The 72089-nt window shown below is 39.8% G+C and overlaps 1 protein-coding gene across 1 annotated transcript; it reads right to left on the minus strand.

Moving 5' to 3' along the window:
* Positions 1–21726: 21726 nt before the first annotated feature.
* On the minus strand, positions 21727–27777 carry TMEM247 (transmembrane protein 247). Its single transcript, XM_027865089.1, has 3 exons — positions 27655–27777; positions 24454–24795; positions 21727–21972 (listed from the first exon to the last, which is right to left on the minus strand). The coding sequence occupies exons 1-3, from the start codon at positions 27775–27777 to the stop codon at positions 21727–21729; spliced, it is 711 nt and encodes a 236-aa protein (XP_027720890.1).
* Positions 27778–72089: the final 44312 nt, after the last annotated feature.

Below are 72089 nucleotides of genomic sequence, written 5' to 3' on the forward strand. Positions count from 1 at the left end.
CCCTTTTCTTTGTGTGTGGGATAAATGACCTTTTATATACCTAATTTGTGTTTGTACATTGAGTATTTTCCCTACTTTCTTCCTCGCTAGGTAATGGCATAGTCTTCCAGTCCTATTCATATTATCAGCAACTTTCCTCATGATTCTAGAGCAGGGGGACAGTGTGTGAATATGCAAATGAATTTTGAGAATGGGGAGCCCAATTTACTTATTAAGAAATCAGTCTTCTCCATACCTGAACCCGGGCAAACCACAATGGCTAGGTAAAGGCCATGTATTGGTGTCTCTAGTGTCTATGCTAGATTTACATTCAGAACAATAAAGTTCACTCTAGGTGCTCCTTTGCTATGCATCTTGATATGCTGTTGTTTTTATTTTTTCACTGCTCAAAAGAAATTCTCTTGTGTTCTGGCTGATCTCTCTGACCTAGGAATTACTTATGACAATTTTTTTTTTGTTTTTTATTTATTTATTTATTTTGAAACTTACATATTTGGAGATGTTGCTTATTTCTAATTGTATTGTGCTGTGCTCTGGGAATGTGAGATATATATGTATATATTATTTTCAGCCTTTTTGTATCGATAAAATACATCTTCAGGTTCCAAGAGATGTTCCCCCCTGCAATTGATTAATATGCAATTGAAAAAAAAGAAATGTTTTTTGTCCTCCTGTTAAGTTTTGTGGCATGTCAGTTTATTCTACACTGTTATATTTTTAGCTCTATTCTTTTCTTCATTAATACTGCTAGCTATATGATCTTGGTCAAATTACTTTCTCTTCCTGGGACTTAGTTGCTTCATCTGCAAAATGAGGAGACTGGAAAGGATAATATTCACATTCCCTTCTGGCTCTAAATCCTATGATACTTTGTCTATTTAACCTATCACTGACAATAGTGTGGAGATTTCTAATTACATAATATTATATAATATTCCTGGCTTATTTTTTCTTGCATTCTTGCCAGCTTTTCTCTAATATATTGCTATGATGGGATTTGGGACATAAAAATTAGACATTAATAAGTTTTTATTGGTCAATGAATCTTTTGCCATAATAAATAGTAAAGGACTATATAAATGTGAGGGATAATTGGTACACTAATATAGAGTGACCTTGTTTCTCTTATTCCATGATTTCCGCTACAAAAATCTACCTTATCTTTCTATCCATTCTTTAAAGGTCAACCCCAGTGCCATCTTAAATTGGCCAAAGATTGTATTCCTGACTCTTATTGATATCTTTTGTTTTACATTGCTTAGATTGCCCTATATATCATCTCACAGCAAGCCATCTCTTATAATGAAGAATTTTAAAAAAGAATAAAAAAATTCAGTAAAGGTATTATACTCCTGATGGCATCATTCCCCTTTGTTTTTGTAGATTTTTTCTTAAGCCCTTGCTTTTTTTCAGTTTCTGAAGGACTGATCCAAAGTCATCTAAAGTCTAAAATCTGAAAATATTACCTTCCCCCCAACCTTTTTTTTTTTTTTTTTGGCAGCTTGCAAAATGCTTTGCTTTTAGACTGGAAAAACCTGGCAAGTAGATATTTTAAGGTTTAGTTTTGAGGACTGCTCAGAGATGAGACTATATGTGACCTTTAGGTATTTCTGCTGAGACTGTTCTTTCACTTGAGAAAATTGTTTTTCCTATTATTTACTTGTATATCATTACCTCATTGCTGACCAATCCTCATTTTCCCTTCAGTCCCTGTAACTGACAGAGTAGATTTCCTTGGTTTATTTTTTGGATTCCTTAGTTTCTCTTGCTTTATGATGATATGTAATCCACAGCCAAGCATTCCAAGCTCTGGGCATATGTGGACATGGTCCAATCTTGCGGGTGGCCCTTAAAAGATCATTCTTTCTCTGACTCATTTTATTCCAGTTTCCTCTAGGAAAATCACTAAATATAGTTTGTGTCTGGTTTCCCAAATCTGTAGGAAACAGGTCCCTCATAACCTCTACAAGCACTCTAGGTAACAAATGCTTTATTTAGTATAGTATAGTCTTTATTTCACTCTTAGAGGAATTTTTTAAAAGTGCAGACTCATAGGAGCCTGTGAAAAAATACAGAAAATATATAAATAGATTCATAATAGCACATAAAACTCAGTAAAATTATCTTCTTTCTCTCTGGTGAGCACTACTTTTCCACAGGGCCCTGAAATACTCCAGATGATGCCATGCTGTAGCCTGGACAGAACTTACGGTCTCTGATGGGGGGGGGGGCAATTCTCCAACATTCTACTGAGTCTCTCTCATACTATGAGAATACCCCAAGGGCTTGGATTCCCTCAGAAATGAAACACGTGAGGTTTCTCAATGGGCAACCCCTTTGCCATTGAACCTACATTATCCAATATCTCATGGTAATAGTAGAGCACAAAGTCCGAATCTGTAATTCTTCCATATTGGGGCTTTTGGTCCCTTGCTGCTATTCTGCCCAGCACAAGGAGTCAAGTGTTTGATCCTTTTCTCTCTCCTAGAATCATGGTGCTCGGGAAATTCCCTTTCTTTGGATAGAAGGCCAGATCCCCTTTTTCTAGAGCTTGGGGTTATTTTTGAGGCAATCCTTAAGACTGGCACTGTCCCCCCAAATCTCCCTTCTCTGGATAGAAGACTGAGATTCCATGATCACATTGACTAGGAAATCACTCTTCTCTAGTTAAAAATCTAAATTCTAAGATTCTTTAACTTGTACCCATGGGGCAACTCCACCCCCCCCCATCAAGAACTCTCTTCTCATTTAACTAGGAGGCCCCTTTGAGGGCTTCTCCTTTCAGACCGTTTGGGTAGGTACATGCTCTATCCAGGGCCATATGTCTCTTCAAAGGTACCACTGAAGGTCTCTCCAAGAAATCTTTATGCTAGAGTTAACCTGTTCGTTTTGACACCGCCTTCTATCTTTTTATCCCTTGGTCTCTTACCCTACTGCTACTCTTTTCTTTTTATACTCCAACCCTAGATCACCCTTGTCACTTCTTCCTTGGGCTATTGCAGTGGCCTTCTAATCCGTCTCTCTGCCTACAGCTCTGCTCTCTCCAATCCATCCTCCTCATGACTGCCAAATTGATTTTCCTAAAATGTGAGTCTGACTCATTATTTTCTTGCTCAAGAAGCTTTAGTGATTCCATGTTGCCTTTAGGATTAAATACAAACTTTTCTTTTTGGCATTGGAAGTGCTTCACAATCTGGCTCCAACCTCTCTTTCCACAGCCACATTTTGCATTATTCCTTATGTACTCTGTTCAAATCAAACTGGATTACTTGCTGTTTCCCAAATATCACATCCCATCTCCTGACTCCATGTTTTTGTGCAGGCTGTCCATCATTGATGGAATGCTTTCCCTCCTCACCTCCATCTCATGGGATCCCTAGGCAGCTACATGGTGCAGTGGATAGAACCCTCAGCCTAGGCTCAAATCTGGCCTCAGACACTTGGCAGCTGTGTAACCTTCGGCAAGCCACTTAACATCTGTCTGCCCCAATTATCTCAACAGTAAAATGGAGATCATAATAGCACCCACATCTGAAGATTGTTGTGAGGATCAAATGAGATAATTTTTACAATGTGCTTGGCACATAGTAGTTGTTTAATAAATGTGTTTCTTCTTTCCTTCCCCTTCAGCTCAAGTCTTACCTTCTACATGAAACTTTTCTTCATCCCCTCATTGTTAATGCTTTTCTCTTTTCTTCAAAATTACTTGGGTTTTAACTTGCCTATCTGGGGCATTTTCTTATCTATAAGCATATTGTTTCCCCCAGTAGAAGGGGAAATTTTCCAGAACAAATGTTGTTTCACTTTTTTTGCCTTCACATCCTCAGTACTCAGCAGAATGCCTGGACATAGTAGGCACTTAATATATGCATGAATTGAATCAAAATCCCTGAAATCCCAATTGAATATTTCATTGTGGTGTGGTGATTGGTTTCTGAAGACCCCATAAGGAAAACACAAGCCTTAGAAGGTTCTAATAAGCTGGAGAGGCTTTGAATACGGACCTGGTAATGGCTGTATGTCTGTTTTCTGAGCACTAGCCTGGCTAATTCCAGGGATGCTCAGTGCCAGGTTGAATGCAGCATGATGAACTCTCCAGCCAGACCCACAACTTTTAGGGGTACCCTATGAAGTTAAAGAGGGGTGTGGAAGCTGCACATTGTTGAAGGGAGCTACTCATACCAGCAAAATTACAGAGCCTTGGAATATAGAAATTATAACGTCTGCCTCTAGGGGTGCATGTGTATTTGGAAATTTTCTTTTGCGCATTTTCCTGTGTATTTGTGTATGCATGCTTTCATGTTGGTATGTGTCTTGTTTCCTTCACTTAAGTCTTACTCCAATGAGTCCCTGAATTGGGGAGCTGACTCTGCAGGGGGCTCTCAATGGTTATACCATTGGAGTAGAAGCTCTGACAGGTCCATCCAAGCTGGAGTAGCTTCAGGTATGGGCTTGGCAAAAAACGGCATATCTGTTGTCTGATGGGTTGTTTCATTCCTCTACTCAAAAACCTTCAATGGCACTTCCATAATTACCTGGACTAATGATCTCACCAATACTACTACTCCCTCTAGTGGTGCAGATCACAAATTACCCTGTGTGATTCTTGCCCATGTTCTCTTGTAAATCTTACATAATGCGTATTGCATATATGTATATACATACAAACCCTATTAAAGATAGGTGATCTAAATCCCTCAGGGATACACCTAGAACTTCAAAGGTTGATGTCGCAGTGATACTCTGGAGACCGGAGTCATTGGTGTAGGTGGAAGTTGGGATACGAATCTACAGACCTTAGGAAGGCTACACTGAGAACGGTCAAGTCAATGAGTACGTAAGTGTTAATTATGTCTTGAGCACTGCATTAAGCACTGAGATAAAAATAAAGGCAAAAATAGTCCCTGTCCTCGAGGAGCTCATATTTTAGTGGGTAAGAGAAGGCAAATACCAAACATATAAAGAGTACTTAGGAGGCAGCCTGAGAGGAAAAAACACTAACACGGGGAGCAGGGGCGGGGAAAGGATCGATCCTTACGGAAGGTGAGATTTGAGCTGAGTCTTGAAGAAGCCAAGGAAACTAAAAGGTAGAGGTAAGGGGAGCAGAGTATTCCAAGCACTAGGGACAGCTAGTTCAAAGGCAGGATGATGAGAGATGGAGGTTCCTGTTTGAGCGACTGAAAATAGGCCAGAATTGCTGGATCATAGAGTACATGGAGGGGAGTAAAGTATAAGAAAACTGGAATGGTAAGAAGGGACCAGTTTATGAAGAGCTCTGAATATGTCAAACAGAGAGATTTATATTTGGTTCTGGAGGTAATAGAGGACCACTGGAACTCACTGAGCAAGAGGTACAATAGGTACCTATTCAGACCTACACTTTAGAAAAATCACTTTGACAATTAAGTGGAGGGTGGATTAGTGCAGGGAAAGACTTGAGGCAGGGAGATCAGTTAGAAGGATCTAACAGGAGTCTGGGTGAGATGTGATGAGGGCTTGAACTAGGCTTCTCATTCCTTTTTCTGTCTGGAATCCATTTCTCCCTCAAATACCTATTGGTTTTTCATTCTTTAATGTTTCCCTTGGTTTCTGTTTTGAAAGACACTGTGAAGGTAGAAACAGCAAGAACTGACAAGAGACTGCTGTTGTGGGGTGAATGAGGGTGAGGAGTTGAGAATGACATTGAGGTATCTGGGAGGATGGTGGTATCCTTAGCAGCAGAACAGAAGAGAGTTTTTTAGGGGGAAGATAATGAGTTCTGCTTTGCACATGTTGAGTTTGAGATGCCTATAAATCATCCAATTTGAGATGTTCAAAAGTTAGCTGGTGATGTATGACTAGTTGAGGTGAGAGACTAGGGTTGGATATATAGATCTGGGAATCATCTGCCTAGAAATTATAACTGAGTGCCATGAAAGCGGAGGAGATCTCCAAATGAAATAGTATAGAATGAAAAGAGAAGAGGGCTCAGGACAAAGCCTTTGGGGACATCCACCGTTAGAGTGCGTGATGTGGATAAAAAAACCTGCAAAGGGGATGAACTGACCCATAAAACGGAAATGAATAGCAGAGTGGATTAAAAACCAGAATTCTACAATATGTCGTTTATAAGAAATACGCTTGAAGCAAAGAGACACTAGTGGAATAAAAATAAGGGGCTGAAGCAGAATCTATTATGTTTCAGCTAAAATAAAAAAGCAGGGATAATAATCATTATCTCAGCAAAGTAAGGGCGAAAATAGCCCCAATCAAAAGAGATAAGCAGGGAAACTACATCATACTAAAATGTACTATAGACAATGAAGTATTATCAGTACTAAACATAAAGGTACCAAATGGCAAAGCTTCCACATTCTTAAAGGAGAAGTTAAATAAGCTACAGGAGGAAATGGTCAATAAAACTATACTAGTGGGGACCTCAAGTTTCCCCTCTCAGAACTAGTTAAATCTAACCAAAAAAGTAAACAAGAAAGAAGTTAAGGAGATGAATAGAAAATTGAATGGGAATAGAAAGGAATATGCCTTTTTCTCAGTGGTCCATGGCACCTACACAAAAATTGACCATGTATTAGGGCATAAAAACCTCATAACCAAATGCAGAAAATCAGAAATATTAAATGCGTCTTTTCCAGATCATAACGCAACAAAATCACATTTAATAAAGGGCCATGGAAACATAGATTTAAAATTAGTTAGAAACTAAATAATCTAATTTTAAGGAATGACCACTCATTCTTGTCAAAGAACAAATCATAGAAACAATCAATAATTTCATTAAAGAGAATGATAACAATGAGACAACATACCAAAATTTATGAAATGCAGCCAAAGCAGTACTTAGAGGGAAATTTGTCTCTCCAAACACATAGCAACAAAATAGAGAAAGAACAGGTCAATGAATTGGGCATGCAGCTAAAAAAAAAAACTAGAAAAAGAACAAATTAAAAATGTCCAATTGGGGCAGCTAGGTGGCACAGTAGATAGAGTACTGACCCTGGAGTCAGGAGGACCTGAGTTCAAATCCAACCTCAGGTACATAATATTTCCTAGCTGTATGACTTAACCCCAATCGCCTCACAAAAAAAAACAAAACAAAAAAAAAACCCAACTCCAATTAAACACCAAATTAGAAATTCTGAAAATCAAAGGAGAAATTAATAAAATTGAAAGTAAGAATACCATTAAACTAATAAATAAAACCGGGAACTAGTTTTGTGGAGGAAAAAAAAAACAAGCCACAATAAAATAGATAAACCATTGGCTAATTTGATTTTAAAAAAAGAAAGAAGAAAAGCAAATTACCAGTATCAAAAATGATACCACCACCAATGAAGAGGAAATTAAAACAATTATTAGGAGATGTTTTACCCAATTATATGCCAATAAATCTAACAATCAAAATGAAATGGATGAATATTTACAAAAATATAAATTGCCCATATTAAGGGAAGAGGAATAGATACTCAAATAACTCTATCTTAGAAAAAAGAAATTAAACAAGCCATCAATGAGCTCCCTAAGAAAAATTTCCCAGGACCAGATAGATTAACAAGTGAGTTCTACCAAACATTCAAAAAAATTAATTTCAAAACTATATAAACTATTTGGAAAAATAGGCTAAAGAAGAATCCTACTATATTTTTTAAATTTTTTATAACACAAATATGATGCTGATACCTAAACCAGGGAAAGAGCAAAAATGGAGAGAGAAAACTATAGACCAATTTCCCTAATAAATATTGATGCAAAATTTTAAAATAAAATACTGGCAAGAGATTACAGCAATATATCACAAAGAGCATACACTATGACCAGGTGAGATTTGTATCAGGAATACAGGGCTGGTTCAATATTAATAAAACTATCAACATAATTGACATATCAATAACAAAACCAACAGAAATCATATGGCCATCTCAATAAGTGTAGAAAAAGCTTTTGACAAAATATAACACTCTTTCCTACAAAAACAAAACAAAACACTAGAAAGCATAGGAATAAATGGAGCTTTCTGTAAAATGTTAAGTACATCAGCAAGCATTATCTATAATGGAGATAGGCTAGAAGCCTTCCCAATAAGATCAGAGGTGAAAGAAGGATGCCCATTATCACCACTATTATTCAATATTGTACTAAAGATGCTAGTTATAGCATTAAGATAAGAAAAAGAAATTGAAGTAATTAGAATAGGCAACGAGGAAGCAAAACTACCACTCTTCGCAGAAGCTAAGATGGTATACTTGGAGAATCCTAGAGAGTTAAGTAAAAAAACAAGTTGAAATAATTAACAGCTTTAGCAAAGTTGTAGGATATAAAACAAAACTACACAAATCATCAGCCTTTCTACATATTACCAACAAAGTCCAGCAGGAAGAAATAGAGAAATTCAATTTAAAATAACTGCAGACAATGTAAAATACTGGGAGTCTACCTGTCAAGGCAAATTCAGGAACCACATGAACACAATTACAAAACATTTTTCACATAAATTAGAAAAATATTAATTGCTCATGGGTAGGCCGAGCCAATAAAATAAAAATGACAATTCTACCTAAATTATTTATTCAGTGACATACCAAGAAAACTTCCAAAAATTACTTTCTAGAGCTAGAAAAAAATAATAAAATTCATCTGGAAGAACAAAAGGTCAAGAATATCAAGGGAATCAATTTTTAAAAATGTGAAGGAAGGTGGCTTAGCCATAGCAGCTTTCAAACTATATTACAAAGCAGTAATAATTAAAACAATCTGGTACTGGCTAAGAAATAAGAGTGGTGGATCAGTGGAATAGATTAGACACATAATATACAGTGGTAAATGACCACAGTAATCCAGAGTTTGATAAACCCAAAATTCCAAGTAGAAGGTAAGCTTCTTTGAGGGCAGGGAATGTTTTCTTTTATTTTCTTGTCTTTTTATTCTTAGGGCCTACTCAATACCTTACAAATATAATTTTTTGTTGTCTAGTTATTTTAGTTTTAGTTGTGTTGGACTCTTTGTGACCTCATTTGGGGTTTTCTTGGCAGAGATACTGGAGTGGTGGAGTGGTTTACCATTTCCTTCTCCAGCTCATTTTATACATGAGGAAACTAAGGTAAACAGAGTCAAGTGACTTGCCCAGGGTCACACAACTAGTAAGTATCTGAGGCTGGATTTGAATTCAGGTCTTCCTGACTCTAGCTAGTAAGTATCTGAGGCCAGATTTGGTCTCTGGTCTTCCTGACTCTAGAACCAGTATGGGCCACCTAGCTGCCCTGTTATACATATCATAGTAAGCATTTACTACTTGAATAAAAGTGACCGGTCCACTTGGAGCAGAGGAATAGTGTGGAAAGGGAAGTGGACCTGGGCTTAGAGAAATTAGTTTGAAATCTAAGCTTTGATGCTTATTACCTATGTCCCGAATTCAATGAAGACTACCAGTGGGGTGCTACGAAATAAGTACAGAATCTGGAGTCAAAAGACCTGGGTTCAAATCCTGGCTTTGTTCTCTGTGACTTTAGGCAAGTCACTTAACTTGTATGGGCTTCAGTTTTTCCTCAACTCTTAAAACAAGGGGTTGTGACTAGATTTGAGTTCTCCAAAATCTGGGAGGTGGGGCATGAAGTGATGACCAAAATTACTGGATATTTTCTGCCATGTAACCATAGCTACCAAGGAAGTGGTGACCAGAGACCCTGATGAAGTGGACAGTGAGGTCAGGGCCACAAAGTCTTCAAGTGACAGCTGAACTTACCTACTAGGTATCTGTGTTCTCCTGCTCTGAAAGATTGTGGTCAGGAACATCCTTCAGCATCCAGGGGAAGGTGAGGAGCCGCCTCTATCTTTCAAGAGGCAGGATTTCACCTAGTCCCAAACTGTATGCTTCATCAGCAGTTGGGAGCCCTGCATTCTTGTGACCATTAATGGTGGTATCTTTGAGATGACCAAGGACAGGCGATTCTGCTGCAGGTATAAGGATACCTGGTCCTTCAGGGTACGGGCTGCGCCAATGAACCAAACCATTGAGTCACTGGGCTGGTCATGGGCGAATTAAGACAGGGAGCAGCTAGGTGGTACGGTAGAGAGACCACCTGCCCTGAAGTCAGGAGGACCCAAGTTCGAATTCAACCTTAGATGCTTATTAGCTATGTGATCCTGGGCAATTCACTTAAACCCAAATGCCTCCTCCCTTTCCTGGCCCCGCTCCCCCCAAAAAAGAAAGACTCTAGTACTAAAAGGGTGGTTCAGGAGATGGTGAATGCAGGCAAATAGAAAAGAAACTGAGGACCCTGGAGGCAGACAGAAAAGAGAGTCTAGGATAGGAGGAAAACAGGATAGGGGTCCTGGGGAGAGCTCTGGAGGGAAGAATGCACACATTTGATTTGGACACTTTGGAGAGTTATCCCTGGAAGCAAAAATAATGTCCTTGTATAAGAGACAGGAGGGCAGAGGCTGGATTAGAGGCATGAAAGAATATGAGTGTGAGTTGGGAAGAGAGAGGAATAATGGGAAAAAAAAAGAAAAAACAACAACAACAGCAAAAAACCAATCCACCGAGTTTGAAGTTAGAGTTTGGAGTTAGACTTAGGTTCAGATCTCAGTTGGTCATGGAATCCCTCTTTCAACTCTCAAATTCTGTTATTCTGCGATCTTCTTGCCTCTTTTACTTACTGTGATATTGAGTAAGAGAACAGGTCACTTCTGTATTATTATTGCTGCCAAAACACTCTGAATGAAAGGAGGCAATTTAAATTTTTTTTTTTACTCATAATGAAAATGAAGTAAATTCATTTTATATAAAAATTTCATCCTGCCACTTTCATGGATATTTGGTGGATTTTTTTCCTTTTCCTTTTAAAAATTTTTTATTCATTTTGAACTTAAATACATAAGGACAAAGAAAGAACATTTCCACGTACACAGCACAACATAAAAAGAGAATTCAATATAAAACCATAAACTTCCATTTCATACTGTTTACTTCTTTTGAAAGACCATGTAATAAGTATTACACATTGTTTTCAACGCTACCCTGCTTTTCTGTGCTTCCTCCTAAGTTTTCTTTTGTTTTCTGTTGTGCATTTAAATTTTTTTCTCCCTCCCTCCTCACTCCATTTTAGAGAAAACCACCACTAGACACAATTATGTGTATATATATGTAAAACCATACTATATGTACTTTTATTTATCAGTTCTTTTTCTGGAGGTAGATAGCATCTTCCTTTATAGGTCCTTTGTGGTTGATTTGAGTATTTGTAATACTCAAAATGACTTAGTCATTCAAAGTTGTTCTTAGAACAATATTGCTGTTACTATGTATAACATTCTCTTGGTTCTGCTCATTTCACTCTTCATTATTTCATGCATGCTTTTCCATAGTTTTCTGAGATCAATCAGCTCATCATTTCTTATAGCACAGATTCTATCACAATTATGTACCACAACATATTCAGCGATTCCCCGGCTAATGGGCGTCCCCTCAATTCCAGTTCTTTGCCACCACAGAGAAATGCTATAAATGTTTTAGAATATAGAAGTTCTTTTCCTTTTCCCTGATCATCTTAAGAAATAGATCTAATAGTGGTATTGTTGAGTCAAAGGGCATACACAGTTTTATAACTTTTTGGGCATAATTCCAGATTGTTCTTTAAAGTGGTTGGATCAGTTTACAATTCCTCCAACAGTGAGTTAGTGTCCCAGTTTCTTTACATCCCCTCTGACATTTGTCACTTTCCTTTTCTATCACTTTAGGCAATCTGACAGGTGTAAAAGATATCTCAAAGTTGTTTCAATTTTCATTTCTCTAATCAATGATGATTTGGAGCATTTTTTCATATGACTATATATAGTTTTTATTTCTTCATCAAAAACTGCCTGTTCATATCCTTTGACCAATTGGGGAATGATTTGTATTCTTATAAATTTGACAAAATTCTTTATGGTTTTGAGACATGAGACCTTTATCTGAGAAACTGTCTATAACCCCCTCCCCCAATTTTTTGCTTTCCTTCTGATCTAGGCTACATTAGTTTTATTTGTACAAAACTTTTTAAATTTAATGTAATTGAAATTATCCATTTTGTACTTCACAATGTTGTCTGTCTCTTGTTTATTCATAAATTGTTCTCTTATCCATAAGCCTGATGGGTAATATGTTCTATGTTCTTCTAATTTTCTTGTGATATTTACCTATATGTCCAGGTCCTGTATCCATTTTCACCTTATCTTGGTAAATGTGTAAGATATTGGTTTATTCCCAATTTCTACCAGACTTTCCCAACAATTTTTACCAAATAATGAATACTTACCCCCAAAGCTTAAATCTTTATATTTGCCAAACACAAGGTTACTATAATCATTTGCTACTGTGTATTGTATGTCTACTCTGTTCCACTGATCTACCTTTATATTTCTTAACCAGTACTAGATAGATTCGATAATTACTGCCTTATAATATAGTTTAAGATATGGTATTATTAACCCTTCCTTTATATTTTTATTAGTTCCTTTGATATTCTTGACCTTTTCTTCTTCCAAATGAATTTTATTTTTTTTTTTTTTACAACTCAGTAAAATTTTTTTTGTAATTTAATTGGAATAGCATTGAATAAATAGATTAGGTAAAATTGTCATTTTTATTATATTGGCTCTGCCTACCCATGAACAATTATTATTTCTCAAATTATTTAGTTCTGACTTTGTATGAAATGTGTTTTATAATTATGTTCATATAGCTTCTGGGTTTGTTGTGGCAGGTATACTCCCAGATATTTTATATAGTCTAGAGTTATTTTAAATGGGGTCTCTCTTACTATCTCTTCTTGCAGTGTCTTGTTGGTGATATATAGAAATGCTGATGATTTATATGGATTTATTTTATATTCATCTACTTTGCTAAAATTATTAATTGTTTTGATTTTTAGTTGAATCTTTCGGATTTTCCAAGTATATCATCATATATCTGCAAAAAAGTTTTATTACCTCAATCGACACTCTGATTTCTTCAATTTCTTTTCCTTCTCTTATTGCTATTGCTGAGATTTCTAATACAATATTGAATAATATCGGTGACAATTGGCATCATTGTTTCCCTCCTCATCTTATTGAGAAGGCTTCTAACTTATCCCCTTTATAAATAATGCTTACTGATAGTTTTAGGTAAATGCTTCTGATCATTTTAAGGAAAAATCCATTTATACCTATGCTTTCAAGTGTTTTTAATAGGCATGAGTATTGTATTTTATCAAAAGCTTTTTCTTCTTCTATTGATATAATTAAATGATTTTTGTTACTTTTGTTATTGATATAATCAATTATGTTGATCATATTTCTTATGTTAAACCATCCCTGTGTTCCTGGTATAAATCCCATTTTGTCACAATGCAAAATTTTTGTAATATATTGTTGTAGTCTCCTAGCTAGTATTTTATTTGGGATTTTTGCATTCATATTCATTAATGAAATTGGTCTATCATTTTTTTTCTCTGTTTTTACTCTTCCTGATTTAAATATCAGTACCATATCTGTCTTATCAAAGGACTTTGGTAGGACTCCTTTTTTGCTTCTTGTTCTAAATAATTTATTTAATATTGGAATTAGTTGATCTTTAAATGTTTGGTAGAATTCACCTGTAAATCCATCTGGTCGTGATGTTTTTTTCTTAGGAAGTTCATTTATGGTCTTTTCAATTTCCTTTTCTAAAATAGATTTATTTAAATATTCTATTTCTTCTGTTAATCTAAGCAGTTTATATTATTGTAAATATTCTTCCATTTAACTTAAAATATTAAATTTATTGGCATATAATTGGGCAAAATAGCTCTTTATAATTGCTTTGATTTCATCTTCATTAGTGGTATATTCACCCTTTTCATTTTTAATAATAGTGATTTGGTTTTCTTCTTTCTCTTTTTTAAACATTTTAACTAATGATTTATTTATTTTGTTGTTTTTTTTCCCATAAAATCAAATCTTAGTTTTATTTATTAATTCAATGGTTTTCTTACACTGAATTTTATTAACCTCACCTTTATTTTTTAGGATTTCCAATTTGGTGTTTAAATGGAGATTTAAAATTTGTTCTTTTTCTAGTTTTTCTTTTTTTAGTTGCATATCCAATTCATTGGTCTACTCTTTCTCTATTTTATCAATATAAGCATTTATTTATTTATTTATTTATTTATTGCTTTTTGGTGAGGCAATTGGGGTTAAGTGATTTGCCCAGGGTCACACAGCTAGTAAATATCAAGTGTCTAAAGTCAAATTTGAACTCAGGTCCTCCTGACTCCAAGGTGGGAGCTCTATCCACTGTGCCGCCTAACTGCCCCAATATAAGCATTTAGAGATAAACATTTTCCTCTGATTACTACTTTTGCTGTATCTCATAGGTTTTGATATGTTGTCTCATTGTTATCATTCTCTTTAATGAAATTATTGATTATTGCTATGATTTATTCTTTAACCTGCTCATTCTTTAAGATTAGGTTGCTTGGTCTCCAATTAGTTTTTATCTGTGTCTCCATGGTCCCTTATTGAACACAATTTTTATTGCATTATGATCTGAAAGGGATGCATTTAGTATTTCTGACTTTCTGCATTTAACCATAAAGTTTTTATGCCCTAAGATAGGGTCAATTTCTCTAAAGGTACTATCTACCACTGAGAAAAAAGTGTATTCTTTTCTATTTTCATTCAATTCTCTCCAGATATTTATCATATATAGCTTATCCAAAATTCTATTCACCTCCTTGACTTCTTTCTTATATATTTTTTGGTTAGATCTATCTAATTCTGAGAGGGGAAGGTTAAAGTCCCCCACTACTATAGTACTACTATCTACTTCCCACCTATAATTCATTTAGCTTTTCCTTAAAAAAAATTTAGATGCTATAGCATTTGGTACATACAGGTTTAGTTTTGACATTGCTTCATTGTCTATGGTGCCTTTTTATCATAATGTAATTCCCTTTTTATCTTTTTAAATTAAATCTATTTTAGCTTTAACTTTGTCTGAGACCATGACTGCTAGCCCTGCTTTTTCTTTTTACGTCAACTGAAGCATAATAAATTCTACTCCAGCCTTTTATTTTAATTCTGTGTGTATCTCTTGTATGTGTTTCTTGTAAACAGCATATTGTTGGATTCTGATTTTTAATCCATTTTATGGATCCCATTCACATTCAATGTTATAATTACTATTTGTGTATTTCCCTCCATTCTATTTTTCTTCACTATTATCCTTCTCACCCTTTCTTTTTACCCTTTCCCTCTTCACATGTCTAATTTGCTTCTAACCACTACCCCGCTAACCTTTACCCTTTTTAAGAATCCCTCCCTTATCTTCTCCCATTACCCTCCTATTTCTTAATCTACCCACTCCTAAGAGGCCCTCCCTTATCCTGTCCTGTTGCCCTCTTATTCTTTTTATAAATTTAAAAGATTTTTATGCTCTTCTAGATGTATGTGTTATTCCCTCTTTAACCCAGTTCCAATGAGAATAAAGTTCCAGCATTACTAGCCCTTCACCCCCACCTACTTCCTCTGTACAATTCTTCCTTTGATGCCTCATTTGTATGAGATGATTACTTCATTTGACCTCTTCCTACCCAATTTTATTTTTTTAGAATTATCTAATCATACTCAACTCAACCCCATGCCTTCTGTGCATACGCTTTCAAACTATCCAGTAATGACAACATTCTTAAGAGATAATATTTTCCCATATAAGAAGTAAACAATTTGACTTTATTGTGTCCCTTATAATTGGTCTTTAATGTTTACTTTATGTTTCTCTAGAATCTTATATGTCAAATTTTCCATTGATTTCTGTTCTTTGTCACAAATACCTGAAAATCTGTCAATTCACTAAATATTCCACCCCCTTTTTTCATTCAAGATTATACTCTGCTTTGCTGGATAAGTTATTCTTGGTTGCAAACTCAGCTGCTTTGCTCTTCTAAATATAATGGTTCAAGCCCTTCAGTCTTTTAATATAGAAACTGCTAGAGCTTGTGTTATCCTGACTGTGGCTCCACAGTATTTAAATTGGTTTGTTTTTTTTCTTGTTGCTTGTAGTATTTTTTCCTTGACTGGATGCTTTGAAACTTGGCCATAATGTTCCTGTGAGTTTTTATCTTGAGATCGCTTTCAGGTAATGATCAATGGATTTTTTTTTCATTTCAATTTTACCCTCTCATTCTAGAATTTCAGGTCAATTTTCCTCAATAATTTCTTGTAATATTGTATTTAGTGTCTTTTTTTGATCATAACTTTCAGGTAGTCCAACAATTCTTATATTGTCTCTTCTAGATCTGTTCTCCAGTTGTTTTTCTAATGAAATGTTTCACATTGCCTTCTATTTTTTTCATTCTTTTGATTTTGTTTTTTATTTCTTGCTCTCTTATAATGTCCTTAGCTTCCCCTTGCCCAATTCTAGTTTTTAAAGAGTTATTTTCTTCCTTAAGTTTTTGGATCTCTTTTTCCAATTGGTTGACTTTCTTTTCATAATTTTCCTGATTTTCTTAGATTGCTCTTATTTTTTTCCCTAATTTTTCCCCAACCTTTCTTATTTGATTTTTAAAAAAAATTTTTTTTTAATTTTTAGGCAATTCTGATACTGAGTGAAGTGAGCAGAACCAAGAGAACATTGTACACAGTAACAGCCACGTTGCATGATGACTAATATTGATAAACTTAACCCTTCCTGGCAATACAAGGATCTAAGACATCTCCAGAGGCCTTGTGATGGAAAATGCTATCCACACCCAAAGAAAGAACTACGGAAGCCAAATTGCTAATTTTTTTCTCTTCTGTTGAGTTTTGTTTCCTCTTTCTGATGGTTCCTCCTATTGGTTTTAATTCTACTTACAACATCACTAATGTGAAAATATGTTTAATATGAATGTAAATGTATAGCCTATATCAGATTATGTGCCGTCTTGGGGAGGGTGGTGGGGAGGAAGGGGGAGAAAAATTTTAAACTCAAAAGCATACGGAAGTGATTATTGATAAATCAAAAGAAATTAATAAAAAAATGAAAAAAAAATTTAGGCAATTGGGGTTAAGTGACTTGCCCGGGGTCAGACAGCTAGTAATTGTCAAGTGCTTGAGGTCGGATTTAAACTCAAGTTCTCCTGATTTTAGGGCCGGTGCTCCATCCACTGTGCCACCTAGCTGCCCCCATCTTATTTGATTTTTAAAGTCCTTTTTAAGCTCTTCCAAAAACTTTTTTTTGGGCTTGTGACCATTTGACATTTTTCTTTGAAGTAGAAGTGACTTTTAAAAACATCACTATCTGCTTCTGAGTAAGAACCCAGATCTTCTGGGTTCTTTCTCCTTTGCTTACTAATTTTTATTTTTTTTTATTTTTAAAGCAGATTATTATTAGAGTCAGGGTCTAGTCCTGAGGTGTAGGAGGCTGCAGGCTTTTTTTTTTTAATTGTTGTTTTCTAAGCTCTGTCTGGAGCCTGACCTTGGGCACTCCTCTCTACTCCTGAGCCACAGCTAGAGCTCCCAGCCAAGCTGTTACCACATATGCTCTTGCTTCCTGCGGTCCCTCCCAAGGCTGCAGACTTCAGCTCACCCCTCTGTCCTAGAAGTGAAACCAGGGACTCCGTTCTCCTGCAAGTGCCCATAGCAGCAGGGTCCTCACTCTCCCGCTACTGCGCTCACTGGGTGTATGCTCACTCATCCTCTCCCACAGCCACGACGTAGGACCATGTCTGGTCTGCACAACTGGCCCTTGCATCCCAAGATAGCCAAGCGTCCTTCAATCTTTCCCTGCTCAGCTGTTTGACCCCTCACATTGTCCAAGAAGTAAAAGCTCCTGAAGCAAAGACTGCTACCCCCACCTCCCCACTCCCCCAAGGCTTGTTGTTTGTTGATTCAGCAGGGTCAGCCTTGAGGTGTTTGCACTTCAATGGGATCAATCTCCTGCCTCCGCGGTCCGGTCAAGTTGTCCTAAGACAACTGCTTTACCCTGACTTTTAATTATTTGTGACACTCAAAGTTCACTTCGTGGTGATACTTTGTCTTGTTGGAGGGAGAAATTTGGAGAGCCTGGTATTTTCTGTCATTCCACCATCTCACCAGAATTGTCCATGTTTGGAGGATTATTTTGAAGGAAAAAAAAAAACCAAATGAGAATAATACAAAACGAAAAAAACAAAAACAAAAACAAAACCTCCCAAAACTGAGCATTCTAAATTGGCAGGTAGGTGCAGTAGATGGAGTGCCAGGCCTGGAGTCAGGAAGACTTATCCTCCTGAGTTCAAATCTGGCCTTGGACACTTACTAGCTGTGTGACTCTGGGCAAGTCTTTTAACCCTGTTTGCATTAATTCTTCATCTATAAAATGAGATGGAGAAGGAAGTGGCAAACTATTCCAGTATCTTTGGCAAGAAAACTCCAAATGGTTTCACAAAGAATAGGATATGACTGAAATTACCAAACCACAAAGCATTCTAAATCGCCATATTTTTTAAAAAATGTTGCCATTCACTTCTCTTCTGCTGATTTTTCCTCCATTTCAGTGCTTTTGTGTTCCAAATCTGTCATTCTCTCTCACATAGCTCCTATTTCTTTGGAGAAATTCTCCATATATTTAATTTTTCCTACTCTGATAATTGTTTTGTAATCCTGCAATCAGTGCAAGCTATAATTTCTTACTTTAAATTCAGTCCTAATCTCTTTTATGGATTTTCTCTTTTGAACCATTCTGGAGTCTCTGTGGTTCCACAACCTCTGGGGAAGTGATAACGTTCTTTCAACAGGCATTATTGGTTCATTTGCCTTATGGTTTTCTTACCATGCTTTGGTTTCTCTGGGATTTTCCTCATCCTGTTTTAAAAGTCTTCTCTGTTGTTTATCTTCTTGTATACTAGGACTCTGAATCAAGCTGCTTCCATAGGCATGTTTTTTTAAGCCCACCTGATTCTTCCTTCCCCTTACATATCATAGGATCATAAGACAATAGATTTAGAACTGAAGGGAGACTTAGAGGCTACTGAGTCTGACTCCCTCATTTTAGAGATGCGGAAAATGAGACCAAGAGAAATTAAATGACTTGCCCAAGGTCATCCTTCTTGGTAGGGGTAGCATGTTTGGTCAACTCCACTGTAGCCACGGGGTACATGGCTACCCTGTGATCTACCCTATGACCAGGACTCAAAAGCCTGAAAATTTGAGTTTGCTGTGGCAGGGGTGGGGAAAGGGCGCTCTGAATGGGAGTTCTAAACATTAGGGTTCTCTGGCATTAATGTATGGGGTGTTTAACCTTGTGTGTATGTCTAGGAGGGGGTGGTTCTGCCATCAGATCTTATGGAATCAGTGGTAATTTCTCTAGATTTGATTCATGATCCCTTTCTTTTTGAGGCTGTGGGATTGAAAAAGTCTTGAGAAAGTGATTACTCTTCCATCTTTCTGTTCACCATATCCAAAATATCTAAATACTCCAAATAAATTAACGAAAGGTCCCCAAATCATATACTGATTCAGAAAGAAAAAGTAACTACACATTCATGGAAAAAGAGCTATGAATAATACGTTTACAATTTTTAAAAAATATTTCCTAATTTTTAAAATACCCAGCAGAAAGTAAAGATTTGCTTCTTAGTCAATTGACTACTCCACAGAAACACTTCTAATTTGATTTTAAAGATCTAGATGATAAAAATGAATAAGGAACCCATTTGCCATGGACAAATATAAAACATTTACAGCTATCATTTATATAATGCTTTAAGGTTTTCAAAGCACTTTACATATGAACTCATTTGATTTTCACAATGACCCTGTGAACTCAATGCTATTATTATCCTCATTCTACTGATGAAGAAACAGACACAAAGGGTAAGCAACTAGCCCAGGGACACACAGCTCCTAAGTGTCGGAGGACAGATTTGAACTCAGGTCTCCCTTACTTCAAGTCCTTCCCCTTCTCTATTCCACCTAGCTGCTTCTGTGAGTAGGAACAGTCAACAGACTTGTGCCATTGGTTTGAAATGAGAATTTGAAACTGAAAAGTATTATTATGTTTTGGTTACATATATAGAGTTCTTGGCATTGTCAAACTACATGATACAAATTTCACCACCATTCATAATGTATTATTTGTATGAAAGTTTCCTGCTGTGTGTATATTGTACAATAAAATATAATGCATGTTTTATAAAAAATAATAAGTCTTGAATCGTGACTGAAAAAGGATGAGGAGTAGCAAAGTCATCAGTGGCACCAGGCTTTGGAAAACTGCACCAAAAGAGAAGCCTCCCCAGCATATTAATAACACAGTTTTCCTTTCCACATCACGACTTGTCCCATCATGGTTACCATATATTGTGGGTTGGCATAAATGGGAATTTTGGGGGAGTTTTGTGGAAGCTGCAGATGACACGTTAAGACCATCTGACGACACAGAGCCTATAATTAGATACTCCAAATTTTACAATAAGTTACTATAAACAGCCCATAAAAGTTAAAGAAAAAAAAAAATCAGACTTCTTCTCTGGTATGAAGCAAGGGCCAAAAATTTTTACTCAAATTTTTTAGACTGTGGGAGCGCTGCACCTCTAAGCCCCATGATGTGGAAGGGGTAACTGTATACTGTTATTAGCCTGGACTTGTGATTTCATTGGTATAAGGAACTCCCTGGGAGGAAACGCCTTCTACTAATGCAAATCTTCACCTGCAGTTTGCACAGAGTTGCCTGGGGCACAAAGAAGTTGACCAGGGTCCCACAACCCCTGTATCATGCCTGGGACTTGAACTCAAGTTTTCTTAACCTTTAAGCCTGCTTCTCTATTAATGCCACACTGCCATAGTATTATTATTGTACTTATTTTTTATAATTAAGGAAATTGAGAAGAATTTAATCTATCAATAAATTCCTGTGTATGTTGTGCTATTTTATTTTATTATATATTTAAGATTTTTGTGCCATAAACATTTAATAAATTCTTTACTTGAATAAAATGCAAGCTAAGAGAATTATTTGCATCGATCATTTTATGAAAAAATATAAAAAGGGGGGGATTGCTACGTAAAGTTTGGACATCACTGGCACAGATGCTCAGGCCTCTCTCCCTTCTAGCTCAGAATTGCTGAGCACTAACGAGATCACCTGGGACAAGATAACTTCTAAGATCCTTCACAGGTCAATATTTTATGATTGCCTGCCCATCTATTACGTTCTTTTCAGTCTGGCTGCCATGGTCTATGTCATTGTTTTTACATAGGGTCTCACTTAGAGTCCTAGGTTAACAGGACTTTTGAGAGAAACTTTCTGATAATAATGCATCTACTTCCAGGCAGAAGTGAAAAAGAATCCTGCATTTTCTGACTCCACAAATCTCAGAAAAGTTGGTTAGGTTAGCGGTCATAGGGTGGGCCATCAATCATTTCCTATCTCCCCACTTGGAGCTGATTGATCTCAGGAGGACTCCTCTTCTCCAAAACAGCTCATCCTGATCTTGGAGGTGATATTGATTTTGAAAGTCACCCTCCCCTCCAAAACAGCTTTCCAACCCTTTAGCTGGTATATGAAATTCCTTTATCAAGGAACAAAATACATTCCCTTTCAAAATGAGAGAAGCCTGAAAAAAGCATGTGAGACGGAGCACAGAAACAATACATATTATCCCTTTCTTCAGAACATGTTTGGGAGTGGTGGAATTGTCTGATGCCTGAGAATGAGAGAGAATACCAGAGAGGGAGGGATCAGGATAGGAAAGGTGAGGACAACTTTGCCTACTTGAAAGTTAAGTTTCCATGGTGGACCATTAGGTGGGTAGAGCAGGGGGGCACAGGGACATAAGACCACAAGGTTTTAATCAAACAGAGCAGAATGGCAGCAATGCAGAAGAGGTAATGCTTAGTGAAGAGGAAGAAAATCATCTCCTTGGTGACGTAGATGACATGAATGAAGATGAAGCAGTACAGGAACATGGCAAAGTGATTCTGAGGAAGCAGGAGGTCTTGGAATCCTCCTGGGAACTGTGGGGGAAAAAAAAGAGACTGAAACTCAACACAGCCTCAGGTCATTGGGATAGCTGAAGGTTTCTGCCTGCTCTGAGCACAGGACTCCCATGGCTATGGCTCCAACAACCACCGCCATTCTGCCTTCACCTTGAATCTGGGAGGATGGGGCCACCTCCTCTCCACTGACCTTTTCCCAGGCCCAGCCAGCTATCTCTGCGTCCTTCCTTCAGGCATCAGTGTCACTGATGTCTGGCAATCTGACTCAAATCTTCCAGAAGGTAGAGACCAAAATCAATTGCATGAGAACAGAATGAGAGAAACCTCTGGTTTGGCATCAGTTCAGAAAACCACTAACTCAATATGAGCCAGGAACGGATGTTGAAAAAGCTAATGGGGTTGGAGCTTTTTGTACAAGAATCTATCTGCCACCATACCCAACCTCATACTTAAGCAACTTTTGGGAGAATTGTAGGACAAGACTGAGCATGGGCTGTTTTGTGGGCACATTGGGGAACCTTATTGTTTCTGACTTTTTTCCTCCTGTGAAGAGTCTTATGTCAGTCCCATGGTCCACACAAGCCTAGGAATCTGTCACTGATGGAAACATTGAAGAATGATTTGGGAGAAAATTAAACCATACCCAAATAATGTCATTAATGGATCCATATCAAGTTGGAGGATGATCTCTAAATAGTATACCACAGAACTCTGAACTCATCCTGCCTTATTCAACTTTTGTATGCATAACTTGAATGCACATAAAAGGCATATTTATCAAATATGTGGATGACATAAAGCTGGGATTATAGTTCATATCGCTAATAGAGTAGATTGACTCAGATTACAAAAGGTTTTGATGGGCTGCAACAATTGGCCAATATTAATCATCATCATCATCATCATAAGTAAACCTCAATACTTTCAAAGTCCATAATTTACTTGGTGTGGATATTCCAACAACCAACACAGATCACAATTGCCCCTACACCTTAGTAGATGGTCTTTGCAGGTTGCTGTGGTTGGAAAAAACAACAACCACAATAACTCAATTGGTGGCCAACCTGGTATGGAACCTCCTTAGTAGCTAGGCTGATCTTCATTATGACACCCGCTCAAAATATTTTCAAAAGGATAGGCCCTATCAGAACTTGTGAAACCCTGACATTAGCTTTCTAGAGCTTAGGGGCACCTGTATTCCAGGGAGAGGGAGAAGAGCAGAATTGTGATGGGTTAGCGGGGCTAATGGGAAGGTCTATGTCAGCAGAACACAAATACTGGCAGGTATCACCACCGAGGTGAATAAGTCTTTGAGGGTGGGCCGGTTGTTGTCCTCTTGTCCTCGGTGAGTCTAGCCTAGTTTGGAGAGGCTTATTTAGCCACGGCAGTTCTTAAAGTCCATCCACTAACTTGTAGTGGGGTTGTGATTCTTGTATGTGGAAGGAGTATCCACATTGTTAAAATCACAGCTCCTTGAAGTAGAGGACAGAAAATCTGGTATTTTATGTCACAAAATCAATTGCCTAAGAAAAGAAAGCAGGAGACCTGGCATGACACCAATTCAAAAGGCTATCAATTCAATATGAACCAACAATATGATTGGCTATTAAAAAAGCTAATGTGATTGTAGGTTCTATCGACAATAATATGGTTTTCCAGATCCAAGAGGTAGGGAAGGGTCTCAAATATTCCATTGGTCTGAATGTTATTAAAGAATTATTTACAGCTTTGGACATCACATTTTATGAAAGATGTTGAGTAAAAAATAATTGAATTACATCGATAAACTAGAGTCCATCTAGACAAAAGTAACTATTGAGGGAATTCAGGTTTTTTAACTTGAAGAGGATTGGGGGGCATGATATTTAAAAGATTATCACATGGGAATTTCATCAAACTTATTCTTTATCTCCAGAGGTTAGAATTAGGACTAATTAGAGACAAGTTTTCCCCCAATAAAAGGAAGAACTTTCTAACAGAACTGTCCAATTGCCTTGTAACGGGCAGCACCCAGAAGCAATGAACTCCCCATGACTGGAAAAGTTCAAACAAAAACTAGATAACTATTTGTCAGCAATGATTTATAGAGAAAATTGATGCATTGAGTAGGGGAAATGACCTCCAAGGCCCCACCTAGCCTTTAAGACTCTGTGGTGCTAACAAAACTCCATGGGGGCAGCTAGGTGGCAAGGTGGATAGAGCACCAGCCCTGAAGTCAGGAGGATCTGAGTTCAAATCCAGCCTCAGACCAAACACTTCACTCTTACTAGCTGTGTGACCCTGGGCAAGTCACTTAACCCCAATCGCCAAAAAAAAAAAAAAAAAAAAAAAAAAAGAAGAAGCTTTGAATTAGATGACCTCAAAGGCCCCCTTCCATCCTTTCAATCCTATGATTACTGCACCTTTGATCTATGGCAACGTTAGGCCTGACACTTGAGCCTCCTGGGCAGGTGGTGAGTCTCCCACGAGCCCCCATGATCCCCTCCTCCTGGCACCTACCAGCTGAGGTGGTGCCTGCCGGTGCAGCTGCTCCATCACCTCCTCATGTTGCCGCTGACGCTCGTTCTCCTCATGCAGGTACTTCAGCCGGGTCAGTTCAAACTCCATCCGCACCTTCTCTAGCTCCATCTCGGTGGGGGGTTCAGCCGCTCCCTCCCCGAGCTCCACCGAAGGTTCTGGCTCATCGCCTGCCGGCCCTTTGCCTGGAGCTGCCTTCAAGGGGAGAAGCTCGGTGACCTGGACCTTCATCTGCTTCACTTCTTCTTGGGGGCTGCTCTCCACATTGGCCCCACCATCCTCTAGGAAGTCATAGGAGGAGTCTTGGGTTACATATGGCGGGTCCTGCAAGAGCAGACAGGGAGGGAGGGAGGGAGAGAGAGAGGTTGAGAGAGAGAGAGAGAGAGAGAGAGAGAGAGATCTGATGAGCTGGGCACAGTTTTAAAAAAATACCCTAGGGCCTCCTCTCTCCCTTTCCCCTAGTAAAATCTCTGATCAACTCATTGACAACAAAAGTGTCATCCCTCTCAGGGGGATTTGTGATTTTTAAAAAGTCGACAGGCTACCGAGCAAAGCTCAGAGTGTTGGAGTTTCAAACCTGGAAATAGACCAATGAGGGGAAAATGAGGGGTCAGGAGCAGTGATGACTGGGAGGCTGGGCTTTCTTAGTGTCCCTTAAACTACAAGTTCTGGAGCAAGGGAGTAGGGGGACCTGCATCCTAGTCCCTCCCTGTTCTGTCACTGCATGACCTTAGAGAAGTCACTCTTACTTCTCTGATTTCCTTATCTACAAAATGAGGCAGTTGGACTAAAGTGATCTCTAAGGCCTCTTTCCAGCTCTAAAATTCTGTGATTCTATGACCTCTGTCAACATGAGGTCAGCCCTACATTGTGTGCCATGGGGGTTACAGAGGACGGAAGAGACATGGCCCCTCCATGAGGGATCTTCTGGTGTGAGGAGGCAGGCCCCTACCCTCTTAGTTGGGAGGAGGTCAACCTACAGTCCCCACCCTTCTTTTGTGAGAGGACACATGTGGTCCCACCCACTTGTTGTGAGGAGGGAAGACATATGGCCCCCACCCTGCTATTATGAGGAGACAGACATGAGTCCCTCCCATCTTTTCTGCAGGTCCTTTCACTCCACTGATGGGAAAGATGCCAGGATTTGGAGGCAAAGGACTGTTTTCAAATCCAGGCCATTGTCACTACCTGCATGATCCCTCATTGAGCCTCAGGTTTTGTTTTTGTCCTTTTTATTTCAATCTGTGAAGTGAGGGGGCTGTTCTAAATCAGGAGTTCTTTACCTTTTCTGCGTCATGGACTCCTTTGGTCATCCTTTCTCAGGATTACAAAAAAAAAATGATGTTGAAACAGCCACACACATACATGTACAAACACACAACATACATACATGTACACACAGGCATAAATGTATGAACACATAACACAAATGTACATATACAGATGTATGTGCATATATACATATCCATGTACAGTTATCCCTTCCATATCATGACTTTTCCCATCACAATTTTGATATATTCCAGGTTGACATAAGAAATTAAATGGGAATTTTTGGGGAGTTTTGTCGAAGCTGCAGACAACCCACATCGGCCAGTAGATGATAGAAAAAGTTTAGAAACTCAGAAATGCATAAAATATATGTATAGTAGTATATAATATCAACATATTTTAACTTTTAGTACAATAATAATTCAGACTTCTTCTCTAGTATGAAGGGAGGGCCAAAAAATTTTACGTGGATTTTCCAGATCGTGGGGGTGCTGCATCCCAGCCCCCACGATGTGGAAAGGACAACTGTACACATATACATGTATCCATACAGACATACATATATAAACATAGACACACAATAATACATATGTATATATATGTATGTGTATATGTACATATGTATGTTATATATAAAATCAAGTTCATGGACCTCAGGTTAAGCACCCCTTTTCTAGATGATCTTTAGGGTTCTTTTGAATTCTGAATCCTATGGCCTTGGTAGTGAGCAGAAGGGAGTGAAAGGTAGGTGAAATGCATGGAGGGGGAAGATGAACACGGGAAAGTGCAGCAGCGGGGGTTGTGGAACAACTTTGATGGTTTCACCATGTTTTGTTTTGTTTTTGAGAGCTGACTAAGGAAACTGTGAAAGATGCCAGGCTCCCAATAAGTCAGTCAACAAGCATGTATTTATTGGGCTCCTACTATGTACTAGGCACTGTACTAAGCAATTGGGGATGTGCCAATAAGGCAAAAGGCAGTCCCTGCTCTCAAAGGAGCTCACAGTCTAAAGGGGTAGGCAATGTGCAAACAGCTTTATACAAATAGGACACATACAGAGGTAAAATGGAGATAATCTCAGAGGGGAGGGACTAAGATTGAGACCTGGGGAAAAACCCCTTGTTGAAGATGGAACTTTAGCAAAGACTAGAAGGAATCCAGGGTTGCTGAGATGCCAGAGATAGGAATCCGTGGGACATGATGAGATCACCAAGGGAAATTGTGTAGAGGGAGAGGAGAGCTCAGGGATGGCGTCTCTGGGGACCCTCGTTGTTAATGGGTATGACCTGAATGAAGATCCAGCAGAGACTGACGATAGGTCAGATAGGTGGGAGGAGAACCGGGAGAGGGCAGTGTCACAAAAACCTAGAGAGGCAGAAATGTCAATAAGGCTGTAGAGAGATCAATGAGGTATATTGTTGTTCCATCAGGTTTATTTCAGTCATATCTGACTCTTTGTGACCCCATTTGGGGTTTTCTAGGTAAGAATACTGGAATGGTTTGCCATTTCCTTCTCCAGATCATTTTACATGTGAGGAAACTGAGGCAAACAGAGTTAAGTGACTTGCCCAGGATCACACAGCTAGTGAGTATCTGAGGTTAGATTTGATCTCAGGAAGATGAGTTTTCCTGACTCCAGCTCAGGCGCTCTATCCAGTGCACCACCTAGTTGCCCAATGAGGTATATAGTGAGGTATAGGAGGAAAAGCGAATAGGTCAAGGGATGATATTTCAGTGTAAAATTTCCTTTTTGTTGGAAGAGCATGCCATCCTATCCAGCATCCTTGGTGGCCTTAAGGAGATCAAATGTGTTTGGATAACCCCAGTCCCCTGATTGCCCCTATTTAATGATACCCCGATCAGACCACTGAGAATAACTAGGGTAAGGGTAGTCAAGGCCCAGAGTCTTACTCTTATCATGGAAACCCCTAGCTCTTCCAGGACTGGAGGGTCGATAGGACATACTGGATCAGCCAGACAGCCCTCACCCTCATCACAACCAGCCTTCAGACTCTCTCTGACCTCTGCTGTCATCTGAACAACCAAAATGGATCTGATTTGAGCCAAAGGAGCACTCTCACTGGCGTGGCCTCACCAGATTCCACCCTCAGCCGCCATCACAATCCCCTTCTCTCATAATATCCTACATTCCACCAGTTGCTAGGGGCCTGGACTAGAGATTTCTTCACTCAGAAATAGAGAAAGTAGTTGCTGACTTGGTACAGTGTGACAGTCCTAGCTCCAAAGTCTCTCTCTCTCTCCCATTGACTTGCCAGGGAACTTAAAATTCTGTTAGAACTCCATTCCTTTGGGTTAAGTATTGCCCTTCCCAAACTCCTTTTTGGAAATGCAAATCCTCTTGGGAGGGTGAATACATTCAGCCCTATCTTCTTAATATGGATGAGTTTTTTAATCTGCTCTTAGGAACAAAAAGGGTATGTGTATGGTGATCATGGTTAGGGGAAGGAGGACTTGAAGATAAATGTATCAGTTTTAACGATTTTTGCCAAGGACCACCTCCTGCTCCAATGGACTGTCCAAATCCCATCATCCTTCAGAGCCCACAACAAGTACCTCATTTCTTTAGGAAGCTTTCTGTAATTATTCTAGCCCTCATGCATATCGCTCCCAGTACTTAAGAGTCTGGGCTACCCAACTTGTCCCTTATTATTCTGGATGATGCCATCTAGTTGGCTCATATCTGGGTAGCCAGAGGCTCCAAGTTCATTTGCATAAGACTATCCTTATTGGTGGAGATTGATTACTCAGTGCTGGAGCTTGGAGGGGGTGAAGCTGGCAAGAGTTGGAGAGAGCTTGGGAAAAGAGGGAGCCTGATCTTTGGCTTTGAGGGAGAAGGTGCTCTTCTTGGAGAGGCTCCTGAAGGGAGAGAAAGGAAGAAGACATGATGCAGGTAGACCTCTTCCCAGAGTCTTTCTTTCCTTTCAAGGACCTCTCCCCGAAGTGAATCTGGGACAATGGGACCTCTCTCTCAAATCTGGAAGTCAGAAGAACAGAAGGATCTTCTCTCCAGCTCTAATCAACTCCAACCCTCATGCAGGCATAGAGAATTGAATAATCAATCACCACCAAGGAGGAGAATCTTATGCAAACAAGTTTTGAGCTGTTAATCCTCTTCTCCTGGAGGATGTTACATTATTTCTGTCCTTTTCCTAGTGCGTAACCTAGAACGGAGCATACCGTACCTTCTGATTGATTAAGTGGGAAACAGAAAAGTATGGTGTGAGATGGAAGGGAGCATTGGACTAGGAGTTAGGAGACAGTCTCTGCCTGGTACTAACTTTGACTTATCATATGACCAAGGTCATTTCACTTCTCTAGACCTCAGTTTCCCCAGCTGCAAAAAGATCTCTCCCTTGCCCAACTAACAAATTCATCATCGAGTGGTCAATCTTCTCATTATGGACATCTTCAAACCCAGCTAGCCTAGTTCCCATGTTCTCAGCAGGTCTGCACCTGAAGCCTTTCTATCTTGTTATATATGACCTAGCAGAGCTGGTGCCCCATTCCCAGATCGATTTTTTTTGAAGAGGTAAAGAGGTCTCTTTTTTTTCTCTGCCTCATTTCTTATTAAGCCTTAATTACTGAATGGACTTTGCCTCAGTCAAACTGAGACCTGTGGAAGACCTTAGCTTGAAAAGGCCAAGGTCCCCCAATGCATCCTGGGCCATCTCCAGTTGTCTTGATCTATATCTGGTCAATGGACTCAGATGATTCTGGAGGAGACAGTGAGGCTGGTGACTTTGCACAGCCCTCCCTCACTTAAATCCAATTCACTTATATATCATGGCATCACCTTCCTGATGTAATGGTCCTCTTCAAGAATGAAGGAGAAGGGGGCAGCTAGGTGGTGCAGTGGATGGAGCTCTGGCCTTGAATTCAGGAGGACCTGAGTTCCAATCCTGCCTCAGACACATAACACTTACTAGCTATATGACCGTGGGCAAGTTACTTAACCCCATTGCTTAGCCAAAAGAGAATGAAGTTTCGAGAAACAGCAGCAGCAACATAAGTATCCACCCCTGGTTACCTTCAAATGACGATGACAAGGTAGGTAATGGAGGAGAACTTTAGAGGAGGTCTCTACCTATAACAGATCTATCAAAGGCACTTGTGGCCTTCATTCTCCTAATTACCTTTTCATTGGAGAATAATGGAGAATAAATGAATCAAACATCTAGAATTTAGAGTTGGAAGAGATCTTTGGGTTGTTGTCATGCAGAGACGTCTGGTTCTTCATGACCATGCCAATGCTGTTTGTGGGGTTTTCTTGGTGTCTGAAGATGAATTTGAACTCAGATCTTCCTGACTGCAGGCCCTGTGCTCTCCCGAGTCACCTAGCTGCCTCCTGGAAGAGACGCTAGAGATTATTTAAACTATCCCCCTCAAATGAACAAACATTTTATTAGACACTTTCTCATTCATTGCGGTTTACTTTAAAATTAAAAGAAAAAAAAGGATGTTCTTGGGAGAGAATTTTTTTCTTTTGTAGTAAGGAATTGAGTAGTCTAAGAGACTGGCATTATTGTCTTGTGTTGGCCAAGGGCACCCCCTTGTGGTCTTGTCTCACTTCTTCAATGTCTTTGTTGGCCGGAGGGCAGAGGAGGGAAAGGTGGGGTTGGGAGGTATTTGGTGTGGGTGGAGATGGTGGCCACTCCCTAGCCTAGTCCCTTGTGGACATCAGTGGGATGGTCTCCCCCTATCAGTTGGAGAGCTGTTCCCTGGACACACAGGAGGCAGTTTCTACTTCTAGAATAGAGTCTATTCTTGGAGTTCCATGCCTCAAAAAAAGGACTGAGGTTGCGATTCATATCTGGGCTCTTTGGGCAACAAAATGGATTCTGGGCCAGACTGGCAGGTCTGGGGAAAAGAGCCAAGTCTAGAGTTCAGGCATGTGAGTAGCTAGAATCAAATTGGAATAGCAGCCGCTAGTTGGGGTCTAGATTATAGGACCTGAGGCTCAGGCATTAAGCCTTAGGTGTCTAGACATCGGAAGCCTGGGACACAGGACAAGACCCTGATCTTGGAGAAATATCAAGTTATCGGTTAGGGAGCCACAGTTGAGATTCAGGTGTGGGGGGAGTGTGGGTGGAAATGAAAGAGGACACAGACCTAGGCATCCAGATGGTATAGTAGGTAGATAGTGTGCTGGGCCTCCAGTCAGGAACACCTAAGTTCAGATCAAACCTCACTGGTGGGTTGATAGTTGTACTTTGAGATCAAAGAAGACCAAAATGACATCACTTGTGGGGGTCAAGGTACAGTGTGTTTACCTGTGACTGATCAAACCAATACGAACTCAGAAAGTGCTTCCACAGGTGGGGCACAAATAGTCCATATGAGCATTTGGAGTGGAGCGGTCTCTAAATTTGTGCATCTTACATTTCTTTTGAGCTATTGCAATTCTGCTTTGCTCATATAGCACAATGCCTTCTTTGATGGGGGTATACACTATGCTGGGCAGTCCTATGCCAGTGTCTCTCATATCTCACAATCAATTCCAAAGTTCTTCAGAGACCTTGTCCTTGTAATCACTTTTTCTGACCCATGTGAGCGCTTGCCTACAGTGAGTTCTCTGTAAAATAGTCTTTTAGGCAAACATACATTTTGCATTCAAACAACATGGCCAACCCTTCAGAGTTGCATTCTCTGCAGTAGAGTTTGAATGTTTGGGAGTTTAATTTGAGAAAGGACCTCAATGTCCGGTACCTTATCCTGCCAGGTGGTCTTCAGAATCTTCCTAAGACAATTCAAATGGAAGACATTCAGTTTCCTGGCATGATGCTGGTAGACTGTCCAGGTGTCACAGGCATACAACAGTGAGGTCAGCACAATGGCTCTGTACACCTTCAGTTTGGTAGGCAGCCTAATAGCTCATCTCTCTCACACTTTCCTTCAGAGCCTCCCAAACACAGCTAGCTCTGGAAATGCATATGTCAATCTCATCATCTATGTGTACATCCCTGGAAAATAAACTTATCCACAGCATTCAAAGTTCTCCATTTGCTATAACCAATGGCTTCACATGAATGATGGAGAACCTGTGTTTTCTTGGTGCTGTCAAGCCATGAGCAGCTAGGTGGTGCAGTGGAGCCAGGAAGACTCATCTTCATGAGTTTAAATCTGACCTCAGATACTTAATAACTATGTGACCCCAGGCAAATCACTTAGTCCCATTTGCCTCAGTTTCCTCATGTGTCAGATGAGCTGGAGAAGGAAATAGCAAACCACCCCAGTATCTTTGCCAAGAAAACCCCAAATGGTGTCGAGAAGAGTAGGACATGATTGAAAAATGACTGAACAACAACAATTGTCAGGCTAAAATTAGCACAAGCAGCAGAGAATCAACTCAGCCTCCAAGGCTGCATTGAGTGCACAATCATCTGAGAACAAAAAGCTGCGCACCAACTCTCCCTCCACTTTAGTCTTGGCTTGTAGCCCTTTCAAGTTAAATGATTTATGATCAGTGCAGTAACTGACCTTTTATCCTAATTGAAAGTGTTCAATCAACAACATCACTGAGAACATAATGCTAAAAAGCATGGGAGCAAGCACACAGCCCTGCTTCATTCCACTGGTGGCTGGGAAAGCGGGAGTGCATTGCCCATCATCCAGCACCCATGCAAGCATGTCTTTCGTGAAGCTGGCATAAAATACTAATGAACTTCTCTGGACAACCAAATTTTGCCATGATCTTCCACAAGCTCTTATGACTAATAGCATCAATGGCCTTGGTTAGATTGATGAATGTTGTGTACAAACTTCTGTTCTGCTCCTGACATTTTTCCTGGAGTTGTCAGGCAGCGAACACATATCAACTGTTCCTTGACCCTTTCTGAAACCACACTGGCTCTTGGGTAGATGACCATCTTCCAGGTGAAGGATCAGCCAATTAAGGAGGACTCTGGCAAGAATCTCGGCAGCAAGGACAGAGAGAGAGAGAGAGAGAGAGAGAGAGAGAGAGATTCCCCCCCTCACACCTCATGATTGTCACAGAACAATCTATTTCCCTTTTCTTTATAGAGATGGGCAATAGAGACATCCTTGAACTCCTGGGGAATAACCTCCTCTTGCCATATAATCTAGAAGATTTCAGTCAGCTTTTGTATGAGCAGGGGACCACCTGCCTTGTAAATCTCTACTGGAAAAGAATCAGCACCAGGCAGTTTGCCACATGAGAGGAAGCCTAATGGCATTCAAAACTTCTTCTTCAGAAAGAAGTTTGGGTAACCTCAGACACTTACTGATTATATGACCCTTGGCAAGTCACTTAAATTATGTTTGCCTCACTTTCCCCATCTGTAAAATGGAGATCATTATAGCACCTATCTCCCAGGGTTGTTGTGAGGATCAAATGAATGCTTGGCACATAGTAAGTGCTTTGAATGTTGCTATTATTATTAACTGTGAGGTGGGGGTTTGGTGACATGGGTAAGACAGGTTGAGCTACTACTGGACCCACATTAGAGTAGAATGAGCAGCTACCCTGAATTAATGTAGAACCAGTGAGCCAGTAGAATGAGGCTCTCTAAAACTTCCCCTGGCCACCACCAGGGTTGGCCAGAGAATCTGAAAAAGGGCTGAAACCTATTCATAGGTAGGGGTGAAATGACCCTAGTTTTGAAGGACAGAGGGACAAAGGGGGCAGGGAGCCAACCAGCCGGCTAAACTTTGCTTTAAGATTTTCAAAGAGCTTTGCATATGTTAACTTATTTGATTCTCACAACAATCCTGTGAGGCAGGTGCATTATCCCATTTTACGGCTGAGGAAACTTAGATAGAGGTTAAGCCCAGAGGTTCAGCCTTGCCTACAGTCACACAGCTAGTAAGTGTCTGAGGCAGATTTCGAACTCAGGTCTTGCTGATTCCAAGTCCTTCACTCTATACACTGTGCATCTTAGCTATGTATATATTTAGTTGTTGTATGTATATATGTGTGTATGTACCTGGCACTTAGTAGGGCTGTGAAGTAAACCAATTATATCTTGTATTCCTGCTTCCCACTTTTTATTACCCCTCCATAGATGTGTACTTAAGTGTTCTCTTGATACTTGCCTTCACTGGAAAATGGACCATTTATGAAGGTCAGCTGGGTGTTATAGTGAATAGATTTTTAGACTTGAGGTCAAGAACACCTTAGTTCAAATCCTGTCTTGGATAAACTTTCTAGCTGTGTAACACCTTGGGCAAGTCACTTGATCTCTGTCAGCCTCTCAGGTTTCTCATCTGTAAAATGGTGATAATAGAACCAACTTCACTATGTTGTTTTGAGTGTCGACTGAGATAACGTGAAAAACTATAGAAATGCTAGCTATTATTATTGTGAACTCTCTATATAAAGGAAAGGGAAATAGGTTGTTCTGTGACAATCACAGGATGGGGGAGGGTCTCTCTCTCTCTCTCTCTCCCTCTTTCCCTGAATCAGCTTAACTCAGCTGGCTGTCCTAAATCTGATGGAAGGAGATAGATACATTGTTGGTGGAGTTGTGAAATGGTACAATCATTTTGGGAAGCAATTTGGAATTATGCAAATAAGGTGACTAAAATGTCTATACCTTTTGACCCAGAGACTCCATTACTGGGCTTAAGCCCAAGGAAACCATCAACAAAGAAAAAGTCCCCATATACATCAAAATATTTATAGCAGAACTTTTTTTTCTTTTGGTGCAAGCAAAGAATTAGAAACAAAGTAAATGCCTGTAGATTGGGGAATGGATAAACAAATTGTGGTATGTGAACGTAATGCAATACTGTGCTGTAAGAAATGATGCATGTGATGAATATAGAGAAACATGAAAAGATTTATATGAACTGACACAGAGTCAAGTAAGCAGAGCCAAGAAAACAATATACATAGTAACTGTAACAAGGTAAATGGAAAGAACAAACACACACACACACACACAAAAGTAAATGTAACAAAATTATAAAGAACAAGCATGACTCACAAGAAGAGATAAGAGAGGACAGACTCAATGTACCCCTTTTCCTGCTCATATGAAAAAACATAGTAGCTTGATGGGAGATCTACAGGTGTTATACATTGCATATATTTTCAGACTTTTCAACGTATTGACTGATTTTTTTCCTTTTTTTTTTTTAAATACTGTTTGTTATATGGGATGGCTCTCTGGGAGGGGGCGGAAGAAAGATACTGGGGAAGACTGATGACATACAAAACAAAAGACAAAAACTTATTTTTGAAAGGGTTACCAAATTCATAGCAGCCTTTTGTCATTATGCATTTTCTCAATTTATAGACACTAATAGCATGACTACTGTTGTATATGTGTGTGTGTGTGTGTGTGTGTGTGTGTGTGTGTGTGTGTGTTGGGGGAAATCTGTGAATTTTTTAATGTTAGGAAGTTCTCATACCAGAAAAGGTTAGGGACCTTTGCTGCAGTAGAAAGAACATTAGCTTTAGAGGCAGGGGCTCAGATCCTAGCGCCGGCACCTGTGTGATCTCTGTGTGACCTTGATCAAGTCTCTCTATTTCTCTGAAACATGGTTTGCTCCTCTGTAAAAGGAGTTGGACTAGATAATCTCTAAGGTACTTTTTGTTGGCATTTTTTTTTTTTGTTTAGGCAGGGGGGTTAAGTTTTGCCCAGGGTCAACTGTCTGAGATCAAATTTGAACTCGGATCCTCCTGACTCCAAGGCCAGATCTCTATCCACTGCGCCACCTAGCTGCCCCTCTAAAGTCCTTTTTGGCTCTATACTTTTAGTTTTTTCTTCAGTAATGGGGAGAGGTTGTAGTGAACCATCCATAGGGCCATTCTCTCTTCACTCACCTTGTGCTCTGCTTGCTTCCATGACCAATTGGGACCTTTGTGACCGCCAACAGCACATGCTTTATGGTCTGGAGATGCCCAACTGAGGTCATCAGTGTAGTCTGTGACTGGGGAAGCACTGTCAATTGGAGTTAGCCCTTTTCAGATGAGAAAACCTTCACACTAATGAAGTGATTAGCTCAAGGTCATAATGCTGTGACCACTGGGCAAACTTATCAGATTGACTGCACATAGAATCAAGTAGTCTCACAATCCTAAACCAAATCTTGAAAAGAAAAATGGCATCCCACATGGACCTGTGCCTAGCATCAGTGTTACTGATGGCCATGAACTTGAAAAGACTATATATAATCAGTGAAAGCATTTTCCAATTTACCATGTTAGTTCAATTCAATACATTTTTTTGCTATGTACTTAATATGCTCATAGAAGACAGTCTCTGATTCCAAGTTGTTTACTATATCAGTAGAAAAAGCAAGATACAATCAGAATAATAGGATTTAGCATGAGAAGTGACCTTAGAAAGCAACTGTTCCAGCCCTCTCATTTTATAGATGGGGAAACTGAGGCCCAGAAATGTAGGTGTCAGAAATTGGATCTGACGCTAGGTTTTCTGCCCTGGAAAACACCAGTGTTTTTCTTCTTCTTTTTTTTAAAAATTGATTAAATTTAATTTTTGGTTACATTTTAAGTTCTTAACTGTCTCCCTCTCTTCCTACCCTGAACTAGAGAGGACAATCATTTGACACAGATAAACCCGTATCTGTATGTATATATGTAAAACCATACTATGTGCACTTCTATTTATCAGGTTGTTTTTTTTTTTTTTGTGAGGCAATTAGGGTTAAGTGACTTGCTCAGGGTCACATAACTAGTAAATGTCAAGTGTCTGAGGTCACATTTGAACTCAGGTCCTCCTGACTCCCAGGCCAGAGCTCTATCCACTGGGCCACCTAGCTGCTCCTTCAGTTTTTCCCCCCCTCTGGAGTTGGATAGTATATTTGTAATACCTAAGAGTATCTTAAACATTCATAGTTATTCTTTCAGTACTATTGCTGTTACTGTAGACAACATTCTCTTGGTGCTGCTCATTTCGCTCTTGATTATTTCATGTAAGTCTTTCCATGTTTTTCTAAAACAAACCTGCTCACCATTTCTTACAGCACAGCAGTATTCTATCCCAACAATCATATACCACAACTTATTTAGCCGTTCCTATTGACAGGCATCCCTGCAGTTTCCAATTCTCTGCCACCCCAAACAGAGCTGCTATAAATATTTTAGAACATGTAGGTTCTTTTCATCTTTTTGGTCATTTTTCCTTTGTCATTTGTCATTTTCTCCCTCTATTATTTTAGCCAATCTGAGACATGTGAGATTTTTTTTCTACTATACCATAGCACCACGAAATAGTAAAATAATAATATAGTGTAGTTAATGATTAAATACCATTTTCCCATAATCACAAATTGTTCATTTTTAATGTTATTTTTCACTCCAATCATTTTCTTTAGTTCTACTCTCCCTACTTGCCTTCACTCCCTTACTCCTTTATTGCCCCAAACCACTAATGGGACCGTCTGTTAATTTCCAACACTGTACTAAAAGTGGAGGTCAGAGCAGGCTGTGGGGCTTAGTAAAGAGAACTGTTTTCCAGTCCAGCTGTTACCTTTTCCTCCACAAGATGGCAGTTTCTACTAAGAGAAAATCTTCATTTTTGTCTAGCATCCGGTTTACTTTCAGTTTCTCACAGTTTATATTTTTTTCTGCTTACCTTTAAAAGATAAAGGAAAACACGAAAACTGGGTGTCAGACAAATATTTGCTACTTCTGTAAGTGTGTATAGACTTTAGGCTATGACCTTTGAGTCAAAACTCCAGTTGATTTCACCCACAGTAGCTTAGAAAGGGGACTTCTTTTGAAAACGAGTTTGAACAGAAGAAATTAAGAGTACACAATGAGGAAATTGTTTCTTTTCCACTCAAACTTCATATCCTCTTTGTAACGTCTCCTCAAGTAGTTGGGGGGAGGAGTGAAAACACACAATAATAAAAGTAATAATAATCACTAGCGTTCATGTAGAGCTTTAAGGTTTGTAAAGGACTTTAGATGACCACATTTGATCCTTGTGAGGGAAGTGCTAATATCATTCTCATTTTGTAGATGAGGGAAATGGACACTCTGAGGGATTAAGTGCCTTGCCTAGAGTTATGCATCTGTCAAGCATCTGATACAGCATTTGAATTCAGCTCTTCCTAACTTCCAAGACTCCATGTACTGTATCTATCTAGCTGCCTTATACATCAGACACAGGCAAGACTTTTCTCACTTTCCACCTAGGACCCTTTCTGTTTAACTGTTTGTATTCTCCTGTATGTAGGGGAGCTAGGTGGTGCAGTGGATAGAGTGCTGGGCCTAGAGTCAGGAAGACCTGAGTTCAAATCTGGCCTCAGATAAATACCAGCTGTGTGACCCTGGCCAAGTCACTTAACCCTGTTTGCCTCAATTTCTCATCTGTAAAATGAGCTGGAAAAGGAAATGGCAAACCACTCCAATATCTTTGCCAAGAAAACCCCAAATGGGGTCACAAAGAGTTGGATACACTGAAACAACTGAACAGCAACAATTTCCCTGTATGACTGAAGATGATTAGCTCTTAAAGGATGGATTAATAATGACTTTGGAGATTGTTCTCCATTTCTTGTTTGTATTTTTTCTATCTAGCTGGACCGGAAGCTTCTGAGAGGTAGGAATCATGTCTGCAGGAATTATCCTTCCATACTTTTATGGCATTATCGATTTAAAGATGGAGGGGAACACGGAGAACACCCCTACCTCCTCATTTTACAGTTGAGGAAACCAAAGCCCACCCAAGCTTCATGATTTCATCCATTTGGTTGCCCTCTCCACTGACGCATATCTCAGGTCCTCCATGCCTTAGTAGACAGTCTTCCATGACTTAAATAAAAAAAAAAAATCAGCTCATGACCAACCTTCTCCAATAAAATAACCCAGCCAGGTTGATCTTCCCGTGACTGACATCGTATTTGACAGTTGGTAGCTTCTGGTTTGGTGGCAGGTCCTAAAGTTTGGGTGGTTTTCAAGAACCAAGAGTCACCTTCACACACAGAAGCAGCCGAATCACACAGCAATGGGGAAGAACAACCAAATGCCCGGAGTTTTTCGTCACAGTTTTTATTTCAAGAAAAGAACGTGTGCTTTGAAGGCTTTGCGTAAGGAAAATCTTGCAGACCACATATAATTTTCTTTAGAAAATATGTGGTTGAACTATTTGACCCTCTTTGTACCTGCCATGAGGCCTAACAAAGAGCAGCATAGTCTATAGTAGGTGTCAGTAAAGACCTGTGGGTTAAAAAGAATTAAAGTGATGTGAATGTTCTTGGAGAGTCCCTAAGAATTTACCCAAGAGATTTCCAATAGGATGCCATCTTGGTGCAGTGGAAAGAACACTGATTTTAGATTCATAGAATCTGAGTTCATAATCCCAGCTCTGCCGTATACTACTTGTGTGATTTTGGGAAGTCATTTAATGTCTCAGGACTTCAATTTCCTCATTTGTAAAATGATGGGGTTGGGCTAGATAGGATCTGAGATCTCTTCCAGCTTCCAATCTATGATCCTATGACCATGACTAACTTTTTTAAAGCTTATTTTTCTTGTTTTAAATTTTTTTCTTATTCTTTCTTTTGTTTTGCATTGCCTTTATTTCTCTGGCCTTGACTACCGGGTGAACTACCTCTTATAACAAAGATTTAAAAAGAAAGGGGAAAAAAGCAGCTTAACAAACTCAACCAACACACCAACCATGTCTGATGCAATATTCCATACTCATGATCCTTCACCATTGCAAAAAAAGAGAGGAAAGAGCATTTTCTTGACTCTTATCTGAGATAACAATTATCTCTAAGGCCATTTTCCCTTGAGTCAGAAATGTGTTTGTTAGGATAAGAAAAGCTGACTCAAGAATACTATCCAGATCTTACACCTAAAGTGTCTTTAAAGATGCAGCTGAGACCTCTTTTTCTCCCAATCTAAATCTTCTGTTAGCGATAAAGCTGGGCTTCCAGCCAGTGGCAGCTAGTTCACAATGAGGCCCTGTTTCAAAGGCCGAGCTACTGGGTTTTCTGCTATCAGCTGACAAAAGATTAAACCTCTCTCGAGTAAACATGATGATATAGAAAACACAAATACAACAGCCTTTCCTGGAGTATCATCTTCTAGGAAACCAGAGACATTTGCCCCCTAATGTTTTCTGCTACACAGCAGTAGGAATTAAAAAAATTGTACCTCTTTTTCCTTAACTTTGAGGGTGAGTTAAAGCATCAGTATATGGGGCAACTAAGTGGCATAGTGGATAGAGGGCTGGGCCTGAGTTTAAATTTGGCCTCAAAGCCTTACTAGTTGTGTGACCCTGAGCAAGTCATTTAACTCTGTTTGCCTCAGTTTCCTCATCTGTAAAATGAGCTGGAGAAGGAAATGGCAAAACACTTCAGTATCTTTGCTAAGAAAACCTCAAATGGAGTCATGAAGAGTTGGACACAACTGAAAAATGACTGAATAAATCACTGTGCTGCATATAGTCCTAAGATGAAATTGGGGAAAAAATTATATATTATGTTAAAATTTTCTTTTAAAAAGTTGAGGCTTGACCTAGTTCCCTTAGCTGATCGGGAAGCAAGCCTTTACTGAGTGCCTCTTCTCAAGGGTCTTCAGGTCTACAATAATGCCCCACTTCTTTCCACCAGGGTTCATGCTCTGCTACTTACTATATGTGTGACCTTGGGCAAATAGCTTAATTTCTCTAGACCTCAAATTCCTAATCTAAAAAATGAGTGGATTGGACTAAATAATATCTAAAGGCCCTTCCAGCCCTAATATTCTGTCATAATGTGACAAATGCAACTATTTCACCTTCTACTCTCCACTCCTTATTCTTGACCTACATGCAGAAGGAGGGGCACTGGACTTGGAGAGTCAGGGGAACTGGGTCCTGGTCCTGGCACCATCATTGACTTGCTGTTGGGCAGTGGGCAAAAGGACAAAAGCATATTGGGTTGGTTGTAGGAGCTGGGTCCCTGGTTACTACCTGTACATCCTTGGTCAAGTTTCTTAACTTCTCTGGGTTTCATTGTACTCTTCTTTAAAATATGGTGGTTGTATGGCATGACCTCTGGGATCCCTTCCAGTGTGGAATCTATGTAATGTAGTTTCTCTCTGTCTTAGTTTTCTCATCCATAAAATGAAGATAATGATACTTGCCCTATCTACCTCATGATAAAAGCTTTATTGTGGTTTTTTTGAACATCACTATCACTTTTCAATGATTTTGGCATCTCAATGGGACTCACCCTCGTAACCAAGTACAATTAAGAAAAACAAACCAACTCATTGGCCACATCTGATGCAGTATGCCTTATTTTGCACCTATAGCCGGTTCCCTTTCTCCAGAGAGGAGGGAGAGACCTGTTTCACGGTTAGCCATTTGATTGGTCAATGCATTGATCCGAATTCTGGTATCTTTATCCCAGCAATCTGAAGATTTTGCAAAGCATTTTTACTTGTATTATCTCACTCGATTCTCACAACAACGCTGGGAAGGAAGTACTATCATTGTTCCCATTTTATAGATGAGAAAATTGAAGCTGAGAGAGGTTAACTGACTTGTCTAGGATCCTGCAGCTAGTGTCTAAAGCAAGATTTGACTTTAGGTCTTCTCATAGTCCAGGGGTGGGGAACCTGTGGCCTTGAGGCTACAATGTGGCCTTTTGACTGAATCCAAATTTTACAGAACTGTCTGATTTGTTAAGGATCTAGAAGGCCACAGGTTTATGAGCATGAAAGTCATGTGTGCAAGATGTGATAGGAAGATTAATCTGGCAGCATTATGTAGGATGGATTAGAGAAGGGAAGAGAGCAGACAGGACATCAATGAAGATGGGACCAGGGAAGATGTGGAGCACAAAGAGTGCTTGACAGAAGTCTAGATTGATAAACCTCTATTTCTTTGTCTGTAAAATGAGGAGTGGAGCTAGGTCATCTCTAAGGCCCTTTCCAGATCTAAGGAGTGTGAAGGGATGGAGGTCTGAACTGAATGATGGGAAAGACAGATGCTAGAGATGGTGTGGAAGGGGAAAAAAAAACCCACATGGCTTGGGGGCTACGTGAGAGCTAAAGGAGCCCAGAAGGAGTTGAAGCTTTTAAGCCCGTGTGACTGGGAAAACTATGGTGCCACTAACAAAAACAGGGAAGTGGCAAAAGTTGGTGAACTTGATCTTAGATATGTTGAATTTCCAGGGGGCAATGAGATATTCGAGTGGAGCTGACATCTAGACAAAGGCAAGGGAATAGGGACTTGTTTAAGGTCATGTGCTGTTACTGTTGTTGTTCAGTCATTTGGTTATGTCTGACTCTTTGTGATCCCATGGACCATAGCACACCAGGCCCTTCTGTCCTCTGCTATCTCCTGAAGTCTGTCCAAACTCATGTTTGTTGCTTCCATGACACTATCTGTCCATCTGATCCTCTGCCATCCCCTTCTCCTTTTGCTTTCAATCTTTCCCAACATGAGAGTCTTTTCTAATGAGTCTCACCTTCTGATTATGTGGCCAAAGTATTTAAGCTTCAGCTTCAGCCTTTGACCTTCTGAATTAATTTAAGTATTGACTGATTTGATCTCCTTTCTGTCTTAGGGATTCTCAAAAGTCTTCTCCAGCACCCTGATTTGAAAGCACCGATTTTGTGGCGCTCAGCTTTCCTCGTAGTCTAACTCTCACAACCATACGTTACCACTGGAAAAACCATAGCATTGACTATACAGACCTTTGTCAGTAAGATGATGTTTCTGCTTTTTAGGGTGCTGTCCAGATTTTCCATAGTTTCCTTCCAAGGAATAAAAGTCTTTTAATTTCATGGCTACAGTCATCATCTTTGAGCTGATGAATATAAAATCTGACGCTGCTTCCATTTCTTCTCCCTCTATTTGCCAGGAAGTGATGGAATCAGATGCTAAGATCTTAGTTTTTTTGAGGTTAAGCTTTAAGCCAATTTTTATACTCTCCCTGTACACTCTCATCAAGAGACTTCTTAATTCCTCTTCACTTTTTGCCATCAGAGTGCTACTGTCTGCATATTGTTGATATTTCTCCCAGCAACCTTAACTCCAACTTTTGATTCATCCAGCCCTGCGTTTCACATGATGTAGTTGGCATATAAGTTAAATAAATAAGGTGACACTATTCAGCCTTGTCATACTCCTTTTCTGATCTTAAACCAATTGGTTGTTTTGTATTCAGTTCTGTTACTTCTTGGCTCATATAGATTCCTCAGGAGACAAGTAAGATGAATGGGTGCTCCCATCTCTTTGAGGATTTGCCACCTTTTGTTGTGATCCACACAGTCAAAGGTTTTAGTATAGTCAGTGAAGCAGAAGTAGATATTTTTTTCTGGAACTCCCTCACTTTCTCTACAATCCAGTGAATGCTGGCAATTTGGGCCCTAGTTCCTCTGCCTTTTTGAAAACCAGCCTGGTCTTCTGGTAATTCTCGGTTCACATATTGCTGAAGCCTAGCTTTCACAATCTTAAGCATAACCTTGTTGGTGTGTGAAATGAGCATAATTGTTCAATAATTTAAATGTTCTTTGACATTGCCCTTCTTTGGAGTTGGGACATTAACTGATCTTTTCCAATCCAGTGGCCGCTGTTGAGTTTTCTGTATTCCCTGGCATAGTCAGGGCTAGAACCCAGGACTTCTGATGCCTAGTCAAATACTTTTTGTGTTATCACACTGTCTCCCTGTTACCACAGGGAGAGGGTATGTTTCAGGCCCTGTGATTTGGCCCAAAGTGTTTCCAAATTCACATAAAACCAAAAAAAATGTGTTAATGGGAAATGCCAACCTTAAGCATAGACATCCACGTGTCTTTGAGGGGCTACCAAAAATGTCACCATGCCAGTGACGTAATAGAGCTGGGTCACACTGGCTCAGGAGAGTCATGGCAACTGGTGATCACTACAAATCAGGGCTTGATTTGTTTTATTGATTGTCTAGACTTAAGAAAGTGAAAGGGAAAATGTGAATAATGCAGATTAAACTTTTAAAATGTGTTTGTATATACTTTTTTTTTCTTTTTGGAGAGCCCATTGTTAAACATTTATCGGCTTGCCCTTGCTCCACTCCCAAAATGTCTTCACCTGTTACAGTGCATGAAATTTTACACGCTGTCCCTACCCCATTTCAACAGGTATCTCTCATTTGGGTTAAGGTATCATGTCTACAGAAAGACATGGTTAGAAGGACTATGGGTAATACATTGGCATAATTTAATTTCAGATTTGTTTATCGTATACAGTAGATTGGAGATAAGACAGCTAACTTTGGAGATGTGAAAGTATCTTTTGTGAAGCAAAAAGACCTAGAGGGTGTTACAGGGACTGAGGAGAGTATACCTGGCTGGGGATTCTACAGTAGGGCTTCTAGGGTATTATGAAGGCACCTGGGTAAATGCAGCTGGGAATAGGAAGAAAGGTACCAGTAGGGGAGAACTTTGACAGTGGAAAGAATACTTTGGGCATTGAGACCCAGGAGAACAATTTATACAACTGCTACAACATTGTAAGAGAAAACAACCATGAAAGACTTAAGAACTATAATCAATACAGCGACTAATCACAACTCCAAAAGACAAATGGTGCACCATGTTTCTTCTGTCTTGGTGAAGAGATGATGGATCAGAAGTGTAGCATGAGATGGACATTTGCAGATACAACTAATATTTGAATTTATTTTGTATGGTTATAATTATTTGTTACAAGGGAGAAGCTTTATTTTTCTTCTTTTGGAGGGCAGGATAAAGTAGGAAAGGGCAGCTAGGTGGCACAGTGGATAGAGCACTGGGCTTAGAATCAGGAAGACTCATCTTCTTGAGTTCAAATTTGGCTTCAGACACTTCCTAGCTGGGTGACACTGGGCAAGTCACGTGACCCTGTTCGTTTCAGTTTCCTTATCTATAAAATGAACTAGAGAAGGAAAAGGCAAAACCACTCCAGTATCTTTGCCAAGAAAACCCCAAATGGGGTCAGTAAGAGTCAGACACAACTGAAACGATGGAACAACAAGAACAATAAAGTAGGAAGAATTGTGGGGCTAATAATAAATGCGGCAACAAAAAAGGAAGAAAAGAGGAAAAAAAACACCAATTAATCATTTAAAAAAAAAAAAAAGAAGAGAGAAGAATGAAGTCCAGAAGTGGATACAATCAGAGAAGTGTTAGAACTATTATGTTAAATTAAATTTTAAAAAAACCCTAAGATGTATATAATAGAAAAAAATGCATAGCATAAGTTGACAGTTTCATATTCAATCTCCTTTTTTTTCTTGTTCTCTTTGTAAATTGAAATGTTAATGTTTATTCATGTTTATTAAATGCATAGTAAGAAAAACTAAAATACTAGCCTAGGAATTAGGAATTCTGAGTTCACATTCTGTCTGTGTGATCTTGGGCAAGTTAATTCACTTCTGTGAACCTCAGTTCCCTCACCATGCAATGGGAATAGAAATAACAGTTCTGATTTTACTTCACAGGCATATTGTGAGGAAATGAAAAAATGCATGGGGAAATAACTTTGCTAATTGAAAAGCCTGACCTCACGAAATGTGAAAGGCACACTTCAACCTGCTTTATACATTTTGCCTTGTGTTAATTCTTTCAATGGGGTTCCACAATGCTTACAAAATGTGTAGACTTTGGTCTTCAGTGCTTTATTTATTTATTTTTATTAATTTATTGTTAGTTTTCAACAATCACTTCCATATGCTTTTGAGTTTTAAATTTTTCTCCCCCTTCCTCCCCCCTCCCTCCCCAAGATGGCGTGCAATCTGATATAGGCTCTATATATGCATTCCTATTAAACATATTTTCACATTAGTCACGTTGTAAGGAAGAATTAGAACCAATAGGAGGAACCGCAAAGAGAAAACAAAACAAAACAGAAGAAATAAAAGAGCAAATAGTATTCTTCTATCTGCATTCAAACATCATAGTTCTTTCTCTGGATGTGGATAGTATTTTCCATCATGAGACTTTTGGAGATCCTTGCATTGCTGAGAAGGGCTAGGTCTATCAAAGTTAGTCATCGCACAATGTGGCTGTTCTGGTTCTGCTCACTTTCCTCTGCATCTCTGTGCTTTATTAGGTTGTGCTTTCTAGTAGGTTTTCCTCTATAACGAATTGGTTAAATTTGTTTTTCCCCTGCTTCAATCCCATTGAATCTTCAGTGGGAGATTTCCTCAGGCTCCCATCCTGATAATGTGAATGATGCCTTTTTTCTTACCTTAAGCTTGGGCTTTTTGCAGGTTCAATGACTGAGAAGGTCTGACTCTGTTCTTAAATATATTTGACCAAGGGAGTCCGGGATCTTAAAGTGTCCATGAAGCCTGAATTTGCTTATACTCCCAGTGACTACCATCGCTCTGGAGTCAAGAAAACAAACAAACTCAATACCCACCTCTCACTAACCCAGATCTATTCAGCCATTGAAGGCCTAAGATCTAAATGGAAGATCAATAGTACAATGTAACAGCCAACTCCTTGCAAGCACAAATATTTAATTTGAGGTGAGGCCTTATTTTCCATGTGTCCTAGTAGCATAGACCTTGAATCAAAGTCTCTGCTTCTAATGACAAATTAATTACATTAAATTATAATTATAAGTGTAATTATAAACCACTCAAAGACTCCAAGGAAACTATTCAATCTCCAAGTGTCCTTTGTAAATAGTGGATTTTTTTCCTGTATTGAGAAATAGTAAGCAGAAGAATAGGTAGGGTGAAGGGGGGTCAGGTGGGGGTGTATAATTAGATTGAAGAAATTGAATTACTAACTTTTCTGTCAACTGTATGTAATTGGGTTTGCTCAGACAATGACACAATGAATACATGGTTTCTCTTTGATGCCCTGAGTAGATTAAAGAAAGGATATCAACGTTTTAAGCATCTGGAGACTTCAAGGAAGGACCAGAGTCCTGCCTGTGAAATGTTCTTTGGGGCTTGCAAGCAAATCGAAGGAACCACTTAGACTCCAAAGCATGGAAGAAATCCTAATGCTAGGGAGAGGTGTCATAATGCTGATTTGTTCTGCAGTAACCCTTATATTGATTGAGACGAGTTCGGTCTTGCAAGCTTATCAATAATAAATCCATCTGTGCTACAATGACAATAGCATTGGATTTGGAGTCAGAAAACCTGGATTTGATTCCTAACTTGGTTACTTCCTACCTATGTGACCTTAGCAAGCTCCTTAGCCTCCCGGTGCCTCAGTTTCCTCATCTGCAAAATAAGTAGGCTTGACTAAGTGGGCTCTAAATCTCATCTGCCTCTAAATCTGCAACCTGTGTCTTGGTCACACCCAAAGAATTTTTCTGTCCTTCTTAAGTCCTTTCTTGTGCTCTCAGGTCTTTTTCAAGTACCAAGATGATGAGGTATAGAATACAGAATAAGTGTATGATACAGAGCAAAGAATATAGAAAGGACTCATCCCTGAGCCCCTAGACAGCAAGGAACACTTTGCCCTCTGGTGAGCTCCATCTTCCTCAGGGACCCATTTTGTTACTAGACTTACAGCAACACTCTAGAGTTCCAGGCTCCCCATGTAGGAAAAAGAACTCAGATTTTCTAAAGAGTCTAGCAACCTACCCCTCTGGTAAGCCACACTTTCTTGGGGACTTATGCAGTTGCTTCAGATCTATGGCATCACCTTGGACTTCCCTTAAATGGGGACTGAATTCTGAGTTGTTATGGGACACACATGACATGAGGCACCAGGGAAAATTAAGGTCTACACTTGGGTCCAGAAATTCCTCCACCATTCAAGGGACTTCATTAGTCTGCTGCCATAAGCTTGTGTACCTGATTTATGAGTCCCTATACCTTGCCTGGAGATGGCCACTAACTCCGTGGATCACCAGATCTTTTTGTTTGTTGTTGTTTTTCATTCATTTCACTTGTGTCTGACTCTTCACGACCTCATTTAGGGTTTTCTTGGCAAAGATACTGGAGTGGTTTGCCATTTCCTTCTCCAGCTCATTTTATAGATGAGGAAACTGAGGCAAATAGGGTTAAGTGACTTGCCCAGGGTCACATAGGTCTTCCTGATTTCTGGCCTGACATTCTGTCCTCTGTACCACCTAGCTGGCCCAGATCTGCCCTTTTTCTTCTGGTGCTGCCCTCACCACTGTTGCTTCTTAGTCAAAATGTTATAGATCTTCTAGAATGAGACTTCCTTGACTCATTCCTTGGGACAAGTCAACATATTTCTAGCTCTGTTGTTAGTCAGGTACATGACCCTACCCAGTGGAGATGCAAGAGATCCTTCTCAACCAGAGGGCTTTAGTTCTCAGTATTGTTAGGGTTCAGGCAGTACGTTAGGTGGCACAGAGGATAGGTCACTGAACCTGAAGTCAGGAAGACTTGAGTTCAAATTTAACCTCAAATATTTACTAGTTGTCTGACCTTAGGCAAGTCACTTTACCTCTATTTGCCTCAGTTTCCTCATCTATGGAATGGGGACGATGACAGCCTCTACCTTGAAGGGTTGTTGTGAGGATCAAATGAAATATTTATAAAGTGCCTGGCACATAGTAGGTGCTTAACAAATTCTTGCTCTTTACCCCTCTTTCCCTATTCCTCCCATCATAGTCAGCATTTCCCACTGAATCTTTTTGGAATTGTAGAAAAATACTCATACCTCTTTCCATTTTCCATTTACACCTAGGCTTAAAGAATCTTCAAGGACATCCTAAGAATGTTGGAGGAAGAGTATCTTACTGTATCCAAACCCTGTTCTCCATCCCATATACCATGTTGCCTTTCAAAATAATCAAACTGTTTATAAGATGAACCTAACTCCTTTTCAGATCATTTTGGATACTAATGTCTTTTTATCACAGGCCAGATTTTAGTACCAAATAAAAACTTCTCTGAACTCCAGCAGCACTTATATTAATTACCAAGTGTTTTAATACTGAGGGAATCGAGGAAATTAAAACAGCAAGTGGTAGTGGGAATTGGGTGAACCACACCAATTCCATCTTATGACTCAATTCTAGATCTAGTTCAGTTCCGTTTCTATTCAATTCTGGGTCTAGGACAATTTCTGTCTTTTGAGAAAATTTTATTCAATTATGGGAATTGTGAGAAAACTTGGTTGCGTTGTTTGAACCTAGCCCCGTGTGACTGGGAAGTTGGACCACCTCTACCTGCTGCTTAGAGACCCTTAACTGAGGACCTAAGTTATGCTGACCAGAAACACAGTCAGATCCAAAGATTGATGGAAGAAGATTGCTGTTGTTGTTGTTTTTTCACAATTATACATCTCAAGCAACCTGTATGTCTTATCTGAAAACTCACTTGTACTGGTCAATCAGTTACCGTTTCCATGTTCTTTTGACTGTTTACAGATACTTGGGTGGAGCGGGACTCCTCTTTTTCTGAATTCGGGGAATTGCACTTGTTTGTTCTCCCCACTCCCAACTTGGAAAGTCCCCAATCTTTCCTCCAATTAGAATCCAGATTACCTAATTTTGTATCCTGGTTAATTGTTTTCTTTTAATTAATTGGTCTTATTTGATTAATTGTTTTTAATGTATTAAAATCTGCCTCGCCCTGTAATCGGGGTCCAGTGCCAAAGCTGAGGAAGGTCTGGTACTGATTTGTTAGGCAATTAGCATTGCTTAATAAATTGATATACTCGGAAGCTCGAACCTTTGTTTCCGCAGTCATTTCATCTTTCACCTGCCACTTAATTGTTCTTCGATAAGTTTCATGTATTGCTAGGAAAGACAATGTGGTATAGTGGGAAAAGCACGGAGGAAATGAGTTCAAATCCCATTTTTGATACTACCTGTATGACCTGGAGTGAATCTCTTAATTTCCTTGGGCCTCAGTTTCCTCATTTGTAAAGTGAGAGGTTGGCCTAGTGGCTTCTGAGGTCCCTTGCAATTCTAGATCGATGAACCTCTGGTCCTACTTTTTTGTCTTCCCAATCATACTATAAGCTCCCAGAGGACAGGGACCTGTCTTCTATACATCTAGCCCTAGTCATTCTCCTGAGCTGTAGTCCTATAACACCAACTGCCTACTGGGCATTTCAAACTAGATGTCATACAGGCATTAATATGTCTAAAACAGAATTTATTGTTTTTCTCTCTAAATCCACTTTGCTTCCTAGCTTCCTTGTTTTTGTTTAAGGCACCAGTAAATCAGCCAATCAATAAACATTTATTAAGCACCTACTATGTTCCAGGCACTGAGCTAGGTGCTGAAGATGCAAAAGGAGGCACAAGACAGTCCCTTCCCTCAAGGAGCTTACAATCTAATGGGGAAGAGAGCACGCAAACAAATATATACAAAGCAAATTATATGCAGAATAAATAGGAAGTAATTAAAAGAGAGAAGGTGCTGAAATTAAGAGGGTTGGGGAAAGCTTCCAGTAAAAGAAAGGATTTAGTTGGGACCTGAAGGAAGCTAGGTAGGTCAGTAGGCAGAGTGGAGGAAGGAGAACATTCCAGGAATGGGGGACAGCCAGACCACATGCCAAGAGATGGAGTGTTTTGTTCGTGGAACAGCCATGAGGCCACACTGGATCGTAGAGTATGTGTCAGGAAATAAGGTGTAAGAAGACTGGAGAATAAGAGGAGGCTAGGTTATGAAGGGCATTGAATGCCAAACAGAGGATTTTGTATTTGATCCCAAAGGCACCATGCTTCCTTTACCCAAGGTCATAACCTCAGATCTATCCTCCCACTCCTCACCCTGTCTCACCTCATGTATCCAACTAGCTGTCAATTCTTATTGATTCTACTTGCCCAATGCCTCCTGTACCCATCCCCTTACCTCTCCTCATATGGCCACAATCCTACTTCAGATCATCCACACCTCTTTGAACTGTTGCAATAGTCTCCTTACTGGTCTTCTTGTCTCCAACCTTTCTTCTCTCCAATCTACATAGCGCCCAAATGATTTTCTTAAAGTACAGGTCTAGCTATTTCACTTCCATACTCAATATATTCCAGTGGCTATCCATCGCCTCTAGAATTTACTACAAACACCTCTGATATTTAAAGACCTTTACAATCTGGTTACGACCTACATTTCCAGCCTTATTATACATTACTCCTTTCCCCATATTTGATGATTTAGCTAGACTGGCTTGCTTGATGTCCCTTACACTTATCTCGGTTCTATTGCACTATCTGTCCCCAATGTCTGTAATATACACCCTTAGAACTTAGCACAATGCTTGGCACCTAGAAAATATATGCTTATTGATTGATTAATTGATTCTCCTACTTTTGTTTGCCATAGTATCAAACACAAGACTGGACACACAGTAGGCAATCCCTATATCATAGCCACTCCACACATTAGTGGGTAGTTCTCCATTTGTTGAAGACAAAATTAGTTGGCATCTGTTGACCACGCTTCTGGTAAGAAGCCCTCCCAAGATTTGTTAAGATGATCCTCAGACCACAGCCACATTGTTGGTCACTGGGCTTCATGGGAAAAGTCTTTTCTGCTTGGTAGGCTGAGCTCATCCTCAATCAGCATAGCTTTTGAGAACATAAGTAAACCTCCAAGTCAGAAAGGCCTGAGGCACTAGATTAGGTCTTTAATGGAGAAGGCAGACAATATTAAGCAAATATTTGAGAATCTCTTACCACAAATCACCTTTCTTATCTGATCATTAAGACAGGTTTTAGAAGAACTTGCAGTTATAAACCTTATTGACTTATTTGATGTTGACAGCAATCTTGTGAGGTTGTTATTCCTGGCCTTATCAACCCCCTTTTATAGATAAGGAAACCGAGTCTCAGAGAGGTGAAGTGATTTGCCCATGGGCACACAGCTGGTGACAGAGCAAGATTCAAACCAAGGCTGATGGATTCATTCTCTACAGCCCACAAATTCTCAGCTCTTCGGTGATACCTAATTAGTGTTTATTCTGTCACATGTACTTGATGCATAATATAACCATAGTAAAATATTTTTGTTAAAATACTAAAAAATATTTTTATGATTCACTTGCCTTAACTCAGACCGATCCGATGCCTCATTAAACCAAGTGTGTGAAGTTTCACATTCTGTCTGTGTATATACCATAAACTTTTCCTTCTAGTCAAGAAATACTCGACTAGTTTTCTAAATAAACTTCCGGCCTGAGAATGCAAACGACTCCACAGATGTCTAAGAGGGACGATCTGTCCTTGGGAGCTGTAAAGCAAACAGTCAGCAGGTTGGCTTCCAGTTAACTGCAGGTCAGGCCACTGCATCTGATCTTTGGTCTATTTTTGCAGAGATCTCAAAGCCCAACACACCAGTTTCCCTTTCCTGTTAGCTCCTCTGACATTCCTACGGTGTAAGGACAATAGCTGGGGCCAGCCCCCACTATTCTGGAATCACAAAGTGATTAACCCATCAAAGGCAAACTGGAGAAGGCTTAATTGTGTTTGGTCAATACCTCTGAGTTGTGTTCCTCAGGGACTACTGAACTGCACTGAACCTTGTTTATTTCTCTGGAGAATACCTCCTCCATGAGAAGGTGAGCCTCCTGAGGTCAGGGACTGCTTTTTGCCTTTTTTTTTTTTAATGCCTAGCACTTAGCGTAGTATTTAGTAACTGATTGCTGACTACCTATTGGACTCTCAAAAAAGAAAATTCAATGGAAGACACAAAGAAACCACTAAAAATGAGACAGAAAATGTCTTTCTGTGTCTGTCTGCTTGCCTTTCCTTTCTTCTCATTCCTCTCTTTTCTTTCCTCTCTCCTGCCTGTTCCCATCTACTCGATTATCAGTTGCCTACTGGGCATTCACCTGGTTACTGGCAACTCAAAGCAAGTGTGACCCAAGATTGAACTCACCTTCTTCCCCATTTAACCCTTCCCTCCTCGCACTTCCCTATTCATATTAAGAGCACCCTCAGCATCATCTTTGACCTTTTCCACTTCCTCATCCTCATATCTAATCAGTTGTACAATCCTGTCAATTCTACCTCTGTAATATTTCTCATCATCTCTCTACTCACATCTCTACCCTCTGCCCTCTTTACCTCTTTCATGACCTATTGTAAAAATCTCCTATCTGGTCTCCCTGCCTTATCTCTTCCCCCTCCATTTTCTTCTTCTTTTAGCTTCAGAAACAGTTCATTTAATGCAAAAGTCTGATCACTTTGCTCCCCTGTTCAAAATCCTTCCATGGCTCCCTATTACCTCCAGAATAAAACACAAACCTATGACTGGCCCTGAAGGTCTTTCACCAGATTCAACCAACCTATCCAACCTCTTTTACATTACTTTCACTCTAAATTTGGGTCAAATTGGACTTCAAGAACTTTTGAGAAATAAACATCCTATCTTCTGCCTCCATACATTTGCATGAACCTGATATAGGGCAGCTAGGTGGTGTTAAAGGTGGTTAGAGCACTGGGCTTGGAATCAGAAAGACTCATCTTCCTGAATTCAAATCCAGCCTCAGACACTTCCTAGCTATGTGACCCTGGGCAAGTCACTTAATCCTGTTTGCCTCAGCTTCCTAATCTGTAAAATGAACTGGAGAAGGAAATGGCAAACCAGTTCAGTATCTTTGCCAAAAAAAAAACCAAAACCCAAATGGAGTTGCAAAGAGTTGAATGTGACTGAAAAACAACAACAAAAAATGCCTGAAATACCTTCCCTTCTCGTCTTAGCTTTTTAGAATCCTCCTGTTCTCTCAAGGCTCGGTTCAACCATTTCCTCCAGGAAGACTTCCCTTACCTCACCTCCACCCCAACTACAAATGCTTTCTTCCTTGGATTTTCCTCTTGCACTTTTTAAGGAAAAAACTTTGCGAACCTAAAAGATACACATTCACACATATGTAATGGGTAGGGCTGATGTCATCCCTCATGTGGGGCTGGGGGGAGAATGATTCTAGAAGAGCATGGTATGTAATGGAAGTGCCCTGACCCCTGATTTGGAGCATTCACACATGTCCTATACCTGGAAATGAGCAGCTGATTGACTCCATGGCCAAAGGTACATTCAGAGGGTGAGTCTTTGGGCTCTGGCTTTTTCTGGATGGGTTGACATTGGATGCTTTGGGCCTCTTGGTGGGGGAGGTGCCTGGGGACATGGCTCTACTGTTATTTCTGCCTCAGTTGTGTCTCGTCTTTTCTGCTTTTGGGTGAAGGAGATGGCACTGGTTGTAGGCTTTGAAAGGTCTGGGGAGCAAGCAGATTCCATGTCTGGTTTTGTGGCTAGTCAGCCTGCCCAGTGGCGATGATCACCGTGGTACCCAGACAGCGTTGTGGCCTCTAAGATGTGGACTCATCCAGTCACTGTGACACCTGTAGAATCAAACCAGGTTGGGGAGAATGCCATGTAGAAACTGCATTAATTTTGAGCCTACCCTCCCTAGGGACCAAGGTGGTGTAGGGAAGAGTGTGCCCCCTGAGTAGTAGAGGGAATGTTTCTTCTTGTTATACCTTTGCAGTAAATATCCCTTTGTAAAAACTAATTGATATTAATTGGTTAAGAGGTTAATTTAATTCATTGGTTAAATTAATTACTGTTGGCTAACAGGAGGCACATAAGAAGGGGGACTTAAGCCAATAGTTTCAGAGAGGGAAATATTCCAAACCTTCAGAGATTTAATTATAATAAATAATTATAATTATTATCATAAATAATTATGATGATCTAATTTTGAAGGGGTGTTGTAAACAAACTTGTTCCAGGAGAGTAAGGTAAGAGACTCATTGTACACATATACATGTATTACATTTAAAATATTTATTAAAATGAATATCACACAGCAATAGAGAGGTTCCAAAAGTGCAAGCAGTTTGCAATGTATAACCAAGGAGGAGCTCTGAAAATTAATAGGAGTGAAAGATATCATCAAGAAATTATATGGTAGGAAGAAAAGATGGGCTGGTCACATGGTGAGGGCAAGGTGCAACAGGTGAACTGTCAGAGGTCTCCAATGAGGACTGGATGCCTGAAGTTGTCAGGAGAAATCCAGGAAGGCTTCCAGCATTTTTAGTAGACTTCCAATGATCACCTAAAGGGAGGACATGAGCAAGAGTCATATCACATGGGAAGGCATAAATGGTCTAAGGTCTGTTTCGTTGGCTGGAACTCCTGAATAGATGAGGTCACCAAACCTTTTTAGCATTTGAGTATTTGTTGTATTACATTACACTATACTATATTATGTTATGTTGTGTTGTATTATGTTACATGTAATTATTGCTAATATCATCTTTTACTAAGCTGCTAGGTTAACTACCTCAGTTTTACCCAACAATTACAATAGCATTTAAAGAAAAGAGGTGCTTAAATAATTACATTTAACATCAACAGTTTAATAGAAAGTGATAGTAATTTTGAAAAATAAAAAGATACATCAATAACACATGAAAAAAATTAAATGGCCTATCTACAAAACCCCAAATGAGCAGGGAAAAAAATTGAGTCATAACATGAAGCCACCATTTTCTTCTTATTTTCGTTGTGGTTTCCAGATGAGTGACACTTCCACCCCCTGCATTTAGCTCAACAAACTAGAGAAGAGAACCCAGGACAACTTAATTATCTGCTTACCTACTGTGGGCTGTAGCAATACTGTAGCATCATGCAGAATTACAAGAGCTGGTTCCTGCCCTTAAGAAGCTTCCAGACTACTTGAGGAGATAAAATTTGTACACATAAGCGTATGCTGTACTGAATGCAAAACTTCAAGCAGACAGTGCAGACTACAGCAACTGTTGAATGAGTGGTGCAGACAATAAAAGATAATAAATTGAGGAGAACTGGGAGGGACTTCAGGGACCAGTGTGATGGATCCCCTTCACTTCTCAGGAGAGGGAACTGAGTTCAAGGAGGAAGTGAGTAGCTTGATGTCACCTAGCTCCCAAGTGACAAAACTAAGATTCAAGCTCAGGTCCTCTGACTCCAGATTTCTTACTCTTTTCATAGGACTATGTTGTCTGTGGGAGTGGAGAGTTTAGATGAAAGAGGTGTCAATAATCATGATAATAATTCATATTCATATGGTATTTGGAGGTCTATAAAGTGCTTTAAATACTAGTCTTCTTGTCTGAGCTTCACAACAACCTGGTAAAGTATATGTTACAGGAATTATTATTCTTATTTATAGATTTGGAAACCAAGGCTGAAAGGTTAAGTAATAATAATAATAATTATAGCTAGCATTTCTATGTTGTTGTTCAGTCATTTCAGTCCTGTCTGACTCTTTGTGATCCTATTTGGGGTTTTCTTAGCAAAGATACTGAAGTGGTTTGCCATTTCCTTCTCTAGTTCATTTTACAGATGAGAAAACTGAGGCAAAGAAGTCTAAGTGACTTGCCCAGGGTCACAGCTAATAAGTGTCTGGGGCCGGGATTTGAACTCAGGATTTGAACTCAGGTTTTCCTGACTCCAGCCAGCACTGTCTCTACTGTGCTCCAGTATTTATTTAGTGCCTATTGTGTGTCAGGAGTTGTGCGAAGCCCTTTACAAATATTATTTCATTTGATCTTCACGACAACCCTGGGAGGAAGGTGCTATTATCATTCCCATTTTTCACAGGGGGAAACTGAGGCAAACAGAAGTTAAAGGACTTGCCCAGGGTCACATGGCTAGTCAGTGTCTGAGGCCAGATGTAAACTCAGATCTGTCCTCATTCCAAACCCCGCACTCTATCCACTGCATCACCTAGCTACCTAGGTTAAATGACTTGTCTGTAGTCACACAGTTGGTGTGTAATAATGTCAGGATTCAAACCTAGATCTCAAGACCAGGCCTCTTATCACTGCACCATATTGTCCCTTGGTGTTGAGAGGAATGATAAGAGGAAAGAATTCATGGTGAAGGTGGAGCCTGAGTTGGGCCTAGAAGGACAGGTAGGGCTAGGAAAGGTGGAGGGAAGGGCTAGGGAAATCTAGGAATGGGGAACAATGTCAGCCAAAATGCTAAAAAGACACACATGCACACACACACACGCACACACACACACACACACACACACACATACACATACACATATATTGTTTCCATGGACAATAGGAAACCAGAATTTAAAGACAAATAGAGTCCTTGAATCTGAAGAACTTGAAGAATGTATATTATTCTCCATTTGTTTCTATATGAATACTGGAATATTTTCTAGTGATGGGTTTTTTCATTCATCTAGCCCAAGAGAGAGGGTATATTTCTAATGAGCTCATCTCCCATGATTTCATGCCCTGGTAGTATGCTATCTCTCTGACCTATCTGTGACCTATACATTTGGGTTAATAGGTTTCCTGTAGCCACAGTCTGATAAGAAAACTCTTGCACCTGCTGACATATTTAGACATATATTTTATCTCAACAGCCACTGTTCTCTCCAAATAACCACCACTTGATCAAAATTGTCATAGTCAGCTTCCTCCACAAACCACAGTACAGAAAGTTCTCATGGGAAGAAAAACACTCTTTTTTCTATTTCTTCAAAGTGCATTTTTAAGTACACGGCTAATAGAGTGACAAATTGATGTGTGTGTAGGAGAGGGTCTAGGAGACAAAGTGGTGTCATGGGACTATACCACTCTTTAAAGAGGATGAGATTGGGAAAGAGGGAGGAGGGGCCCCTCCTCTCATGCTGCAGTCACCATTGCCCTTTCAGTGTTAAGTGACTTTCAGCTTGATTTGCCAGCAGCACCCCTTCCTCAGAAGTACAATTGATTTACACTTTGAATCTTTAGATTAGAAAGGTCTTTAGCTCTTAAATATTCTTTGGACATTGCCAGCTGCTGAGTGCTTCTGTCTTCTCAGGTCAGTATTCAATCCCTGATTAGGCACTGTTACACACATATTTTCATTTATTGATTGGTTTGTTCCCCAGTTCATTCATTTATTCAACAATTATAAATTTTTCAATTTATTAAGTATCTGGGCACCATATTAGGTGCTAATGGACCATCCCTTGTCAAATGATAATTTCAAACCAGCGTCTCTCAGTCAACACAACACTTGCACCAATCTTTTCTCATGTTCTTCCGACATGTCTCTCACTTCTCTGTTTAGGTGCTTTTGCTTTTAATTTCCTCACCAACAGAACCGGCTCTACACGGCCAGGAAATGAGTCTGTGTCCTTCACATGCTGGCCACTTGAATCAGCCTGATACTATCCATCCTCACTTTATCCACTGTTCCTTTGACCACTGGTCTTTGTCACAGTCTTTCCACATGAAATATACAATCAGAAAGCTTTTCGTTCTCATGTCGAAAGGTATTGAGGAAATGAATCAAGGCTTCATGCATACTCTCGTTATCCTAAAGTGCTCCAATGCTGTGACCTCAAGATTTTATTTTTAGGACAAATATGAAATAGAATGTGGGTTTCCTGAAGCTTTCCATTAGTTTCCTTTTTTTTTTTTTAATAAAATAGTCTCCTTCTGTAATTATAGTTCTTCAGAGAGGCGTTTCCTATCAAGCACTCATATGGTTCCTCCCCAAGGATTTCCTGAGGACAATGTGAACATATGAATTCCCTGTTCCTGCACTAGTAGGCTATTCTCAATCTCCAGTCATTGATAAAGGTGGTTCAATATCTTTTATCATTATAGTCTAAGGAGATCCCTGAAATTAACATTACTCAATGGGAATCCATTCCAATTGGATTCCAATGATTAATCAGTCATGGTATTATTTTATTGTAATTACAATTTTAATAAACAACACTATAACAATGCACCCACACCTTGGTACACAACAATATAATAGTTAAAATAAAACAGTTGGTCTAAAATCATAACAGAAACCTTGCCATCCAATCACAGCTTAGGAAAGAAAATAATATCAAAAGAAGAGAAAAAAATCTTCCAGAATCCATATAATGCTAAAGTATTTTAAAAAATAGAGAATCTGGATGAGCCCCAAAGTGTAACAGCTAGGTATCCCTTTACAAATGAGTCCCCCTCCACAAACTACCCCAGCTTCAAGGCAATCTATGGGTCAGTGTTCATTCAAAATTATAGTTTAGTCAGATAGACAGAAAAAAACATTTATTAAGTGCTTATTATATCCTAGGCACTGTGTTCAGTGCTGGGGATACAAATACAAGTTAATAAGATGGTACCTGCTTTGAAAGAACTTAAATTCTAATGGATGAAGATCATTCATTAAGGAGAGCTAGAAAGAAGATGTGGAATGTACAAAAATATTTGTAGCAGCTCTTTTTGTGGTGGTCAAGAATTGGAAATTAAGGGGATGCCCATCAGTTGGGAAATGGCTGAACAAGTTGTGGTATAGGAATGTAATGGAATACTATTGTGCTATAAGAAATGATGAGGGGCAGCTAGATGGCTCAGGGGATAGAGCACTGGCCCTGAAGTCAGGAAGACTTGAGTTCAAATCCGGCCTCAGACATATAATACTTACTAGCTGTGTGACCCTGGGCAAGTCACTTAACCCCAATTGCCTTAAAAAAAAAAGACAGAAATGATGAGCAAGCAGACTTCAGAAAAACCTGGAAAGACTTACATGAACTGATGCAGAGTGAAGTGAGCAGAACCAGGAGAACATTATACACAGTAACAGCCACATTGTGTGATGTCTAACTTTGATAGACTTAGCTCTTCTCAGCAATGAAAGTATCTAAGACAACTCCAAGAGACTCATGATGGAAAATGCTGTCCACATCCAGAGAAAGAACTATGGAGTCTGAATGCAGATTGAAGGTTACTATTTGCTCTCTTTTTTTTGTTGTGGTTTTGTTTTGTTTCTTTTCTCGTGGTTCCTCCCATTGGTCCTAATTCTTCTTTACAACATGACTAAGGTGAATATATGCTTAATATGAATGTATATGTAGAGCCCATGTCAGATTGCACACTGTCTTGAGGAGGGAAGAGTGGAGGGGAGGGAGGAAATTTTAAACTCAAAAGCTTATGGAAGTGAATGTTGAAAACTAAAAAAAATTAATTAATAAAATAAAAATAAGAGGATGTGGAATGCATGCATGTAGTGGCATGGTGTGCAGATGACTGGAAAGTGACATGGAGTCTTGGATCTAGGTAAGAAGATAAAGGCACAAATTCATCTATCAGAGCCCTCAAATACATGTGTGCTTTTACCAATTTGACAAAATGGCACCTTAGTTCAAAGCACGAGACATTTAATCAAGTAGCATGGCAAATTAAGTGACAAGAAAAGATCACCCCCAACCACACGTAGGGTACATTCCCCCATAAATTTCCATACAACCAATGGGAGCCAAGGAGCACATATACAAGGCAGGGAATGCATGTAGTCAATAAACACATGTGAAGGATTATGCATATAAGATATGTGTGACCAAGGTACAAATGTATCTGAGGCAACTCACCCCCTGAGGCTACAAGACTGCCAATGTTTTCTGCTTATGTCATCACAGAGCTTTTTGCTGCTTTCTAATGAATCAACTTCATTATCTCTTTTGGGTATGATAGCTCTCCTTTCTGCTGAGCATCTATGCTGGTATTATGAGTGTCTACCTACTTTTTGTTTTCTTTTTTGTTTTTGTTTTGCTAGGCAATGGGATTAAGTGACTTGCCCAAGGTCACACAGCTAGTAAGTGTCAAGTGTCTGAGGCCAGATTTGAACTCAGGTCCTCCTGACTTCGGGGCCAGTGCTCTATCCACTGTGCCACCTAGCTGCCTTTGTCTATCTGCTTTTTATTACCATCCGGTCTTTGGCTTCTTCAGGGACATCTGCTGGTCCTTACTGTCATTTCCTAGAATGTACTATCTAGAAAGCCTCTACTTGGCAAAGGGTAGCTAACGATCTTTAAGTGTATTGCTGAATACAAGAAGAGCAAATAGGATGTATTGGGTAAAGATTGTCTGTTCCATCGACCCCTTTTCTCCCAGTGCCAAATCAAAATCACTGACCAAAGATAGGATTAGAATATTCCTTTCCACTTCTGTTAAATCACTGATTATCATTCTGTGTCCCCAAAGCCCATTTCAGAAGTGAGATTGAGGCAAAGGAGGAGAGGACAGGGAAAGATATAGAGAGGAGTTTTGAGGTATGAAAAATGGGAGATGAGGGGACTCAATGTTATATGTCCTTAATTTTCCCAGGAGAGTAAAGCATTACCATCTGCCTAGGGATGGGTTAAGGAGGGACTCTGTGTGGAAGTGTGATGTGGAGTCTTTCTAAGATGAATAAAAGGATTGCTCTGGAGTGGTGAGGGATCACTTAAGGTTAGTTGATATGAATTTGTAGTATATCCAACCAGCATGATTTCATGCCCTCCTCAAGTGTGAAAAGCAGAATGAGTGGCTAGCTCAAGGTTGACATTTTTAGGGAATGACTAGAAGAAGGAAAGAGAAAAAAAGTTAAAGGATGGTCCATAATTGAATTGACTAACTCTAGACTTAAGACTGCAAAGGCAGGAAAGTGAAACTAGAAGAAGAATGGTAGATTGAAAGAACATGAAGACAGTAAAGGAACAGAGATCATGGTGAGGATAAAGAACAAGTTTAGGAGTAGTTAGTGGAAAAGAGATTATGATCAGAGTTTATTATCTTGGAGGTATAGCATCATCATTCATATCAGCGGATATAATATCCACATCAGATCATAATAGTGAGTATTTCCCAAGGCTCTATCTTGGGCCCCCTTTTCTTTTCTTGACACTCTATCTCAATGACCTCATCAGTTCATGGGTTTAATTGTAATATCTACGCAAATGACTGCCAGATCCATATATAGTATACAGCTCTAGTCTCTCTTATGAGTTTAGTCCCATATCACCAATTACCTGATAAAAATCTCTAAATGAATATCAAATAGAGCTCTCAAATTCAACATAGCTGAAACAGAACTAATTTTCCTTACCCTCAAACCAACCCCTCTTTCTTATTTCCCTATTCCTCTTGAAGGTATTACCTTTGTGGATGGCCTTGTAGAGTGGGGATGGAACTGAAGTGGTCAATTATCAGAGACCAGAGTATTTGGAGAGTCAACACTATGAATATTAAAGTCATCAAGGATGAGGCAAAAGGATAGAGTGAAGAGGGAAACACTAACGAGGTACCGAAATCACTAAAGAATGAAGGATAGCAAGACTGGTAGATAATGCCAACAAGGATCTGAATAGAATGATATCTTCAAACAGTATGCATTTCAGAGGAAGAGTCACTGCTGAATGATATTGGCACAGGAAGGATCAGAAAGTAGCAATGGAGATGTTGGCACATACAGATTTCTCTCCCTGCCCCTGTGTGTGGAGAATTGGAAAGATGGAGAGGCTAGCAATTGAGAGGGTGGGAAGGGATATACATTCTTTATAAGAGACATTTCCATGAGTACCAGAAGAAGGAGGGTGAGAGGAAGAGATCTAGGATGAAGGAATTTGTTAAGCATAGAATTTAAGTTCAAAATGACACAATGCTAAATTGGATTGGGATGAGAGTTCTATCTTACCAGGAGGGATGACAGCAGAAAGATTTTACCTAGGTAGACAGTAGGTAGGGCAGATCTTATACATTGCCTAACGCAATGCTTGGCACATAGTATGTACTTAACAAATGCTTGTATATTGAATCCATGTTCTCATGGATTCAATAATCATTTCCCCAATCATATAATGGTCCAATTTCTTTCCTGGATTCTGTTTTCATATATCCGACTGCCTATTGGACATTTGCCTCTATATCCTACCAGCACCTCAAACTGAACTCATCCTCTCCTCTCACTAAGACTGCCCTTCCTCTTGACCTCTTTATTTCTATCAAGACAGCCCCTGTTTTTCTAATCATCAAGGTTCAAAACCTTAGAGTCATCTTTATCCCTTTCATCTCATCCATTGCCCATATTTATCAGAGGGTTATGTATCACAGAGATTAACAGAGTAGGAAATAGGACTTTCCCAGCCACAGAGCAAGTGAAATACCAAGGAGGAAGAACCTTTTAGGCCAATAAAATCCCAAAGTTCTAATTAGAATCGTGATATGAAGAAAACCTCCTACGTCAAGTAAAGTAAATGAGCATTTATTAAGTGCTTATGATGTGCAAAGGCACTGTGCTAAGTTCTGAGGACACAAATACGAGCCAAGAGAAAGATGATTCCTGGCTTCAAGGAGCTTACATTTTGATGAGGCAGGACAATGCATAAAAGGGAGATGAAAAGCTGCAGGAGGAGTTATTGGGAAGGTAAAAGGGCAAAGTCTGGGGCTGGGAAAGGAATAAAGGAGCCCTGGCTCAAAATGGAGATGCCATGATGAACTCACTAGTGCGAGAAGGAGGTCACAGAGTGAAGGGATGTTCCAGGGTGAGAAGTACTCAGGAGATAAGGGAACCTTCTGGGTGAGAAAGCAGCTGAGAAATGGTGGCTACGTCTAAAGAGACAGGAGCAGAGCTGGTAGAGGAATGAAGCATGGCTGTCATGGACCATTCCTCAAAATGGGGACCTGAGAGAAATTCACCAATGGAAGAAGGGGGACTCAGGGTGGAGGGATATTCCAGGGAACTTCTAGGAACACAAGACAGCTAAAGCACGATGGTGAAGTTCAGTATCCACTCCTAGGCAGTGTCTCCCCAGTGTTATTACGTGGAGCCATCTGTCAGGTCACATATCTGTTATCTACCTCTAAAGTGTCTTCTAACTCCAAATCTATGATCCTGGGAACTCACCATCAGAAGGCTGAAGAATAAGAAAATTTTATAAAAAGAGTAAAAAAATTCATTTAAAGTCTTCTCGAGTCAGAAGATGACTCAACAACCCCTCAGTAGTGTGAGCCCAGCATAATAGGGTTAACTTCTAAGGTTGGTCTAAGTTCTGTCTGACGTCTGGCAGGAGATTACTTTTCATCTAAACATTTTAATATCTTTAAAGATCCAAACTGCAGTGTGGTCCAAAGACAATTGAATCTGAAGCCAGAGAAGATACAATTTCAAATCCTGTCTATGGTATTTAATAATTTTGTGACTTTGAGCAATACCTTGGTACTGGTGTTTACATGCTGGCCTACTGTACTAAAGTAACCAAATGGATTGTCTAGGAAGAAATGAGGGAGAAACAGAAACAGAGACAGAGATAAGCGATGACAGGGAGAGAACGCACTAAGATCTCTGTGTACCAAGGCTGAGCTTGTTTTGGAGTCTGTGTGTTCTCCTTTGTGGTAAGCATCTTCTGGGAAGTCTTACGTGCCAGACTGTGCTGCATGTTGCCCGAGGTCTTAGATACAGAGACCATCAAATTGTTGGGCTATGATGACTGTCAGCAACAGTTATTTCTTTAACAGCGTCTTCCAAGTCCTTCCCTATTTTCATAGATGGGCCTGTGTCAGAGGTTGTGGGGATCTAGCTCTAAAATTTTATATTTAGTTTCAGGCAAATAAATTATTTTTCTACCAATTCTGTTTTTACCTATACTTCTTTTCTTATTCAAATTAATCATCTTATGCAAAGACTAGGAGTATGGTAATTTCATTTTAGTTTCTCAATTCAGGATCCTAGAACCAAGAAAATATAAGTTCATCCTGTAAGTATTTACTATACACTGTTACCAGATTGACCTTTCATCAGCTTTCATCCCTGCTAAAAAAACTCCATTGGCTTCCCATTGTATATAGCATAGGGTCCAAACTCCTTTACATAGCATTCAAGACCCTATGTGATATGGTCTAGACTACCACTCCAATTTTAACCTTCATTAACCCATTGCATGGTGGCCAAATTGGATTACTTGTCCTCAAACTAGCCTTGTGCATTTCCCTCTCTGTGTGCTTACTCATGTCATTCTCTATGTGCTTAGTACAGTGGCTAGCACATAGTAGGTGATTCATAAATGTCTATTGACTGATTGAGCCCCTAGGTGGCATAATGGATAGAGTGCTGGGCTTGGAGTTCAAATGTGGCCTCAGACACTTACTAGCTATGTAACTTTGGGCAAGTCACTTAACCCTGTTTGGCTCAGTTTCCTCATTGGTAAAATGAGCTAGAGAAGGAAAAGGCAAACCACTCCGGGATCTTTGTCAAGAAAACCCCAAATGAGATCACAAAGAGTCATACATAACTGAAAAATGACTGAGCGACAATAGCGATTGATTGGAATGACCTCTTCCTCTATACCAATCTCTACCTACTGAAATCTTTCAAGGCCTAACTTAAATGCTTTCTCTTTCATGAAGCCTTCCCTCATTTCCCTACCTGAAAATGATTCCTCCTGCTTCTGAAGCCCCAAAACATTTTGTATATACCTCTCCTAAATGAGGCAACTGAGTAGGGCAGTAGAGAGAGCTTTGGGTCTAAAGTCAGGAAGATCTGAGTCCAAATCCGACCTTGGATACCTATTTGCTTCATGACCTCGGGCAACTCAGTTAATCTCTGCTTGTCAGAGTGTCCTCATCTGCAAAATGGGGATAATAATAGTGCCCAAGGTTGTTGTGAGGATCAAATAAGATAAGAATTATAAAATGTTTAGTACAGTACCTGGCACATAGAAAGCACTATGTAAGTGTTACCTATTATTACTTGCTACTTTGTACTTTATGCTTTATAGTTATATGTGTTTATGTCTTGGTTCCTCTGTTAGGTTACAGGTAAAGATCATGTCTTACTCATCACTGTTATCTGCTATAGTAATAAAAACAGCTGTGATCAATAAACATTGTTCAGTTGGAATATGGCAATTCAAGTTTATACATTTCTCAGAATCTTTGTCCTTTGGTTCTTTACTGTATGTAATTTCATCATGGAGTAGAATTGACCCTTGAGTTTGAAGGCTATGCCAATGGAGGTCAAGATTTGGCAGGTCTAAATAATGTAGAAAAACATTAATTTTGAGTCTGGTGATGGACTATACTCCTATTATCTGAAAAATCAGCCCGTCTAAGTTTGGATAAAGATCAAACAAAAGCTATCTGGGGCGATGAGTTTTTTAGCCACAGCAACTTACAGGAGTTCATAGGTTCATAGATCTGGGAAGGAAAGTTTATTAAGCACCTACTATGCACAGTTTACAAATATTATCTCATTTGATCATCACAACAACCCTGGAAGATAGGTGCTATTATTATCTCCACGTTACGGTTAAGGAAACTGAGGCAAACAAAGATTAAGTGACTTGCCCAGAATCAAACAACTAATAAGAGTCTGAGGCTAGGTTTGAACTCAGGTCTTTCTGACTCCAGGTCCGGTACTCTATCCATTTCACCACCAGTTGCCTAGAACTAGAAGGATCACCTAGTCCAACCGCTTAATTTTATAAGTGCAGACCTGAGATTCAAAGAAAGTAAATTACTTGCCATAAGTTCATAGGATCCTAAATTTAGATCTGAACGATAAATTAGAGGTGATCTAGTCCAGCCCTCCCATTTCATAGATGAAGAGACTGAAGCCCACAGGGTTCAATGGCTTGCCCATGGTCACACAGGTAGAACCAGGATTTGACTTTAGGTCCTGTTGATGAAGGAAGTACCCATACCAATAAAGTCACACGTACTTGAGAGGTATTTAAGACAAGAAACTCACCAACCAGCAAATGCATAGTGAGAACCTACTACGTGCCCTGGTCTGTGATAGGTTCTACAGAGGGTCCAAATAGACAATCAAGGATTCCATAATAAAAATAGTGAATTTTAACCTTGGTCAAAATTCCTAGATTATTTTCTACTGGTAGAAAGAAATCTGGTTTCCCAGAGCTGCAGTCTATCTTCTCTGGCAGGCCAGTTAGGTCTCCAGGAGGACGATGCCTCTACTGATGTCCTAGTCCAGCTCATAGTCCTTTGGGAGCAGGGTTATGTCAAGGTCACTATCAAATTTGGTGTCAGCCTGAGATTTACAGAGAAAGGGGAAAATGAGAGAGAACCATAGGCATTTGCTGGGGAAGCTGAGAAAAATGCAGACCCACCAATGCCTTCTGAGAACTTTCTTTTTTCACTAACCAGAAAAAAATTGAAGGCATTGGAGCAAGGGTACCTTCAAAGATAATGGTTTTCAGATATTACAGAAGATTTGTGGGTTTAAAAAACAGTTGGTCTGTATTTCACCCCTCTTTCTCAGGCCAGAGCTGTGTTTTATGATTTGGAGATGACATGTGCTGAACTCATTCTGGTTAAACCACAAGACATCTCCTTGCAAGAGTGTGTCCATGTGTTAAGATCTGGTGAAGATGAAATTCAAAGTCCCGATGGTGATCAGAAGGAGTTTGTGTAGGTCCACCAGGAAAGGGTTGGGTGGAGGTAGTGTTGAGGCGGAGAAAGTGCTAAAGTTTGCGTCATTGGACCTGAGTTCAAATGTTGACTGTGTGCCTTGGTTTCCTCATCTATAAAATGAGGGGATTGGACTGGATGATTCTCCAGATGACTAAGTTTCTTTGAGCTCTGAATCTATGATGCCATAAACTAACTACCAGGAGTCTATAGAATAGAATATTCATTCAAAGTTCCCTTGAGTCAGACTCATGATCCCATTACCCCAGAACTCCGTCTTTGATAAGAGCAACAAAGAAGGGCTTAGAGGAGAGCATGGTTGTCTCTCTTTCTCCACCCCTAAATCGGATCGACACCAAAAGCTGACTTGGGTCAATAGATAGAAATAATTGAGCACAGTGGAAAGAGGAAGGGCTTTGGGATCAGTGGGCCTGGGTTAGTATCCTGCCTCTAAGGCTCATTACCTTTGAGAACCTGGACAAATCACTTAAACTCTGTGGGCCTTACTTTCATCTATAAAATGAGGGGGTTAGACTAGGTGGTCTCTGAAATCCCTTTTACCTCTAGAGCAAAGATCATTGTGAAGTAGCTTGCAAGGGCCCTAACCTCTGGTCCTGCAGAACCACAGGGAATACTTTACCCTGTGGAGTGAGACAAAGAGCCAGCTGGCCAGGCTTTCTCCTGACTCTTATGCTCTCTGCCTTTCAACCCCCAACCCCCTTTTACGAGATCCTTGGGCAGAATAAATACCCAAGGTGAATTAATTAGCTCTCAAGGTCAATGATTCCATGGTTGAGGTTTTTTTTTTAATGGTAATTTTTATTTTTTTTTTTTTGTTTTCAACATTTATTTCTACAAGATTTTGAGTTCCAAATTTTCACCCCATCTTGCCCCTCCCCCCACCCCAAGATGGCATGCATTCTGAATACCCCTTCCCCTAGTCTGCCTTCCCGTCTATCTCTTCCCCCCTTCTCTTATCCCCTTCCTCTTCAATTTTCCTGTAGGGCAAGATGAATTTCTGTACCCTATTTCCTGTATTTCTTATTTCCCAGTTGCATGTGAAAACATTTTTTTTAAACATGTGTTTTTAAAACTTTGGGTTCCAAATTTTCTCCCTTCCTCCCTTCCCACCCACCCTCATTGATAAGGCAAGCAACTAAATATAGGTTATATATGTGCAGTTATGCAAAACACTTCCATAGTAGACATGCTGTGAAAAACTAACTCTATTTCCCTTAATCCTATCCCACCCACCCGTTTATTCTATTCTTTCTTTTGACCCTGTCCCTCCTCAGAAGTATTTGCTTCTGATTACTCCCTTTCCCAATCTTTCCTCCTCTCTATCATTCCCCTACTTTCTTGTCCCCTTCCCCCCCTATTTTCCTGTAGGGTAAGACAGATTTCCACACCCAACTGAGTGTGAATGTTATTCCCTCCTTAAGTCAAATCCTATGAGAATAAGATTCACTCCTTTCCTCTCACCTTCCCCCATTTCCCCTCCACTGTAAAAGCCTTTTCTTTTCTGTTTTTTTTTTTTGTGGGATAATTTACCCCGTTCTACCTCTCCCTTTCTCCTTCTCCTTGTATATTCCTCTCTCACCCCTTAATTTTATTCTCCAGCTATGACCCCTTCATTTTCAACTCACCCTGTGTCCTCTATCTATCTATCTATATCTATATATACGTACATATAATTTTTTCCCCTCCAACTGCCCTAATACTGACAAAGGTCTCATGAGTTACAAATATCATCTTTCCATGCAGGAATGTAAACAGTTCAACCTTAATAAGTCTCTTATGATTTTCTCTTTCCTGTTTACATCTTCATGTTCCACTGGAGTCTTGTATTTGAAAATCAAATTTTCTATTCAACTCTGGTCTTTTCATCAAGAATGCTTGAAAGTCCTCTATTTCACTGAATGACCATTTTTTCCCCTCCAGGATTATACTCGGTTTTGCTGGGAAGGTGATTCTTGGTTGTAATCCTATCTCCTTTTGCTCTCCAGAATATTATATTCCATGCCCTGCGGTCCCTTAATGTAAAAGCAGCTAAATCTTGTGTTATCCTGATTGTGTTTCCACAATACTTGAATTGTTTCTTTCTGGCTGCTTGTAATATTTTCTCCTTGACCTGGGAGCTCTGGAATTTGGCTACAATATTCCTAGGAGTTTTCCTTTGGGGATCTCTTTCAGGATATGAGTGGATTCTTTCAATTTCTATTTTGCCCTCTGGTTCTAAAATATCAGGACAGTTTTCCTTGATAATTTCTTGAAAGATGATGTCTAGGCTTTTTTTTTTAATCATGGCTTTCAGATAGTCCAATAATTTTTAAATTCTCTCTCCTGGATCTATTTTCCAGGTCAGTTGTTTTTCCAATGAGATATTTCACATTGTTTTCTAATTTTTCATTCTTTTGGATTTGTTTTACAGTGTCTTGATTTCTCATACAGTCACTAGCTTCCAATTGCTCTATTCTAATTTTTAAGGAAGTGTTTTCTTTAGTAAGCTTTTGGACTTCCTTTTCCGTTTGGCCAATTTTGCTTTTTAGGGCATTCTTCTCCTCATTGGCTTTTTGGACCTCTTTTGCCATTTGGGTTAGGCTATTTTTTAAGGTGTTATTTTCTTCAGTATTTTTTGGGGTCTCCTTTAGCATGCCGTTGACTTGTTTTTCATGATTTTCTTGCATCACTCTCAGTTTTTTCTCTACTTCTCTTACTTGCTTCTCAAAATGCAGAACCCACAAAAAGACAGAATGAAACAAATTTCCAGCCAAAGACAGCCTGGATGGTTGATCAGAAAGGTATATCGCGCCAGGCGGGGAGAGGAGCGCAGTTTGCTGTGGGCGCACAGGCGGCAGGGACCCTGTAGCAGGCGTCAGAGGACTGAATCACGGACAGCTGTGGTGGTTTCCAGACTTCTCAACCCAGGAACTCCAAAGACAAGTTAAAAGGTCAGTGGGAAGAGTCTGTGACTTGCAGTGAGAGAGGAGCTAGGTCTCAGCCTCAAGTCTCAAGTGTGCCCTGGGGCATCGACTGTTTCCTGAGCTTCTGGCAAATAGACTGAGGGGGAATCAAGTGGCTGATCAGAGGGGGATTGCAAGGATCTCTTTTGAGAGATCTCCCAAGATAGAAAGATAGGAAGAGGTTGGGTTATAAAGGGCTTTAAAAGCCAGACAATTTTACAATTGATCCTGAGGGAAATAAGGAGTGCCACAGTTTATTGAGTAGAGGGAATGCCATGGTCAGACCTGTGCTTTAGGAAAATCACTTTGACAGCTGAGTAGAGGATGGATTGGAACAGAAAGAAACTTGAGACAGGCACACCAACCAGCAAGCTATGGTAATAATCATTGCATGAGATGATGTGGGCCTGCACCAGAGGGGTGGCAGTGACAGAGGAGAGCTTTTTGAGCTCTCCCAAGGCCTGGGACTGATTCATATTTTTCTTGGAGGGTTTGGATGTAGGAGCTTTGGCTTTGTTGTCTTCTTCTGGTTGTATGTTTTGATCTTCTTTATCACCAAAGTAAGATAATATAGTCTGACTCTTTTTGCGCTGCTTACTCATGATCCTGGACAATTACTTGAGTTTTAAACTCTTTGTTAAGGTAAAAGTCTGCTTCCAATGTGAAGAGTGTACTGTCCCAAGCTTCTGGGGTTTGTACAGCTGTTTTCAGAGGTACTTCTAGGGACCTGAAAGTTTTCAGTTCTTCCAAGGTGGTGTGATAAGGGGCAAGATGTTTCCTCTCCACGGCCACAACAAACTTCACCACACCAGCATTCCTCCTCGACCCAGGACTGCCCGTCTGAACTGTGACCCAGATCCAAGCACAGGTAAAGCAAGGGATTCCTGCCTCAGCACTGGCAAAGAGATCCTTTTAATCACCGCTCTGATCAGCCACTCGATTCCCCCTCAGTCTATTTGCCAGAAGCTCAGGAAACAGTCGATGCCCCAGGGCACACTTGAGACTTGAGGCTGAGACCTAGCTCCTCTCTCACTGCAAGTCACAGACTCTTCCCACCGACCTTTTAACTTGTCTTTGGAGTTCCTGGGTTGAGAAGTCTGGAAACCACCACAGCTGTCCGTGATTCAGTCCTCTGACGCCTGCTACAGGGTCCCTGCCGCCTGTGTGCCCACAGCAAACTGCGCTCCTCTCCCCGCCTGGCGCGATATACCTTTCTGATCAACCATCCAGGCTGTCTTTGGCTGGAAATTTGTTTCATTCTGTCTTTTTGTGGGTTCTGCTGCTTTAGAATTTGTTTAGAGCCATTTTTTTTAAGTATTTGGAGGGCTTTGGGAGAGAGCTCAAGACAGTCACTGCTTTCCCTCTGCCATCTTGGCTCCAGCCCCCATGGTTGAGTTTTATAGGGTTAGAGACACTAGCTGAAGTGGATATTATCTGCCTACTTCTTTCCAGTATCGTTGGCTGCGTCTTCATCCAAGTCATGGCTGCCAACAGTGGGTATCCTCCAAGGTCCTGTCCTGAGTTCCCTTCTCTTCTCCCTCTACACCAATGGTATCACCAGATGATAAATCTCTGATAGAAAACTGTGCATAAGGATCCCTATGGCCTGCATATTGACTTAGAAAACCACATATTAAGATGATCTATGTTTTATTGTATTTTTATTTATTATTTTTGAACTATTTTCCAATTACATTTTAATCTGGCTCAGGCAGCACTCATGTCTGAAACCTCTGCTTTACACGATCTCATTTGGTGATCTCATCAGCTCCCATGCTTTCAATCATGTTTTTACAGATGACTTTCAGATCTACTTATCCACCCTCATTCTTTCCCAGTCTCACATCTCCAACTGCCTACGGGAACACCTTGAGTGGAATGTCCCAATAGGCATCTTAAACTCAACAATTCCCAAACTGTACTCACTATTTTCCCTTCAGCATCTCCTCTCTTCCAAAGTTCCCTGGGACTGTTAAAGAAACCACCATATTCCCTGTCAACCTAAACTAGCAACCTAGGTGTCATTCTTGACTTTTCACTCTCTCTCATCCCCATATCCAATTATACTATCTCTCACATACACTCCCTCTCTCCTCTGTCACTGCCACCCCTCTGGTGCAGGCCCACATCATCTCATGCAATGATTATTACCATAGCTTGCTGGTTGGTGTGCCTGTCTGAAGTTTCTTTCTGTTCCAATCCATCCTCTACTCAGCTGTCAAAGTGATTTTCCTAAAGCACAGGTCTGACCATGGCATTCCCTCTACTCAATAAACTGTGGCACTCCTTATTTCCCTCAGGATCAATTGTAAAATTGTCTGGCTTTTAAAGCCCTTTATAA

The sequence above is a fragment of the Vombatus ursinus genome, unplaced genomic scaffold, assembly GCF_900497805.2.
Source record: "Vombatus ursinus unplaced genomic scaffold, bare-nosed wombat genome assembly UNPS02014778.1, whole genome shotgun sequence".
NCBI classification, from domain to species: Eukaryota; Metazoa; Chordata; class Mammalia; order Diprotodontia; family Vombatidae; genus Vombatus; species Vombatus ursinus.

Coding starts and splice junctions, on each gene's coding strand:
- TMEM247 (XM_027865089.1), bottom strand. CDS start 27,777: ATGACAGCAGAGGTCAGAGAGAGTCTGAAGGCTGGTTGTGATGAGGGT. Junction 24,796..27,654: donor TAGGGGTTTCCATGATAAGA/GTAAGACTCTGG, acceptor CTGCTCTTGCAG/GACCCGCCATATGTAACCCA. Junction 21,973..24,453: donor GGCAGGCACCACCTCAGCTG/GTAGGTGCCAGG, acceptor TTTCCCCCACAG/TTCCCAGGAGGATTCCAAGA.